The following is a 71,458-nucleotide window of genomic DNA, read 5'->3' on the forward strand; positions in this document are numbered from 1 at the left end:
AGAGGGACTGCACTCCCAGCTTTTCTTACCTGCAGGTTCACAGCACAGCACGCTGGACGTAAAAGCCACGGTAGTTAGTCCTGCCAGAGGCGTCCGGCACAGTGTCCACGGCGACCGAAGGAAAAGAGGCAGCCTGGGAACACGGAGTAAAAGACACTGTCGTTAGGAGTACACCGAGCAACAGCCGGGTCATTCCCACAGGCAGCTTCGCTGTGCAGTCCCACAAAAAGCTCCGACTCCGGATTGAAGCTCGGAGAAGCCCGGCAGTGCCAAAACACTCCAGCTCTCCGCTTCCCAGCCCGCCCCGACCGCCGGGCGCCGCCTCGCAGTCGCCGCCTGGCGGACACGGCCGGGAACGGCACTGCAGCCGCGCGGCCCCCCCCTTGCGAGACCCGCGGCGCCTTTCGCGAGGACGGGCCTTTCTCCCCTAAAACCTGCCCTTCCCTAGGAAAAGCTGGGCAATTCACAGAGTTGCTGTTTTTATCCCGGCTTCCCAAAGGACTTCTCTCTCCCGGCGGCGGCGGCAGCGGCAGCAGCAACGCTCCCCGCGAAGCCCTGACCGAGGCTGGGAATTGACACACAACAAGCCAAGAGCATGAACTCGGCCCCAAAACACTCCCCAGCAGACCAATTTACAGTCCCCTTTGCCTCCTCCCCCCCCGCGCAGGCCCAGGCTTTGGGATTCCAAGGCAAACCCCGAGAGGCCCAGAGAGCAGCAGCCCCTCAGCCCCAGCACGGCCTCCCCCGGGCTCCCCCGGCCGGGAACCGGCCTAGCCAGCCCCTGCTGTGCAGCACAGCAGGCGGGGGGTTGACTTTTGGGACCCCTCCCTGGCCGCTGCAGAGCAATGCAGGCATCGGGGCCAAGTCCTGCCCGGCCCCCGGGCACTGCAGACAGTTCAGCCCCAGCAGCAGCAGCAGCAGCAGCAGCAGCAGCGGGCTGTTCTGCCTCTTGCTCCCCTCTCATTTGGACCCCAACGGTGAGGAAGAAGCCCCGGGCACAATCGGCACCGAGCAGCAAGGCCTGGGCTCGCCAGAGGCCCGGGCCTGCCTACTCCAGGCTCTGGGCTTTCTTTGCTTTCTTCCGCCGTAATTCTCCTGCCCCGGCAAGCGTTAAAAGACACACTGCCCGGGGAGACGTGCCCCGAAACAGCCATCAGTTCCAAGGCCAGAAAATCTCAGGGCCACACTTCGAAACCCTGCCGCGAGGCCCCCGGAGAAGCCAAGGGGAGCTGGGATTCCCTGCAGTCCCAGGGAAGCGAGGGGAAGGTGGCAAAGGGGCAGAGAGCAAACCCCCCCCCCCCAGCTGCTTCTCCCTGCAACCCCTCCGGCAGGCGCAGCTGCCCTGGGATTTCATGCCCCTTGTGTCTCTTGCGAGCTCAACGAGCGAACAAAGGGGTCCTGCAAGATCCGCTTCCTCTGTCCCTGAGGCGGCACAGAGCCTCCCCGCGGGGGGGGTGCGATGCCAGGGCACATCCGAGCCCGGCCCTGCCGCCTGCCGCTCTCGCCACCCCTTCTCCTGGCGGCGGCACGCAGGTGCGAGTGTCTCCGCAGAGGCGAGAAACCTGCCTGTCGCTTCCCCTGCCTGCAGGCCCCGCTGGCCGCGGGAGAGGCAGAAGAGCGGCCGCCGCCCCCCCGCCGGGCCCCCGCTTACCCCGGCGACGATCTCCTGCAGAGCCCGACGTCGGATCCGCCGCCGTGGGTCGCTTCCGGGGGGGGGAGGCGGCGGCGCAGCCCCGACAGCATCTCCGGGGCACGGCGGGAGCGGAGCGGAGCGGAGCGGAGCGGAGCGGGAGCGGAGCGGGAGCGGAGCGGAGCGGAGCGGAGCGGAGCGGGGCGGGCGGGCGGGAGGGCGGCGACCACCTGGGATCCTGCGCCTGCGCGCCGCGCCGCGTCGCCGAGAGGGGGCTGCCGGCGCCGGTGCCTGCCGCCGCCCGCGAACCCGCCGCCCGCGCCCGGCGCCGCCGAGCGCCCCGCCCCGTCCCCACAGCGGGAAGCGGCGCGGCGAGACGGCGCTGCGGGCGCGGGGCGGGGGTCCGGGGCGGAGCGGAGGTCAGGCACCAGGAAAAACGCCTCTCTGAGGCGAGGGGGCCTCTCGCCGCCATCTTGAGTGTGGCCGGGCTAAGTTCCGGTCCTGGCGGCGCCCTCTTGAGTGTGGCCTCGGGGCGACTTCCGGGCCGGCGCCGCCATCTTTGTGTACGGCCTTGGAGGACTTCCGGTCATGGCGCCGCCATCTTTGTGTACGGCCTCGCAGCACTTCCGGTCCGGGTGGTGCGCCCTCCAAAACAGCCCGGTCGCTCTCTACTTCCGGTGCCCCGCTTTACCCGGACAACGACCCTCGCTAATTTCTGCGCTTTCGCCCCAAAAATCTTCACCTTATTCCCCCCGCGCACACCCCGGGAGAGACGGGAGACCGCAGCTCCCGCCGTGCCGCCGGAGCCGGCCCTCAAGTCGAGCGGGGAGCGCTGCAGCGGCACAGGAGCCACTGCGCATGCGTCGCCGCTTGCCCTCGCCCGCCCGCCCTCACTTACCTCGTGATCGCCGGCGTCTCGCTTACGACTGCGCAGGCGCCGCCGTCGCCACCTTGCCTGCCCCCCCCACACCGCCCGCCTTCGCTCGCTCTCGCCGCGCGCGCCTCGCCCGCTTTGCCCCGGCCCCTCCCTCACATTTCGCGGCACCCCCTCCGCTGCCTTTTCGGCTCCCCGCCCTTCCCCGACCACCTTTTCGGGTCCCCTTCTCATACTTTAGGGGGGACCCCCAAGTCACGGGGCGGACGGCGGGGCGGGGCGGGGCGGGGCGAGGCGGGGAGTAAACCCCGGGGTGCCCAAGAAGCCCTGGTTTTCCCTTTCATTTCACTTGGCATTTTATTAGGGCCTTTTTACTTTGCTCGCTTTGATTTTTTTTCTTTCATTTTCCTTCCTTATTGCCTTAATTTTTTATTCTATTTATTTTTCATTTCATTTTCTTTTCTTTTCTTTCTCGTTTGCTTTTATTTTTTTTAGTTCTTAGTCCTCCAGAGAGCAACAAAGAACACTGAAGCTCCTCTGGGACAGACAAAGGCCCCCCTACCCTTCCCTTAGACACAACGCCTGCCAGGAGGGCCCCGCAAGCCCGCTCCGCTCCTGCCAGGCACTGGGGCTCACCCCCAGGGGAGCTTTGCCAGCACCCAGTGGAAATTAAAATTACAGCCTGGGCAGGAAATTCAAATTACAGGACGGCAGGACCGCTCCTGGCCAAGGCCACCGGTCCGTGCAAGTCACACCACTGACCACCCGGGGCTGGGGACTTTCGGGGGCACGCTTCCAGCTTTTATTCTCCAGAGACTCCAGTTCTTCCTGGCACCCCTTGCTTCAGTCTTCCCCTGCTGCAAGAGGTCACTTTGTCTTTCGAGGGGACAGATTGCCAAAGCCCGGCCGGTCCATTCCCACGAGGAAAGAAAGGTAGCTTTGTCTCGGACAGGATGCTGAGGGGGGAGACACAAAATAAAAGTTTAATTTAAAACAACTGCCGAGAACAGAAAGCAATTCAAACATAAGGCAGACGAGGCTCGTGCAAAACCCATTTGACTTCAAAGGAGAATTATTTCCCTCTGCACCTAACAGAATGGCATTTTCCCCCAGGTCCTGCTTCCCATCCTCGAACAAAACACGCTGACAACATTTTTCACCATGCCAGTGGAGAGCTACTAGAGCACACTGCACAGGGAAGCTGAGCCTGCCCCTGGATCCCTGCAAGTGTTCCAGGCCAGGCTGGATGGGACCTGCAGCATCCAACCGGGGATGAGAGTGGAAGGTGCCCCTGCCCACGCAAGGCAGGGTGGCCTTTGAAGGTCCCCTTCAAACCAAATCGCTCTCTCATTCCCCTCCAAAATAACTCCCAAAGAGACACAGCAACCAAAGCAGAGGGACTGCACTCCCAGCTTTTCTTACCTGCAGGCATACAGCACGTTGGACATAAAAGCCACAGGGTTAGTCCTGCCAGAGGTGTCCGGCACAGTGTCCACGGCGACCGAAGGTAAAGAGGCAGCCTGGGAACACGGAGTAAAAGGCACTTTAATTAGGAGTACACTGAGCAATAGCCAGGTCATTCACACAGCTTCACTCTCCAGTCACACAAAAAGTACTCACCGAGGCCTCAGTTAGGATGGTTCCTGACGCTGACCGGGTGAACACCTCCCTGCAAGCCTGCTCCGCTCCTGCCAGGCACTGGGGCTCACCCCCAGGGGGGCTTTGCCAGCACCCAGTGGAAATTAAAATTACAGCCTGGGCAAAGGTGCTTCCCGCAGGACCACTCCTGGCCAAGGCCACCGGTCCGTGCAAGTCAGACCACTGACCACCCGGGGCTGGGGACTTTCGGGGCCATACTTCCAGCTTTTATTCTCCAGGGACTCCAGTTCTTCCTGGCACCCCTTGCTTCAGTCTTCCCCTGCTGCAAGAGGTCACTTTGCCTTTCGAGGGGACAGATTGCCAAAGCCCGGCCGGTCCATTCCCACGAGGAAAGAAAGGTAGCTTTGTCTCGGACAGGATGCTGAGGGGGGAGACACAAAATAAAAGTTTAATTTAAAACAACTGCCGAGAACAGAAAGCAATTCAAACATAAGGCAGACGAGGCTCGTGCAAAACCCAGTACATTTGACGTCAAAGGAGAATTATTTCCCTCTGCACCTCAGAGAACGCAATTTTCACCCCGGTCCTGCTTCCCATCCTCGAACAAAACACACTGACAACATTTTTCACCATGCCAGTGGAGAGCTACTAGAGCACACCGCACAGGGAAGCTGAGCCTGCCCCTGGATCCCTGCAAGTGTTCCAGGCCAGGCTGGATGGGACCTGCAGCATCCAACCGGGGATGAGAGTGGAAGGTGCCCCTGCCCACGGAAGACAGGGTGGCCTTTGAAGGTCCCCTTCAAACCAAATCGCTCTCTCATTCCCCTCCGAAACAACTCCCAAAGAGACACAGCAACCAAAGCAGAGGGACTGCACTCCCAGCTTTTCTTACCTGCAGGTTCACAGCACAGCACGCTGGACATAAAAGCCACGGTAGTTAGTCCTGCCAGAGGCGTCCGGCACAGTGTCCACGGCGACCGAAGGAAAAGAGGCAGCCTGGGAACACGGAGTAAAAGACACTGTCGTTAGGAGTACACCGAGCAACAGCCGGGTCATTCCCACAGGCAGCTTCGCTGTGCAGTCCCACAAGAAGCTCCCACTCCGGATTGAAGCTCGGAGAAGCCCGGCAGTGCCAAAACACTCCAGCTCTCCGCTTCCCAGCCCGCCCCGACCGCCGGGCGCCGCCTCGCAGTCGCCGCCTGGCGGACACGGCCGGGAACGGCACTGCAGCCGCGCGGCCCCCCCCTTGCGAGACCCGCGGCGCCTTTCGCGAGGACGGGCCTTTCTTCCCTAAAACCTGCCCTTCCCTAGGAAAAGCTGGGCAATTCACAGAGTTGCTGTTTTTATCCCGGCTTCCCAAAGGACTTCTCTCTCCCGGCGGCGGCGGCAGCGGCAGCAGCAACGCTCCCCGCGAAGCCCTGACCGAGGCTGGGAATTGACACACAACAAGCCAAGAGCATGAACTCGGCCCCAAAACACTCCCCAGCAGACCAATTTACAGTCCCCTTTGCCTCCTCCCCCCCGCGCAGGCCCAGGCTTTGGGATTCCAAGGCAAACCCCGAGAGGCCCAGAGAGCAGCAGCCCCTCAGCCCCAGCACGGCCTCCCCCGGGCTCCCCCGGCCGGGAAGCGGCCTAGCCAGCCCCTGCTGTGCAGCACAGCAGGCGGGGGGATGACTTTTGGGACCCCTCCCTGGCCGCTGCAGAGCAATGCAGGCATCGGGGCCAAGTCCTGCCCGGCCCCCGGGCACTGCAGACAGTTCAGCCCCAGCAGCAGCAGCAGCAGCAGCGGGCTGTTCTGCCTCTTGCTCCCCTCTCATTTGGACCCCAACGGTGAGGAAGAAGCCCCGGGCACAATCGGCACCGAGCAGCAAGGCCTGGGCTCGCCAGAGGCCCGGGCCTGCCTACTCCAGGCTCTGGGCTTTCTTTGCTTTCTTCCGCCGTAATTCTCCTGCCCCGGCAAGCGTTAAAAGACACACTGCCCGGGGAGACGTGCCCCGAAACAGCCATCAGTTCCAAGGCCAGAAAATCTCAGGGCCACACTTCGAAACCCTGCCGCGAGGCCCCCGGAGAAGCCAAGGGGAGCTGGGATTCCCTGCAGTCCCAGGGAAGCGAGGGGAAGGTGGCAAAGGGGCAGAGAGCAAACCCCCCCCCCCCCCCCAGCTGCTTCTCCCTGCAACCCCTCCGGCAGGCGCAGCTGCCCTGGGATTTCATGCCCCTTGTGTCTCTTGCGAGCTCAACGAGCGAACAAAGGGGTCCTGCAAGATCCGCTTCCTCTGTCCCTGAGGCGGCACAGAGCCTCCCCGCGGGGGGGGTGCGATGCCAGGGCACATCCGAGCCCGGCCCTGCCGCCTGCCGCTCTCGCCGCCCCTTCTCCTGGCGGCGGCACGCAGGTGCGAGTGTCTCCGCAGAGGCGAGAAACCTGCCTGTCGCTTCCCCTGCCTGCAGGCCCCGCTGGCCGCGGGAGAGGCAGAAGAGCGGCCGCCGCCCCCCCGCCGGGCCCCCGCTTACCCCGGCGACGATCTCCTGCAGAGCCCGACGTCGGATCCGCCGCCGTGGGTCGCTTCCGGGGGGGGGAGGCGGCGGCGCAGCCCCGACAGCATCTCCGGGGCACGGCGGGAGCGGAGCGGAGCGGAGCGGAGCGGGGCGGGCGGGCGGGCGGGCGGGCGGGAGGGCGGCGACCACCTGGGATCCTGCGCCTGCGCGGCGCGCCGCGTCGCCGAGAGGGGGCTGCCGGCGCCGGTGCCTGCCGCCGCCCGCGAACCCGCCGCCCGCGCCCGGCGCCGCCGAGCGCCCCGCCCCGTCCCCACAGCGGGAAGCGGCGCGGCGAGACGGCGCTGCGGGCGCGGGGCGGGGGTCCGGGGCGGAGCGGAGGTCAGGCACCAGGAAAAACGCCTCTCTGAGGCGAGGGGGCCTCTCGCCGCCATCTTGAGTGTGGCCGGGCTAAGTTCCGGTCCTGGCGGCGCCCTCTTGAGTGTGGCCTCGGGGCGACTTCCGGGCCGGGGCCGCCATCTTTGTGTACGGCCTTGGAGGACTTCCGGTCATGGCGCCGCCATCTTTGTGTACGGCCTCGCAGCACTTCCGGTCCGGGTGGTGCGCCCTCCAAAACAGCCCGGTCGCTCTCTACTTCCGGTGCCCCGCTTTACCCGGACAACGACCCTCGCTAATTTCTGCGCTTTCGCCCCAAAAATCTTCACCTTATTCCCCCCGCGCACACCCCGGGAGAGACGGGAGACCGCAGCTCCCGCCGTGCCGCCGGAGCCGGCCCTCAAGTCGAGCGGGGAGCGCTGCAGCGGCACAGGAGCCACTGCGCATGCGTCGCCGCTTGCCCTCGCCCGCCCGCCCTCACTTACCTCGTGATCGCCGGCGTCTCGCTTACGACTGCGCAGGCGCCGCCGTCGCCACCTTGCCTGCCCCCCCCACACCGCCCGCCTTCGCTCGCTCTCGCTGCGCGCGCCTCGCCCGCTTTGCCCCGGCCCCTCCCTCACATTTCGCGGCACCCCCTCCGCTGCCTTTTCGGCTCCCCGCCCTTCCCCGACCACCTTTTCGGGTCCCCTTCTCATACTTTAGGGGGGACCCCCAAGTCACGGGGCGGACGGCGGGGCGGGGCGGGGCGGGGCGAGGCGGGGAGTAAACCCCGGGGTGCCCAAGAAGCCCTGGTTTTCCCTTTCATTTCACTTGGCATTTTATTAGGGCCTTTTTACTTTGCTCGCTTTGATTTTTTTTCTTTCATTTTCCTTCCTTATTGCCTTAATTTTTTATTCTATTTATTTTTCATTTCATTTTCTTTTCTTTTCTTTCTCGTTTGCTTTTATTTTTTTTAGTTCTTAGTCCTCCAGAGAGCAACAAAGAACACTGAAGCTCCTCTGGGACAGACAAAGGCCCCCCTACCCTTCCCTTAGACACAACGCCTGCCAGGAGGGCCCCGCAAGCCCGCTCCGCTCCTGCCAGGCACTGGGGCTCACCCCCAGGGGAGCTTTGCCAGCACCCAGTGGAAATTAAAATTACAGCCTGGGCAGGAAATTCAAATTACAGGACGGCAGGACCGCTCCTGGCCAAGGCCACCGGTCCGTGCAAGTCAGACCACTGACCACCCGGGGCTGGGGACTTTCGGGGGCACGCTTCCAGCTTTTATTCTCCAGAGACTCCAGTTCTTCCTGGCACCCCTTGCTTCAGTCTTCCCCTGCTGCAAGAGGTCACTTTGTCTTTCGAGGGGACAGATTGCCAAAGCCCGGCCGGTCCATTCCCACGAGGAAAGAAAGGTAGCTTTGTCTCGGACAGGATGCTGAGGGGGGAGACACAAAATAAAAGTTTAATTTAAAACAACTGCCGAGAACAGAAAGCAATTCAAACATAAGGCAGACGAGGCTCGTGCAAAACCCATTTGACTTCAAAGGAGAATTACTTCCCTCTGCACCTAACAGAATGGCATTTTCCCCCAGGTCCTGCGTCCCATCCTCGAACAAAACACGCTGACAACATTTTTCACCATGCCAGTGGAGAGCTACTAGAGCACACTGCACAGGGAAGCTGAGCCTGCCCCTGGATCCCTGCAAGTGTTCCAGGCCAGGCTGGATGGGACCTGCAGCATCCAACCGGGGATGAGAGTGGAAGGTGCCCCTGCCCACGCAAGGCAGGGTGGCCTTTGAAGGTCCCCTTCAAACCAAATCGCTCTCTCATTCCCCTCCAAAATAACTCCCAAGAGACACAGCAACCAAAGCAGAGGGACTGCACTCCCAGCTTTTCTTACCTGCAGGCATACAGCACGTTGGACATAAAAGCCACAGGGTTAGTCCTGCCAGAGGTGTCCGGCACAGTGTCCACGGCGACCGAAGGCAAAGAGGCAGCCTGGGAACACGGAGTAAAAGGCACTTTAATTAGGAGTACACTGAGCAATAGCCAGGTCATTCACACAGCTTCACTCTCCAGTCACACAAAAAGCACTCACCGAGGCCTCAGTTAGGATGGTTCTTGACGCTGACCGGGTGAACACCTCCCTGCAAGCCCGCTCCGCTCCTGCCAGGCACTGGGGCTCACCCCCAGGGGGGCTTTGCCAGCACCCAGTGGAAATTAAAATTACAGCCTGGGCAGGAAATTAAAAGTACAGGCCGGTAGGACCGCTCCTGGCCAAGGCCACTGCTCCGTGCAAGTCAGACCACTGACCACCTGGGGCTGGGGACTTTCGGGGCCATACTTCCAGCTTTTATTCTCCAGAGACTCCAGTTCTTCCTGGCACCCCTTGCTTCAGTCTTCCCCTGTTGGAAGAGGTCACTTTGTCTTTCGAGGGGACAGATTGCCAAAGCCCGGCCGGTCCATTCCCACGAGGAAAGAAAGGTAGCTTTGTCTCGGACAGGATGCTGAGGGGGGAGACACAAAATAAAAGTTTAATTTAAAACAACTGCCGAGAACAGAAAGCAATTCAAACATAAGGCAGACGAGGCTCGTGCAAAACCCAGTACATTTGACGTCAAAGGAGAATTATTTCCCTCTGCACCTCAGAGAACGCAATTTTCACCCCGGTCCTGCTTCCCATCCTCGAACAAAACACACTGACAACATTTTTCACCATGCCAGTGGAGAGCTACTAGAGCACACCGCACAGGGAAGCTGAGCCTGCCCCTGGATCCCTGCAAGTGTTCCAGGCCAGGCTGGATGGGACCTGCAGCATCCAACCGGGGATGAGAGTGGAAGGTGCCCCTGCCCACGGAAGACAGGGTGGCCTTTGAAGGTCCCCTTCAAACCAAATCGCTCTCTCATTCCCCTCCGAAACAACTCCCAAAGAGACACAGCAATCAAAGCAGAGGGACTGCACTCCCAGCTTTTCTTACCTGCAGGTTCACAGCACAGCACGCTGGACGTAAAAGCCACGGTAGTTAGTCCTGCCAGAGGCGTCCGGCACAGTGTCCACGGCGACCGAAGGAAAAGAGGCAGCCTGGGAACACGGAGTAAAAGACACTGTCGTTAGGAGTACACCGAGCAACAGCCGGGTCATTCCCACAGGCAGCTTCGCTGTGCAGTCCCACAAAAAGCTCCGACTCCGGATTGAAGCTCGGAGAAGCCCGGCAGTGCCAAAACACTCCAGCTCTCCGCTTCCCAGCCCGCCCCGACCGCCGGGCGCCGCCTCGCAGTCGCCGCCTGGCGGACACGGCCGGGAACGGCACTGCAGCCGCGCGGCCCCCCCCTTGCGAGACCCGCGGCGCCTTTCGCGAGGACGGGCCTTTCTCCCCTAAAACCTGCCCTTCCCTAGGAAAAGCTGGGCAATTCACAGAGTTGCTGTTTTTATCCCGGCTTCCCAAAGGACTTCTCTCTCCCGGCGGCGGCGGCAGCGGCAGCAGCAACGCTCCCCGCGAAGCCCTGACCGAGGCTGGGAATTGACACACAACAAGCCAAGAGCATGAACTCGGCCCCAAAACACTCCCCAACAGACCAATTTACAGTCCCCTTTGCCTCCTCCCCCCCCGCGCAGGCCCAGGCTTTGGGATTCCAAGGCAAACCCCGAGAGGCCCAGAGAGCAGCAGCCCCTCAGCCCCAGCACGGCCTCCCCCGGGCTCCCCCGGCCGGGAACCGGCCTAGCCAGCCCCTGCTGTGCAGCACAGCAGGCGGGGGGTTGACTTTTGGGACCCCTCCCTGGCCGCTGCAGAGCAATGCAGGCATCGGGGCCAAGTCCTGCCCGGCCCCCGGGCACTGCAGACAGTTCAGCCCCAGCAGCAGCAGCAGCAGCAGCAGCAGCAGCGGGCTGTTCTGCCTCTTGCTCCCCTCTCATTTGGACCCCAACGGTGAGGAAGAAGCCCCGGGCACAATCGGCACCGAGCAGCAAGGCCTGGGCTCGCCAGAGGCCCGGGCCTGCCTACTCCAGGCTCTGGGCTTTCTTTGCTTTCTTCCGCCGTAATTCTCCTGCCCCGGCAAGCGTTAAAAGACACACTGCCCGGGGAGACGTGCCCCGAAACAGCCATCAGTTCCAAGGCCAGAAAATCTCAGGGCCACACTTCGAAACCCTGCCGCGAGGCCCCCGGAGAAGCCAAGGGGAGCTGGGATTCCCTGCAGTCCCAGGGAAGCGAGGGGAAGGTGGCAAAGGGGCAGAGAGCAAACCCCCCCCCCCCAGCTGCTTCTCCCTGCAACCCCTCCGGCAGGCGCAGCTGCCCTGGGATTTCATGCCCCTTGTGTCTCTTGCGAGCTCAACGAGCGAACAAAGGGGTCCTGCAAGATCCGCTTCCTCTGTCCCTGAGGCGGCACAGAGCCTCCCCGCGGGGGGGGTGCGATGCCAGGGCACATCCGAGCCCGGCCCTGCCGCCTGCCGCTCTCGCCACCCCTTCTCCTGGCGGCGGCACGCAGGTGCGAGTGTCTCCGCAGAGGCGAGAAACCTGCCTGTCGCTTCCCCTGCCTGCAGGCCCCGCTGGCCGCGGGAGAGGCAGAAGAGCGGCCGCCGCCCCCCCGCCGGGCCCCCGCTTACCCCGGCGACGATCTCCTGCAGAGCCCGACGTCGGATCCGCCGCCGTGGGTCGCTTCCGGGGGGGGGGAGGCGGCGGCGCAGCCCCGACAGCATCTCCGGGGCACGGCGGGAGCGGAGCGGAGCGGAGCGGGGCGGGCGGGCGGGAGGGCGGCGACCACCTGGGATCCTGCGCCTGCGCGGCACGCCGCGTCGCCGAGAGGGGGCTGCCGGCGCCGGTGCCTGCCGCCGCCCGCGAACCCGCCGCCCGCGCCCGGCGCCGCCGAGCGCCCCGCCCCGTCCCCACAGCGGGAAGCGGCGCGGCGAGACGGCGCTGCGGGCGCGGGGCGGGGGTCCGGGGCGGAGCGGAGGTCAGGCACCAGGAAAAACGCCTCTCTGAGGCGAGGGGGCCTCTCGCCGCCATCTTGAGTGTGGCCGGGCTAAGTTCCGGTCCTGGCGGCGCCCTCTTGAGTGTGGCCTCGGGGCGACTTCCGGGCCGGGGCCGCCATCTTTGTGTACGGCCTTGGAGGACTTCCGGTCATGGCGCCGCCATCTTTGTGTACGGCCTCGCAGCACTTCCGGTCCGGGTGGTGCGCCCTCCAAAACAGCCCGGTCGCTCTCTACTTCCGGTGCCCCGCTTTACCCGGACAACGACCCTCGCTAATTTCTGCGCTTTCGCCCCAAAAATCTTCACCTTATTCCCCCCGCGCACACCCCGGGAGAGACGGGAGACCGCAGCTCCCGCCGTGCCGCCGGAGCCGGCCCTCAAGTCGAGCGGGGAGCGCTGCAGCGGCACAGGAGCCACTGCGCATGCGTCGCCGCTTGCCCTCGCCCGCCCGCCCTCACTTACCTCGTGATCGCCGGCGTCTCGCTTACGACTGCGCAGGCGCCGCCGTCGCCACCTTGCCTGCCCCCCCCACACCGCCCGCCTTCGCTCGCTCTCGCTGCGCGCGCCTCGCCCGCTTTGCCCCGGCCCCTCCCTCACATTTCGCGGCACCCCCTCCGCTGCCTTTTCGGCTCCCCGCCCTTCCCCGACCACCTTTTCGGGTCCCCTTCTCATACTTTAGGGGGGACCCCCAAGTCACGGGGCGGACGGCGGGGCGGGGCGGGGCGGGGCGAGGCGGGGAGTAAACCCCGGGGTGCCCAAGAAGCCCTGGTTTTCCCTTTCATTTCACTTGGCATTTTATTAGGGCCTTTTTACTTTGCTCGCTTTGATTTTTTTTCTTTCATTTTCCTTCCTTATTGCCTTAATTTTTTATTCTATTTATTTTTCATTTCATTTTCTTTTCTTTTCTTTCTCGTTTGCTTTTATTTTTTTTAGTTCTTAGTCCTCCAGAGAGCAACAAAGAACACTGAAGCTCCTCTGGGACAGACAAAGGCCCCCCTACCCTTCCCTTAGACACAACGCCTGCCAGGAGGGCCCCGCAAGCCCGCTCCGCTCCTGCCAGGCACTGGGGCTCACCCCCAGGGGGGCTTTGCCAGCACCCAGTGGAAATTAAAATTACAGCCTGGGCAAAGGTGCTTCCCGCAGGACCGCTCCTGGCCAAGGCCACCGGTCCGTGCAAGTCAGACCACTGACCACCCGGGGCTGGGGACTTTCGGGGGCACGCTTCCAGCTTTTATTCTCCAGAGACTCCAGTTCTTCCTGGCACCCCTTGCTTCAGTCTTCCCCTGCTGGAAGAGGTCACTTTGTCTTTCGAGGGGAAAGATTGCCAAAGCCCGGCCGGTCCATTCCCACGAGGAAAGAAAGGTAGCTTTGTCTCGGACAGGATGCTGAGGGGGGAGACACAAAATAAAAGTTTAATTTAAAACAACTGCCGAGAACAGAAAGCAATTCAAACATAAGGCAGACGAGGCTCGTGCAAAACCCATTTGACTTAAAAGGAGAATTATTTCCCTCTGCACCTAACAGAATGGCATTTTCCCCCAGGTCCTGCTTCCCATCCTCGAACAAAACACACTGACAAAATTTTTCACCATGCCAGTGGAGAGCTATTAGAGCACACTGCACAGGGAAGCCGAGGCTGTCCCCAGATCCCTGCAAGTGTTCCAGGCCAGGCTGGATGGGACCTGCAGCATCCAACCGGGGATGAGAGTGGAAGGTGCCCCTGCCCACGGAAGACAGGGTGGCCTTTGAAGGGCCCCTTCAAACCAAATTTCCCCTCCAAAATAACTCCCAAAGAGACACAGCAACCAAAGCAGAGGGACTGCACTCCCAGCTTTTCTTACCTGCAGGCATACAGCACGTTGGACATAAAAGCCACAGGGTTAGTCCTGCCAGAGGTGTCCGGCACAGTGTCCACGGCGACCGAAGGCAAAGAGGCAGCCTGGGAACACGGAGTAAAAGGCACTTTAATTAGGAGTACACTGAGCAATAGCCAGGTCATTCACACAGCTTCACTCTCCAGTCACACAAAAAGCACTCACCGAGGCCTCAGTTAGGATGGTTCTTGACGCTGACCGGGTGAACACCTCCCTGCAAGCCCGCTCCGCTCCTGCCAGGCACTGGGGCTCACCCCCAGGGGGGCTTTGCCAGCACCCAGTGGAAATTAAAATTACAGCCTGGGCAGGAAATTAAAAGTACAGGCCGGTAGGACCGCTCCTGGCCAAGGCCACTGCTCCGTGCAAGTCAGACCACTGACCACCCGGGGCTGGGGACTTTCGGGGCCATACTTCCAGCTTTTATTCTCCAGAGACTCCAGTTCTTCCTGGCACCCCTTGCTTCAGTCTTCCCCTGCTGCAAGAGGTCACTTTGCCTTTCGAGGGGACAGATTGCCAAAGCCCGGCCGGTCCATTCCCACGAGGAAAGAAAGGTAGCTTTGTCTCGGACAGGATGCTGAGGGGGGAGACACAAAATAAAAGTTTAATTTAAAACAACTGCCGAGAACAGAAAGCAATTCAAACATAAGGCAGACGAGGCTCGTGCAAAACCCAGTACATTTGACGTCAAAGGAGAATTATTTCCCTCTGCACCTCAGAGAACGCAATTTTCACCCCGGTCCTGCTTCCCATCCTCGAACAAAACACACTGACAACATTTTTCACCATGCCAGTGGAGAGCTACTAGAGCACACCGCACAGGGAAGCTGAGCCTGCCCCTGGATCCCTGCAAGTGTTCCAGGCCAGGCTGGATGGGACCTGCAGCATCCAACCGGGGATGAGAGTGGAAGGTGCCCCTGCCCACGGAAGACAGGGTGGCCTTTGAAGGTCCCCTTCAAACCAAATCGCTCTCTCATTCCCCTCCGAAACAACTCCCAAAGAGACACAGCAATCAAAGCAGAGGGACTGCACTCCCAGCTTTTCTTACCTGCAGGTTCACAGCACAGCACGCTGGACGTAAAAGCCACGGTAGTTAGTCCTGCCAGAGGCGTCCGGCACAGTGTCCACGGCGACCGAAGGAAAAGAGGCAGCCTGGGAACACGGAGTAAAAGACACTGTCGTTAGGAGTACACCGAGCAACAGCCGGGTCATTCCCACAGGCAGCTTCGCTGTGCAGTCCCACAAAAAGCTCCGACTCCGGATTGAAGCTCGGAGAAGCCCGGCAGTGCCAAAACACTCCAGCTCTCCGCTTCCCAGCCCGCCCCGACCGCCGGGCGCCGCCTCGCAGTCGCCGCCTGGCGGACACGGCCGGGAACGGCACTGCAGCCGCGCGGCCCCCCCCTTGCGAGACCCGCGGCGCCTTTCGCGAGGACGGGCCTTTCTCCCCTAAAACCTGCCCTTCCCTAGGAAAAGCTGGGCAATTCACAGAGTTGCTGTTTTTATCCCGGCTTCCCAAAGGACTTCTCTCTCCCGGCGGCGGCGGCAGCGGCAGCAGCAACGCTCCCCGCGAAGCCCTGACCGAGGCTGGGAATTGACACACAACAAGCCAAGAGCATGAACTCGGCCCCAAAACACTCCCCAACAGACCAATTTACAGTCCCCTTTGCCTCCTCCCCCCCCGCGCAGGCCCAGGCTTTGGGATTCCAAGGCAAACCCCGAGAGGCCCAGAGAGCAGCAGCCCCTCAGCCCCAGCACGGCCTCCCCCGGGCTCCCCCGGCCGGGAACCGGCCTAGCCAGCCCCTGCTGTGCAGCACAGCAGGCGGGGGGTTGACTTTTGGGACCCCTCCCTGGCCGCTGCAGAGCAATGCAGGCATCGGGGCCAAGTCCTGCCCGGCCCCCGGGCACTGCAGACAGTTCAGCCCCAGCAGCAGCAGCAGCAGCAGCAGCAGCAGCGGGCTGTTCTGCCTCTTGCTCCCCTCTCATTTGGACCCCAACGGTGAGGAAGAAGCCCCGGGCACAATCGGCACCGAGCAGCAAGGCCTGGGCTCGCCAGAGGCCCGGGCCTGCCTACTCCAGGCTCTGGGCTTTCTTTGCTTTCTTCCGCCGTAATTCTCCTGCCCCGGCAAGCGTTAAAAGACACACTGCCCGGGGAGACGTGCCCCGAAACAGCCATCAGTTCCAAGGCCAGAAAATCTCAGGGCCACACTTCGAAACCCTGCCGCGAGGCCCCCGGAGAAGCCAAGGGGAGCTGGGATTCCCTGCAGTCCCAGGGAAGCGAGGGGAAGGTGGCAAAGGGGCAGAGAGCAAACCCCCCCCCCCCAGCTGCTTCTCCCTGCAACCCCTCCGGCAGGCGCAGCTGCCCTGGGATTTCATGCCCCTTGTGTCTCTTGCGAGCTCAACGAGCGAACAAAGGGGTCCTGCAAGATCCGCTTCCTCTGTCCCTGAGGCGGCACAGAGCCTCCCCGCGGGGGGGGTGCGATGCCAGGGCACATCCGAGCCCGGCCCTGCCGCCTGCCGCTCTCGCCACCCCTTCTCCTGGCGGCGGCACGCAGGTGCGAGTGTCTCCGCAGAGGCGAGAAACCTGCCTGTCGCTTCCCCTGCCTGCAGGCCCCGCTGGCCGCGGGAGAGGCAGAAGAGCGGCCGCCGCCCCCCCGCCGGGCCCCCGCTTACCCCGGCGACGATCTCCTGCAGAGCCCGACGTCGGATCCGCCGCCGTGGGTCGCTTCCGGGGGGGGGGAGGCGGCGGCGCAGCCCCGACAGCATCTCCGGGGCACGGCGGGAGCGGAGCGGAGCGGAGCGGAGCGGGGCGGGCGGGCGGGAGGGCGGCGACCACCTGGGATCCTGCGCCTGCGCGGCGCGCCGCGTCGCCGAGAGGGGGCTGCCGGCGCCGGTGCCTGCCGCCGCCCGCGAACCCGCCGCCCGCGCCCGGCGCCGCCGAGCGCCCCGCCCCGTCCCCACAGCGGGAAGCGGCGCGGCGAGACGGCGCTGCGGGCGCGGGGCGGGGGTCCGGGGCGGAGCGGAGGTCAGGCACCAGGAAAAACGCCTCTCTGAGGCGAGGGGGCCTCTCGCCGCCATCTTGAGTGTGGCCGGGCTAAGTTCCGGTCCTGGCGGCGCCCTCTTGAGTGTGGCCTCGGGGCGACTTCCGGGCCGGCGCCGCCATCTTTGTGTACGGCCTTGGAGGACTTCCGGTCATGGCGCCGCCATCTTTGTGTACGGCCTCGCAGCACTTCCGGTCCGGGTGGTGCGCCCTCCAAAACAGCCCGGTCGCTCTCTACTTCCGGTGCCCCGCTTTACCCGGACAACGACCCTCGCTAATTTCTGCGCTTTCGCCCCAAAAATCTTCACCTTATTCCCCCCGCGCACACCCCGGGAGAGACGGGAGACCGCAGCTCCCGCCGTGCCGCCGGAGCCGGCCCTCAAGTCGAGCGGGGAGCGCTGCAGCGGCACAGGAGCCACTGCGCATGCGTCGCCGCTTGCCCTCGCCCGCCCGCCCTCACTTACCTCGTGATCGCCGGCGTCTCGCTTACGACTGCGCAGGCGCCGCCGTCGCCACCTTGCCTGCCCCCCCCACACCGCCCGCCTTCGCTCGCTCTCGCTGCGCGCGCCTCGCCCGCTTTGCCCCGGCCCCTCCCTCACATTTCGCGGCACCCCCTCCGCTGCCTTTTCGGCTCCCCGCCCTTCCCCGACCACCTTTTCGGGTCCCCTTCTCATACTTTAGGGGGGACCCCCAAGTCACGGGGCGGACGGCGGGGCGGGGCGGGGCGGGGCGAGGCGGGGAGTAAACCCCGGGGTGCCCAAGAAGCCCTGGTTTTCCCTTTCATTTCACTTGGCATTTTATTAGGGCCTTTTTACTTTGCTCGCTTTGATTTTTTTTCTTTCATTTTCCTTCCTTATTGCCTTAATTTTTTATTCTATTTATTTTTCATTTCATTTTCTTTTCTTTTCTTTCTCCTTTGCTTTTATTTTTTTTAGTTCTTAGTCCTCCAGAGAGCAACAAAGAACACTGAAGCTCCTCTGGGACAGACAAAGGCCCCCCTACCCTTCCCTTAGACACAACGCCTGCCAGGAGGGCCCCGCAAGCCCGCTCCGCTCCTGCCAGGCACTGGGGCTCACCCCCAGGGGGGCTTTGCCAGCACCCAGTGGAAATTAAAATTACAGCCTGGGCAAAGGTGCTTCCCGCAGGACCGCTCCTGGCCAAGGCCACCGGTCCGTGCAAGTCAGACCACTGACCACCCGGGGCTGGGGACTTTCGGAGCCATACTTCCAGCTTTTATTCTCCAGAGACTCCAGTTCTTCCTGGCACCCCTTGCTTCAGTCTTCCCCTGCTGGAAGAGGTCACTTTAGTCTTTCGAGGGGACAGCGGGAAGCGGCGCGGCGAGACGGCGCCGCGGGCGCGGGGCGGGGGTCCGGGGCGAGGCGGAGGTCAGGCACCAGGAAAAACGCCTCTCTGAGGCGAGGGGGCCTCTCGCCGCCATCTTGAGTGTGGCCGGGCTAAGTTCCGGTTTCGGCGGCGCCATCTTGAGTGTGGCCTCGGAGCGAACTTCCGGTCCGCTGGTGCGCCCTCCAAAACAGCCCGGTCGCTCTCTACTTCCGGTGCCCCGCTTTACCCGGACAACGACCCTCGCTAATTTCTGCGCTTTCGCCCCAAAAATCTTCACCTCATTCCCCCCGCGCATACCCCGGGAGAGACGGGAGACCGCAGCTCCCGCCGTGCCGCCGGAGCCGGCCCTCAAGTCGAGCGGGGAGCGCTGCAGCGGCACAGGAGCCACTGCGCATGCGTCGCCGCTTGCCCTCGCTCGCCCGCCCTCACTTACCACGTGATCGCCGGCGTCTCGCCTACGACTGCGCATGCGCCGCCGTCGCCACCTTGCCTGCCCCCCCCACACCGCCCGCCTTCGCTCGCTCTCGCCGCGCGCGCCTCGCCCGCTTTGCCCCGGCCCCTCCCTCACATTTCGCGGCACCCCCTCCGCTGCCTTTTCGGCTCCCCGCCCTTCCCCCGACCACCTTTTGGGCTCCCCTTCTCACACTTTAGGGGGGACCCCCAAGTCACGGGGCGGGGCGGGGCGGGGCGGGGCGGGGCGGGGAGTAAACCCCGGGGTGCCCAAGAAGCCCTGGTTTTCCCTTTCATTTCACTTGGCATTTTATTAGGGCCTTTTTACTTTGCTCGCTTTCATTTTTTTTCTTTCATTTTCCTTCTTTATTGCCTTCATTTTTTATTCTCTTTATTTTTCATTTCATTTTCTTTTCTTTTCTTTCTCCTTTGCTTTTATTTTTTTTAGTTCTTAGTCCTCCAGAGAGCAACAAAGAACACTGAAGCTCCTCTGGGACAGACAAAGGCCCCCCTACCCTTCCCTTAGACACAACGCCTGCCAGGAGGGCCCCGCAAGCCCGCTCCGCTCCTGCCAGGCACTGGGGCTCACCCCCAGGGGGGCTTTGCCAGCACCCAGTGGAAATTAAAATTACAGCCTGGGCAGGAAATTCAAAGTACAGGCCGGCAGGACCGCTCCTGGCCAAAGCCACCGGTCCGTGCAAGTCAGACCACTGACCACCCGGGGCTGGGGACTTTCGGGGGCACGCTTCCAGCTTTTATTCCCCAGAAACTCCAGTTCTTCCTGGCACCCCTTGCTTCAATCTTCCCCTGTTGGAAGAGGTCACTTTGTCTTTCCAGGGGCCAGATTGCCAAAGCCCGGCCGGTCCATTCCCACGAGGAAAGAAAGGTAGCTTTGTCTCGGACAGGATGCTGAGGGGGGAGACACAAAATAAAAGTTTAATTTAAAACAACTGCCGAGAAGAGAAAGCAATTCAAACATAAGGCAGACGAGGCTCGTGCAAAACCCATTTCACTTCAAAGGAGAATTATTTCCCTCTGCACCTAACAGAATGGCATTTTCCCCCAGGTCCTGCTTCCCATCCTCGAACAAAACACGCTGACAAAATTTTTCACCATGCCAGTGGAGAGCTATTAGAGAGCACTGCACAGGGAAGCTGAGCCTGCCCCTGGATCCCTGCAAGTGTTCCAGGCCAGGCTGGATGGGACCTGCAGCATCCAACCGGGGATGAGAGTGGAAGGTGCCCCTGCCCACAAAGACAGGGTGGCCTTTGAAGGTCCCCTTCAAACCAAATTTCCCCTCCAAAATAACTCCCAAAGAGACACAGCAATCAAAGCAGAGGGACTGCACTCCCAGCTTTTCTTACCTGCAGGCATACAGCACGTTGGACATAAAAGCCACAGGGTTAGTCCTGCCAGAGGTGTCCGGCACACACACGGCGACCGAAGGGAAAGAGGGAGCCTGGGAACACGGAGTAAAAGGCACTTTAATTAGGAGTACACTGAGCAATAGCCAGGTCATTCACACAGCTTCACTGTCCAGTCACACAAAAAGCACTCACCGAGGCCTCAGTTAGGATGGTTCCTGACGCTGACCGGGTGAACACCTCCCCGCAAGCCCGCTCCGCTCCTGCCAGGCACTGGGGCTCACCCCCAGGGGGGCTTTGCCAGCACCCAGTGGAAATTAAAATTACAGCCTGGGCAGGAAATTCAAAGTACAGGCCGGCAGGACCGCTCCTGGCCAAGGCCACCGGGCCGTGCAAGTCAGACCACTGACCACCCGGGGCTGGGGACTTTCGGGGGCACGCTTCCAGCTTTTATTCTCCAGAGACTCCAGTTCTTCCTGGCACCCATTGCTTCAGTCTTCCCCTGCTGCAAGAGGTCACTTTGTCTTTCCAGGGGCCAGATTGCCAAAGCCCGGCCGGTCCATTCCCACGAGGAAAGAAAGGTAGCTTTGTCTCGGACAGGATGCTGAGGGGGGAGACACAAAATAAAAGTTTAATTTAAAACAACTGCCGAGAAGAGAAAGCAATTCAAACATAAGGCAGACGAGGCTCGTGCAAAACCCAGTACATTTGACTTCAAAGGAGAATTATGTCCCTCTGCACCTCAGAGAACGCAATTTTCACCCCGGTCCTGCTTCCCATCCTCGAACAAAACACACTGACAAAATTTTTCACCATGCCAGTGGAGAGCTATTAGAGAGCACCGCACAGGGAAGCTGAGCCTGCCCCTGGATCCCTGCAAGTGTTCCAGGCCAGGCTGGATGGGACCTGCAGCATCCAACCGAAGATAATGGAAGGTGCCCCTGCCCACGGAAGACAGGGTGGCCTTTGAAGGTCCCCTTCAAACCAAATCGCTCTCTCATTCCCCTCCAAAATAACTCCCAAAGAGACACAGCAACCAAAGAAGAGGGACTGCACTCCCAGCTTTTCTTACCTGCAGGCATACAGCACATTGGACATAAAAGCCACAGGGTTAGTCCTGCCAGAGGTGTCCGGCACAGTGTCCACGGCGACCGAATGGAAAGAGGGAGCCTGGGAACACGGAGTAAAAGGCACTTTAATTAGGAGTACACTGAGCAATAGCCAGGTCATTCACACAGCTTCACTGTCCAGTCACACAAAAAGCACTCACCGAGGCCTCAGTTAGGATGGTTCCTGACGCTGACCGGGTGAACACCTCCCCGCAAGCCCGCTCCGCTCCTGCCGGGCACTGGGGCTCACCCCCAGGGGGGCTTTGCCAGCACCCAGTGGAAATTAAAATTACAGCCTGGGCAAAGGTGCTTCCCGCAGGACCGCTCCTGGCCAAGGCCACCGGGCCGTGCAAGTCAGACCACTGACCACCCGGGGCTGGGGACTTTCGGGGCCATACTTCCAGCTTTTATTCTCCAGAGACTCCAGTTCTTCCTGGCACCCCTTGCTTCAGTCTTCCCCTGCTGCAAGAGGTCACTTTGCCTTTCGAGGGGACAGATTGCCAAAGCCCGGCCGGTCCATTCCCACGAGGAAAGAAAGGTAGCTTTGTCTCGGACAGGATGCTGAGGGGGGAGACACAAAATAAAAGTTTAATTTAAAACAACTGCCGAGAAGAGAAAGCAATTCAAACATAAGGCAGACGAGGCTCGTGCAAAACCCATTTGACTTCAAAGGAGAATTATTTCCCTCTGCACCTAACAGAATGGCATTTTCCCCCAGGTCCTGCTTCCCATCCTCGAACAAAACACGCTGACAAAATTTTTCACCATGCCAGTGGAGAGCTATTAGAGCACACCGCACAGGGAAGCTGAGCCTGCCCCTGGATCCCTGCAAGTGTTCCAGGCCAGGCTGGATGGGACCTGCAGCATCCAACCGGGGATGAGAGTGGAAGGTGCCCCTGCCCACGGAAGACAGGGTGGCCTTTGAAGGTCCCCTTCAAACCAAATCCCTCTCTCATTCCCCTCCGAAACAACTCCCAAAGAGACACAGCAATCAAAGCAGAGGGACTGCACTCCCAGCTTTTCTTACCTGCAGGCACACACAGCACAGCACGCTGGACGTAAAAGCCACGGTAGTTAGTCCTGCCAGAGGCGTCCGGCACAGTGTCCACGGCGACCGAAGGAAAAGAGGCAGCCTGGGAACACGGAATAAAAGACACTGTCGTTAGGAGTACACCGAGCAACAGCCGGGTCATTCCCACAGGCAGCTTCGCTGTGCAGTCCCACAAAAAGCTCCCACTCCGGATTGAAGCTCGGAGAAGCCCGGCAGTGCCAAAACACTCCAGCTCTCCGCTTCCCAGCCCGCCCCGACCGCCGGGCGCCGCCTCGCAGTCGCCGCCTGGCGGACACGGCCGGGAACGGCACTGCAGCCGCGCGGCCCCCCCCTTGCGAGACCCGCGGCGCCTTTCGCGAGGACGGGCCTTTCTTCCCTAAAACCTGCCCTTCCCTAGGAAAAGCTGGGCAATTCACAGAGTTGCTGGTTTTATCCCGGCTTCCCAAAGGACTTCTCTCTCCCGGCGGCGGCGGCAGCGGCGGCAGCAGCAGCAATGCTCCCCGCGAAGCCCTGACCGAGGCTGGGAATTGACACACAACAAGCCAAGAGCATGAACTCGGCCCCAAAACACTCCCCAACAGACCAATTTACAGTCACCTTTGCCTCCTCCCCCCCGCGCAGGCCCAGGCTTTGGGATTCCAAGGCAAAGCCCGAGAGGCCCAGAGAGCAGCAGCCCCTCAGCCCCAGCACGGCCTCCCCCGGGCTCCCCCGGCCGGGAACCGGCCTAGCCAGCCCCTGCTGTGCAGCACAGCAGGCGGGGGGATGACTTTTGGGACCCCTCCCTGGCCGCTGCAGAGCAATGCAGGCATCGGGGCCAAGTCCTGCCCGGCCCCCGGGCACTGCAGACAGTTCAGCCCCAGCAGCAGCAGCGGGCTGTTCTGCCTCTTGCTCCCCTCTCATTTGGACCCCAACGGTGAGGAACAAGCCCCGGGCACAATCGACACCGAGCAGCAAGGCCTGGGCTCGCCAGAGGCCCGGGCCTGCCTACTCCAGGCTCTGGGCTTCCTTTGCTTTCTTCCACCGCAGTTCTCCTGCCCCGGCAAGCGTTAAAAGACACACTGCCCGCTGAGACGTGCCCCGAAACAGCCATCAGTTCCAAGGCCAGAAAATCTCAGGGCCACACTTCGAAACCCTGCCGCGAGGCCCCCGGAGAAGCCAAGGGGAGCTGGGATTCCCTGCAGTCCCAGGGAAGCGAGGAGAAGGTGGCAAAAGGGCAGAGAGCAAACACCCTCCCCCCCCCCCCAGCTGCTTCTCCCTGCAACCCCTCCGGCAGGCGCAGCTGCCCTGGGATTTCATGCCCCTTGTGTCTCTTGCGAGCTCAACGAGCGAACAAAGGGGTCCTGCAAGATCCGCTTCCTCTGTCCCTGAGGCGGCACAGAGCCTCCCCGCGGGGGGGGTGCGATGCCAGGGCACATCCGAGCCCGGCCCTGCCGCCTGCCGCTCTCGCCACCCCTTCTCCTGGCGGCGGCACGCAGGTGCGAGTGTCTCCGCAGAGGCGAGAAACCTGCCTGTCGCTTCCCCTGCCTGCAGGCCCCGCTGGCCGCGGGAGAGGCAGAAGAGCGGCCGCCGCCCCCCCGCCGGGCCCCCGCTTACCCCAGCGACGATCTCCTGCAGAGCCCGACGTCGGATCCGCCGCCGTGGGTCGCTTCCGGGGGGGGGGAGGCGGTGGCGCAGCCCCGACAGCATCTCCGGGGCACGGCGGGGGCGCGGCGGGAGCGGAGCGGGAGCGGAGCGGGAGCGGAGCGGGGCGGGCGGGCGGGCGGGGGGGCGGTGATCGCCGGGTTCCTGCGCCTGCGCGGCGCGCCGCGTCGCCGAGAGGGGGCTGCCCGCGCCGGTGCCTGCCGCCGCCCGCGAACCCGCCGCCCGCTCCCGGCGCCGCCGAGCGCCCCGCCCCGTCCCCACAGCGGGAAGCGGCGCGGCGAGACGGCGCTGCGGGCGCGGGGCGGGGGTCCGGGGCGAGGCGGAGGTCAGGCACCAGGATAAACGCCTCTCTGAGGCGAGGGGGCCTCTCGCCGCCATCTTGAGTGTGGCCGGGCTAAGTTCCGGTTTCGGCGGCGCCATCTTGAGTGTGGCCTCGGAGCGAACTTCCGGTCCGGTGGTGCGCCCTCCAAAACAGCCCGGTCGCTCTCTACTTCCGGTGCCCCGCTTTACCCGGACAACGACCCTCGCTAATTTCTGCGCTTTCGCCCCAAAAATCTTCACCTTATTCCCCCCGCGCACACCCCGGGAGAGACGGGAGACCGCAGCTCCCGCCGTGCCGCCGGAGCCGGCCCTCAAGTCGAGCGGGGAGCGCTGCAGCGGCACAGGAGCCACTGCGCATGCGTCGCCGCTTGCCCTCGCCCGCCCGCCCTCACTTACCACGTGATCGCCGGCGTCTCGCCTACGACTGCGCATGCGCCGCCGTCGCCACCTTGCCTGCCCCCCCCACACCGCCCGCCTTCGCTCGCTCTCGCCGCGCGCGCCTCGCCCGCTTTGCCCCGGCCCCTCCCTCACATTTCGCGGCACCCCCTCCGCTGCCTTTTCGGCTCCCCGCCCTTCCCCCGACCACCTTTTGGGCTCCCCTTCTCACACTTTAGGGGGGACCCCCAAGTCACGGGGCGGGGCGGGGCGGGGCGGGGCGGGGCGGGGAGTAAACCCCGGGGTGCCCAAGAAGCCCTGTTTTTCCCTTTCATGTCACTTGGCATTTTATTAGGGCCTTTTTACTTTGCTCGCTTTCATTTTTTTTCTTTCATTTTCCTTCTTTATTGCCTTCATTTTTTATTCTCTTTATTTTTCATTTCATTTTCTTTTCTTTTCTTTCTCCTTTGCTTTTATTTTTTTTAGTTCTTAGTCCTCCAGAGAGCAACAAAGAACACTGAAGCTCCTCTGGGACAGACAAAGGCCCCCCTACCCTTCCCTTAGACACAACGCCTGCCAGGAGGGCCCCGCAAGCCCGCTCCGCTCCTGCCAGGCACTGGGGCTCACCCCCAGGGGGGCTTTGCCAGCACCCAGTGGAAATTAAAATTACAGCCTGGGCAGGAAATTCAAAGTACAGGCCGGCAGGACCGCTCCTGGCCAAGGCCACCGGGCCGTGCAAGTCAGACCACTGACCACCCGGGGCTGGGGACTTTCGGGGGCACGCTTCCAGCTTTTATTCCCCAGAAACTCCAGTTCTTCCTGGCACCCCTTGCTTCAGTCTTCCCCTGCTGCAAGAGGTCACTTTGTCTTTCCAGGGGCCACATTGCCAAAGCCCGGCCGGTCCATTCCCACGAGGAAAGAAAGGTAGCTTTGTCTCGGACAGGATGCTGAGGGGGGAGACACAAAATAAAAGTTTAATTTAAAACAACTGCCGAGAAGAGAAAGCAATTCAAACATAAGGCAGACGAGGCTCGTGCAAAACCCATTTCACTTCAAAGGAGAATTATTTCCCTCTGCACCTAACAGAATGGCATTTTCCCCCAGGTCCTGCTTCCCATCCTCGAACAAAACACGCTGACAAAATTTTTCACCATGCCAGTGGAGAGCTATTAGAGCACACCGCACAGGGAAGCTGAGCCTGCCCCTGGATCCCTGCAAGTGTTCCAGGCCAGGCTGGATGGGACCTGCAGCATCCAACCGGGGATGAGAGTGGAAGGTGCCCCTGCCCACGGAAGACAGGGTGGCCTTTGAAGGTCCCCTTCAAACCAAATTTCCCCTCCAAAATAACTCCCCAAGAGACACAGCAATCAAAGCAGAGGGACTGCACTCCCAGCTTTTCTTACCTGCAGGCATACAGCACGTTGGACATAAAAGCCACAGGGTTAGTCCTGCCAGAGGTGTCCGGCACAGTGTCCACGGCGACCGAAGGAAAAGAGGGAGCCTGGGAACACGGAGTAAAAGGCACTTTAATTAGGAGTACACTGATGTCATGGTTTGAGATAGTCCCAAAATCCAATCCCCTAGCTCCATTCCCCCTCCCACATCTCAACCTAATGTGAGATGGGTTTTTCCAGACAAAACACACCAGACTCAAAGTGGGGGAAAGGGAATATATTACAATGACTGTACAAATAAATATAACATCACATTATACACACGATCACAACTATCTCTACCATGACATATGTATTTACAGTGGATCAGATCTCTTCTCTCCTCCAAATAAAAGTCCAGGAGGGAAAGAAGGACAGACCCCTTCCAGTCCTTAAGCAGCAGTATCTTCTAAGGCAGCAGGTTCTGTCTGTCTTCTCCACATGCAGCAGCTGTGGCTGGCTTTCTGCCAGCACTCACGAGGGAGGTACCCAAGCTCCCCCGGCCCCCTTGACACAGGCAAAGGGGTCTTCCATGGGCTTCGTCACCCCAGACAAGGTCGTATCACCACGGTCATATCACGAGACACAGGGGGGTCTTCGTGACTGTCTGGTATCTCTTGCAGGGCCTCTGTGCCCTGTCTCTCAGGCTGCCACTGTGGCAGCAGTGCGAGGGGGGAGCCAAGGTCACTCCCCCTGCATTCCATCTGGCCGTCCCGGTCCAGCTCCAGGATGCTCTGAGCTTCTCAGCTCCTCTCTCTCTAGTGCTGCATGTCCAAAACTGCTCTCCAAAATAGGAGTCCATGTCCCTCTTCTCCAAGAGGTCTCAAAGGAGTTTGGGGAGGGGGTCTGGTACAGTTCTTACCCCCAGAACTCTGTCTCTCTGCTGCTCTCTCTTTTCCTCAGCTCTCCTTCCAGGAGTCCTTTCTCTGGTGCTGCATGTTGCTTCTGCTGCTCCTTCAGTTCAGGTTCTTATCTCTGGCTCTCTGCCACCGTTTCTCTGGTCAGTCCCGGCTGCTGCTCTGTGCCCATGGAGAAAAACATCTCCCGGCATAACTACAGACACTTAGTCCAGTCTAACACTGTTCCAAGTCTCTCCAGTCCCTCCCAGCCAGGGGCTGGAAGGGCCCAGAGGACCTGAGGGGCTCAGAGCCCCTTCCTCGTGGCTCTACAACGTGGCCACCACTCCTCAACAACCAAAACTACAACTCCATGTCTTCTGTTTGCTTGTGATGTGTTGACACTTTTGCAGGAGCGCCCATTGGACAGAACTTCAAAACTTCCAGGGGTTTCCACCCCTTGGGGTCTACCACTTTTCTTAGCCTCTGGGGGAAAACAAGATTCAAACCACTACACCCCTGTCACACCAAACACCTTAACAGTGCCAGCCCTTCATTCTCCCTCTCTTGGGTTAAGGACTGAGCAAGTTGGACCTGTGTCTGACCAGGACAAGTGCAAACCAAATGCTGGGGACTGGAACACACACCTGGCACTCCTGCAGCTCTCACAGTCACATTCCAGAGAAAACAGCCAATTGGACCCTCACTGCTCAGTTCTTAATCTCAATCCCACACTGCTTTGGCACTTGGAGCACCACTTTTAGCACCCAATTACAGCCCATTAGAGAGCTCCACGTCTAGCAGGGACAGGGACCCCTGGGATACTCTCAGCAATGCCTGAATCCATGGCAGGGACCTTGCTTTGAGCTCCCCAGGGCCGGGCACCCCGAGGATCTCCCCGAATAATCCTTTCGGTGCGCGCTGGAGTCCTCGGGGTGCCCCAACCTGGGGGCACCAACAGCACTGTCCCTCCAGGGGGCCAATTTGGTCCCAAACTGCAGGGGGATCTTGCCTGTGTCCCAGACTGGCCCAGGGATCTGAGGCCCTTCCCGAGAAAATCTCGGTGCCGGCGTGAAGGGCCAGAGATCCCTTGGAGCCACGGGAGAGCAGGCACAGAGTCCCTCCTGGGGGCCAATTCTGCTGCCTGAAATCAGCTCTGCAAAGAAGCCTCTAAGGCTCAGCTGGTGAATTTTAGAAGCCAGGCATTCCTTGCTTACAACCCCCTGCCATGATCCCAGCCCCATGGGGGTCCTGGCAATCCACTCCCAAAGGGCACACGGAGGGGTCTCCACTGCAGCTGATATGGCAGCATTACAGGAGGGTTCGTTTTCCTTCCCTGCATTCCTATTCCACATTCAGGACAATCCCAACACTTATCACCACACACACCTACCCTTAGAAGGTCTCTGAGGGGCTTCACCGAGGGCCTTCCCAGGTCTGCTCTGTCTGGAGCCCTCCAAGTCCTCAGTGCCTGCCTGAGGAACCTCAACACAACTCACCTGCTTACACAGCAACTTGGTGCTGCTTGCCTGCTGCCTCACTTCCCTTCTTCCTTCTTTCTTCACCTCCCTTGCTTGGTCCCTTTCAATCCCTTGGCTCAGCTCTGTGCACTTTCCAGGCTCCATCCCACTGCAAAAAGGATTAGCCCTTGTTACATCTCAACACTCACATATCATTCCACCTTTTTTCTTGACACTGGGCCACCAGGCCAGGGTCTCATTATTTAAAGCACAGTTTGACTCCTCAGTGACAACACTTGACAGCCCTGAATCCTAACACAGGCTGAGACACAAACACGGATGAGAACTCTGAAGGATCCACTTTGTTCTGCTCACCAATCAAAAGGAGCTTTCTGAACTCAAGAATAACAGACCCCAGGTCCTTTTTCTGCAACTTTACCTGCTATCAATGTGACCCACCAGACCTGCAAAGGCCCTTCCCACTTCCCCTGCAGGGCTGGCAGTGCCACCACTGGACACGGCCCCAGGGGCTGGGCAGGAACGGAGGGGCTGGGGCGTCCAATCCATCGGCCCAGGCGGCACCAGGAGTTCCTGCAGTTCCTGAGGGGAGAGCCTCAAGCCACCAAAGGATTAGGAACAGCATTTGAAACTTTAATATGTATATCCCCTGGAAGATGGGGAGTTGGACAAGGCCTACTGGGGCAACAAGGACACACTCAAGGCTCTCTATTCAAAGGATCTACCAGCACTCAAAAGCTCTCACTGTCCTTCTGTCAGGGGGAACTCAGGAAACTCTGTTTGCCAAGAGCCTCCAGGAGGATTTCCAGCTTTTGGGGCTCCCTTTTAACCATTTTTCCCATCCCTGTAGCTGGGACTGTCACCTGCCCTGCAGGGGGAACAGCCCACAAAGTTCACCATCAGGGATGCCATTAACTCAAAGTCCCTTCTCAGGGGGGTCACTGCACCCCTTGGCCTTTCTTTGCCCTCCCCACCAAAGATGCTGCCAACAGTTCTGACACATCTGGCAGACCCAGAGCTCTCCTCAGGGAATGCTTCAGCTGCTTAAAGGCTGCCCTTGCACCATCTAGCCAAGGCTGCAAATGCTTACAGGCTGTTGGAAAAGTTGGCACAACAGTCTTACCACACATGCAGAGGGAGCAATCCAGAGTCCAGCCCGTCCCACCATTCCCAGGAAGGCAGTTCAGGGGCTGGCTGGGGCTCAGGGAGGAGTCACAGGGCTTCTCTTCTTCCTGCCCGCTTGCCCCATTTTCTCCTGCAAAAGCAAAGGTTTCTTGGCTTTCCTTGCTCAAGGAGAGGCAGCCAAGGCCATCTTTGCAATCTAATACTGGAAACTGCTCCAGGTTGTCATTTCAGGGGGTTCTCTCAGGTCCTGCACTAATCAATCCCCTTGGCCATTGGTTCCTTGGCAGGTTCTGGCATTCACCTTCTACAAGCAAACCAGGAGGAGCAAATTCAGCTGTTCCTGCAACCAATCCAAGCTGCCATTCTGATTTTAAAGGATACTGGCTTGGCCTTACCAGCAGAGATCCCACAGTAGGGGTAATACCTACAGGTTCTGCCCTCTTCCACTCTCCTGCAGTTCCACTGGCCCACACCACAGGAACAACTGCAGCTGCCACTTCAGTCGGGGCCTTGCTGCTGACAGGAGTTATTCCCTGCACAACAAGAGCTGCTGCTTGGACACATTTAGTTTCAGCAATTACAGTGTCAATAGCCCCAGTTTTCAATTCCATTTCTGCCTCAACTTTTCCAGTCCCTCTCTTCCTAGCACAGGTTTGGGTGACTTTGGCAAACAGACAAACTCAAGAATTCCCCAATGTTTTCCCAGTTTAACCCCTGTCACACCAATCACCTTAACAGTGCCAGCCCCTAATTCTCCCTCTCTTGGGTTAAGGACTGAGCAAGTTGGACCTGTGTCTGACCAGGACAGGTGCAAACCAAATGCTGGGGACTGGAACACACACCTGGCACTCCTGCAGCTCTCACAGTCACATTCCAGAGAAAACAGCCAATTGGACCCTCACTGCTCATTTCTTAATCCCAATCCCACACTTCTTTGGCACTTGGAGCACCACTTTTAGCACCCAATTACAGCCCATTAGAGAGCTCCACGTCTAGCAGGGACAGGGACCCCTGGGATACTCTCAGCAATGCCTGAATCCATGGCAGGGACCTTGCTTTGAGCTCCCCAGGGCCGGGCACCCCGAGGATCTCCCCGAATAATCCTTTCGGTGCGCGCTGGAGTCCTCGGGGTGCCCCAACCCGGGGGCACCAACAGCACTGTCCCTCCAGGGGCCCAATTTGGTCCTAAACTGCAGGGGGATCTTGCCTGTGTCCCAGACTGGTCCGGGGATCTGAGGCCCTTCCCGAGAAAATCTCGGTGCCGGCGTGAAGGGCCAGAGATCCCTTGGAGCCACGGGAGAGCAGGCACAGAGTCCCTCCTGGGGGCCAATTCTGCTGCCTGAAATCAGCTCTTCAGAGAAACCCCTAAGACTCAGCTGTGAGTTTTAGAAGCCAGGCATTCCTATACACTGTGAGATATTTTAAGGCTTATCTGACTGAAAAACATAAAGCTTTTATCATGGACACCTGACCTCCCACAGACAGCTCCTTTCCCCTTTCAGTACAAAATTATTTTCATGGAATCACTCAATAGGAAGTGCTCAGGAACCCCAGACTGTGCTTTTTAGAACAGAAAATAAACAGAAGAAAGGAGTTTTGCACAAGTGTAATATACTCCAGAACAGACCTGACTTTACTTTTACCCTTTGTGTTCAAATATTCCACAGAAAAGCTCCAGCAGGAGAGCTGGCCCATTCCCAAGAGTATCCTGAAAGTCCCTTCCACAAGGGCTGGAGGAAAATCGCAGTTGTACGAGTCCCTTGTGCCTGCACATGCCTGGGGATCCTCTCCATCCACCTCGTGCTCTCCCAGCAGCAGAAAGGGTGCTGAGACAGGAGGAAGGAAACCTTTAGCATAAAGCTGGGGACGAATCTAAAGCTTCCTTTCCTGGGAGCTTTGTGAAGTCTGCAGATGAGAAAGGGAAAATTTGCATCTCCTTTGGTACAGGTGTCAACAGAGGCTGAGACTTTTTGCCTTTTTCAGACAACTGTGCCCTTTTTGGCTCCCTGGCAGCTCCAATGGCACCAGAACCCCCTTCCTGCACACCCACGGCTGTCACACACAGGCACCCACACACCTTTGCTCCAGCCCACACGGGGCCAACATTTCCTCACCCTGGACAGCTCAAGGGCAGTATTTTTGCTAGAGAGCACAGCAACCCCCCTGTCCTTGCAAACTGCCTCCCTGCAAAACAGGAATCATCTTACCAGGACATTTCTCCAACACTCAAGGTCTTTTCAAACTGCTGTCGTGCCACCAAACCTGCTCAGGGTCCCTCCCAGCTTCTCCCTGTCCTTGCATTTAAAGGCACGGGCACATTCTACCTTCCAACAGCAAACCCAGCTCCTCCCTGGCAGTACAAGCCCTGCTCTTACCTGGACAGACTCCCGGGCTCGGCACAGCTGTGGCTCATGGAGCAGCTTCCCAAGGCCCTTCTCTCTCCCCGCAGGAAGCACAACTCGCCTCCGCCCCAGGGGAAACCACGAGCGAGGCTGCAAATGGACACAGAACGAGCAAAAACCATTAACGCAGCACCAAAAAACCAAAAAGCCCGGCCCCCGCTGCCCAGCACAAGGCGCCCCTAAACGCCCCCCGGCTCCCCCGGTCCATAACCCATCGGCCAAGGCGCTCTCCCCTCCGCAGCCCGGGCAGCAGCGGGGCCGCGCCCTCAGCCCTCACACACAACCGACCGCACCCGCCCCGCCCGCCCTTTATACCGCGGGCCGCCAGCGCTGCCCAATCAGCGCTCGAGCGCCGCCGCCCAATCCCAGCCCGCCGGTCCCCGCGGCCCCGCCCCGCCCGCTCAGCTGAGGGAGATCGGGAACTGGGGACAGGAACCTGCTGCTGGGGGAGAGCCTGGAGATGGAATTGCACACGGGCACCTGGAGCCCGGGCGATTTGCTTGCCTTGGCAAGGCCCTGCGTTGCTCCCAGTCACAGGAAATCTCTGTTTCCCTGCCCATCCCTGGAGACAGGTGGCCCCTAAAATCCCCGGCAATCAGGAAGCACAGGCTGGAGGAGCTGGCAGGACCCAGTGGCCGTGTGTGCTGTGTGACACCGTGTCCTGCAGCTCCACGGACCTGCACAGCAGGGACAGGTCCTGGCAGCGTTTCAGTGCCGAGGCCAAAGCTGGGGCTCAGGGACAGCTGGGGCACGTGGCAGCTCTGGGAATCTCTGCCATGGATGGCTGGGCATTCCAGGACTGCCTGCTGGGCAAAGGAGCTTCTCTGCAGACTGTGGAACCAACAGGTCTCATGGACTGTAAGAAGCCAGAACTGCTGCAGGACTGTAGAGCAATCTGGGTCAGAAGAGACAGTCAAAGGTCTCTAAGTCTGACCTCCTGCTCAGGCCACAGTCACCAATGGGATCGGACCGGGCTGCTCAGGGAGGGATCCAGTCATGTTTTGGAACATTCCACAGATGGGGATACAACAACCTCCCCAGGCAACCCGTTCCATGAGCGACTGTCCTGACAAAATACCTCCCCTCCTATGGGGTTGGAGCAACAGCTGGGCTGGCAGGAGCAGAACCTCCCTGCTGGGCCATTCCCCAGCAGCCCAAGTGCCCTGCACAGGGCTTGGTGCGGAGGCCTGGGCGGCTCGTTCCTCCAGCTGGGCATTTTAGGAGCTGCCCTTGCCCCGTCACTGCCAAGTCCCTCTGGCAGTGGTGCAGCTCCTCAGCTGCAGTGCCTCTGAGGGACCCCCGGCCATGTTTCCCAGCAGCTGAAGGAAGGGAGGGTCACCCCCCAAGCTGGGCTGCCTTTCTCTCGCTGCCTTTTCCCCACCTTTACACTGCAGTGACAAGAGCTGCACTTTCCCAGGGAACGGGGCAGGGACAGGGGAGAGCAGCAGGCAGGAACCCCCTTCTTTTCTGCAGGCCAGTGACTAACTGTGTGTGAAAGGACAGCGACTCTGGTACCAACTCCACCTCCCACTTCTTGTCACAGATCGATCTGAGGCACTTGTCAGGTCAATACCTGCCCTTTTCAGGAGCACCAGGCTCGTGGTCAGTGTCCTCACTGTAGCCCACGAATCCCTCTAGGTGTTAAATCAGCCTCCCTATCCTGATTCTTCTCGTGAAGAATTAGCATTTAATGAGATATACAAATTATCCTGAGAGTGTCTATGTTACAAGCTCAGTTTGGCAGTGTTGCTATCCTGGAAATCGATGTTCTGTCTGAGTGCATGCTTTATCCAGAGCTGCTGAATCCCTAATCCTTACAATAAAGTCCTTTCCAAACAATCAGACAATCAGATGCACTTCAGTTCAGAAAATGTCTTTTAACCTCCCTGCATAGTACAGAAAACTGACAGAGTGTGTGCTCAATGTAGCTTTGTTAAGCTATAAAGAGGACTCCTGCAATTATACAGATATAACATGAGACGGTTTCCCCCACAGGAAGATTATGTTGCCATGGTAACCAAGAAAAGTCAATTTAACAGTGGAGCTCACATCTCACATTTTCCTCCTTTTCTGTATCAGCATTTCCCCATGATTGTTACATTATTTAGAACCAAAGAACTTTAATCAAAGTTGTAAACTTTCTGGAAGCAGTTGGAGTTTGCTTGCACTATGGGAAAATATTATTTCTCCATTCTAATAAGTAGACTTTAATTTAATCATAGAATCATAGAATGATTTGGGTTGATCTTTTTTCTGGTAGCGTCATGAAAATCTCATGATTGTGATCTGCAAGGAAGTAGAGAGCATAGACCAGTGTGTTTAAGATAGTCAGCCATTTTCTCACTACTCTATTCCACAAATGAAAGGCAACAAACTGGCTAATATTTTTGATTATCTAGAATTTGAATTCTAAATTATTGTTAAATTTATTAAGCAGAAAGAAAGAATTATTCTTGACATGATTAGAATCAAAAATTTGGTGGTTGTTTGCTTTCACAGTATTGTAGTGAATTTCCATAATTAGAAACCTACTTTTGGGGTAGGCATATCTGTAATAATATCAAATTTTAATTTTTTTTTTAAATCTTGAGTAGAATTAGGAAGTAAATTAAAAAAATTTACTTTGTCAATATCCTGATTTTTTTTAAAATCCGCTGTGTTTATTTTAAGCAATTTGAAGAGAGCAAAGAGAAATAATAACAAGCCTATTGGGGTTCAATTTCTTTCATGGACAATAAATTTACCAAAATTCAATTTTAGAGAAATTGTTTAGAAGTCACTATTGAATTTTGCAAACCTGGGTGACAAAGTATTTGCCTTCAGCAAGTAGGGATGGCAGACTTTGTAGTTCTGTTCTTTGCTTTAATAATTGTTCCTTCATTATCTCTTTTTCATCCTATTTGTTAAAGTACATATCTGAAAACAGAAACAGAATAATATCAAGTTACAGGTTATGAATCGTGTTGACAGAAATGCCAAATAATGTTAGAAAATAGAGGGAATAAGAGATTAAATATGAGGGGATATTTTAAAGATGCTTATGACAACTGCTTTGCTTTATAAATGCAGTGTTATATTGACAACATTCCACTCTGCTGCACTTGCTTCTGCTGAATACAGATTAAAATTATGCATCATAATTAATAAGGATTGATATTATTCAATATTCTTTATTCAAAAGAAAACCCAAAAGGCTGAGTGACTTTACACAGACAGGTAAGCAAGCAGGGGAAGAGCTGAATGCCAGTTGACTTCTGACCAGTGAGTCAGAACTTGCCTGTGTTTGGGACTTTTACATTACAAACAGCCACTTGCCTGAGGCAGGAGCAAAAGCTCCCTAAAGACATTGTAGCCAGCAGCAGCATTTTGCTTTCTGTTGGTTTTGGGGTGTGTTTGTTTGTGTAATCATGTAGGCATATATTGTACCTGGAAAAAAATCCCAGTCTCAGTGGGTGGTTCTGTAGAGGACGTCTTGGTGAAAGAGCTGGTCAGATGCTGGGGATGAGATCTGGGAAATATTCATTTCCACCTATAAAAGCAATACAGACGAGTTAGTCTGGGGCATTTCTCTTTTACATTGTTTACAATGGCAAACAAGCACTGATGAAGGATTCTATATGAAGAATTCATATAGGAGATAAATCAAGGGCAGATCATCCTCCAGCAGCAATGGATGTAAATTGTGTGGAGGTCTACCCTTAACCCTCAGCTCTGCAATTTGTGTAATTACTGTGCTTTGCTGAAGAACAGATAAAACTTGCAAATGAGTGGAAGAATAAGGGCAGGAGGGTCCAATTTATTCCTCAGCTGGCTGGTGAGGACCTTGTGCTGCCAGCCTTGTTGTCTCCCTGGACTTACACTGAGACCCTGGACTTAAGTTATGAGAACCAGAATACCTTAACCAGCTCCTGCCTCAGGCAGTAGAACAGGAGAATAGTTTATCTGTTGCCTCAGACTATAAAAGTCCTTTGTAAGTGTCTGCAGGAAAATAACTTGTCAAAATTGCCACCTGAAGAAACAGGTTTCAGCAAGCCAGAGCACTGTTTATTACATGCTTGACACAGGCAACAGAAAGCTGGGAAGAACTATTTTGGCAAGTACAAGATGATGAATGACTTCATCTCTTGAGTTCAAATGTTAAAGTGAGTGCCTTTTTTTTGTTTATTTGTGAGTTCAGTGGCGATGGCACAAGTTCAAGTTAAGCAATGATTTCTATAATATTTTTAACATGTTACTCCTGGATGAATGAATCTGTAACAATGATAAAAAGCAGGTGACAGTTAAGAACTAAATCTTAGTTCACACCAAGTGTAGCAATGACATCCTGACTACCAAAACCAAGAGTGAGTTATTAGCAGCCATCTAATATATAGCTAATAGTGTGCTTCATCATCTTAAAAACCAAGCAGAATATACATGAAGCAGAGTAATTTGAGTGCAGTTAAAGAGGCCATGTCGATGGACATACACTGAATTTCTCAGTGCCCAATGAAATTCAATACGAGCAACCATACAAACAGGCTGTGTTTGATTTATTTTAGCTAGCAGCTGCTCTCTGTAAACATCAGCTTATGTATGATGTCAATAGATTTTAGCCACAGAAGAGCTACCATCCCCTGCATACAGAAATACATAACTGGCAAATGCAAGTAAAATTAAAATTAAAAAAATACTCCACAGTAAGGCAAACATCAAAATCTGTAATGATGGTTATACCAGACTTATTTTAAAAGGGACAGCATCTACAAACAGAATTATGAGACAAATTAACTATAAACTAATAGGGTGGCTGAGGTCAAGGACCTGCTTGTTTCTTAGAGTTTTGGGTTGTGTATTTTTGGCATCTAACCACATTGAGAACACTGCAACTTGGAAAGCAGAAAACGGAGAAGGTAAGTTTAGCAGTTGCTTTTACACTGTGAATTATTCGGATCTCAGAGGCTTTAAGGAGGTTTCCAGGTTACCTGTGTAAGTTCCCATGAAAGTCTGCTGGAATCCTGGTCACTGGAAGCATTGCTAGGGTATAGCTGACTCTGTGAAAAAAATCTGGCTAATGTGCTTTCCAAGAGCTGCCCAGAGGCATAAATATTTATATTTGAAAATGAAAAAAAAACAACCACAACCCTTTTGTTTTCATGTAGTTTACCTTTTCCCTGCGGTGAAATTCCAGTGGCTTAATGGTCGTCATGGAAATTAATAGCGCCGTCCTCAGTGGTGGTTACTTCACCGCAGGATAAAAGGAGGAGTGGTGAGCTGGGAGGGAGAAAACTGTCATTAGCTACAAGTTTCTTTGATAATTAGCAAATGCAGCAGCAAAGATGGTAAGTATCAGAGGATAAATGACTTCACACTCTGATCAGTGTAATCTGGAAGCATTCCCCAGAATGAAGAGGCAGTTCATGTGGATTTTATTTCTTCTTGATTTGTCCTATGTATAAAGAACATGGTTTTTCCACTGCTTTACCAACTTCCTCGTTGTGAAGTTTTTCTAATGTCTAAGTCGAATCTTCCCTATTTTAAAATGTAAGTGGGTTGCTTTTTCCATCCAGTATGGATCCAGACTGTTCCATTTTTTCAGTACTCATTTGTGTATTTGGGCACTATTAACATATCATTTCCCCCTCCTTAATCTGTTTCACACAAAGAAACCCAAAGAAATTCATGCTGTCCTTGTAGGTCAGGTCTCCATTGCTGTCGTTGCTTTCTGCTGAATCCCAATGATCCACATCCTTATCAGAGGTTACTGTCCAGAGCTGTACACTGGGATTCATCTCAGGTCCTACTTATGCTGTGTAAAAGCTTTATTTAAATATTTCTTCTCTTAATCTTGCTAGTCACGCTTCTGTACACACATATAAAAATACCTTGTGTTTGTGTGGTTCAGCTTGTAAATATAGTTCCACCTGAGGCTGTGTTTCTAAAGATAGAATTACTATGGAGTGAAAGAACTCCTACTGTGTGATGGTCCTGAAATAATAATGTCTAGATTTACCTTCAAAGGAAGTAGAGGTGTCTTTACTTTAACAGTGAATTATCCATGAGTTTTATAACTTTATTTTTAAAACAGTTGCTTCAGAAAATGGGCAAAACATCGACAACACAAAAGTATACCTCCTCTTACACATGCTGCTTCAGACATTCAAAACCAAGCAAGGTTCTGGAAAGCAGGCAGTTCCCAATTAAAATTAAACTTCGGCTCCGTTTTGTCCTTATTTGCTCTGCAACGTTGTGCATCGATTCAGCAATTTCTTAAAATTTAATGCATCCTTATTATACAACTCAGTCAAATTTTAGAAAATAGAAAAATATCTCTTAAACTCTTTGAAAAGAATTGGGCTTTTTTTTCCCCATGTAAATCTGTAAATTTGAGTGTGGCTATTTTATTTGCAAAGAAGTAACTTGCAGTACTGCTCTTTCAAAAGAGGACTCCTTCTTTGCTCCTTCCCTTCTTCCCTCCATTTGTACATTTCTACTAGAAACTTAAATTGACCTTTCAGAATTTCAGCAACAAATGTTTCATTTCAGCCAGCAAAATAGGTTTTTTCTCTCTTCCAGGCTTTTGGGCTTTGTCTATTGCAATGCAATATATATGATCTCAGTGTGATAAGAGAAATATTATGTTTTCATTTCTTCAACATTCCTCCTCATTTGAAGCTTTTTTGTACTTCTCCTTTTAAAGTACAGAACTATTTAGAAGATACCAAAGGTGATATGGAGCAAACCCCTTATCATTGTCTGCTTGAATTCTCATCCATAACAAATGCATATAACAAATGTTTTGTGCTCTGCAATTACAAAAATGGCTGTGATTATTTCATCAGGATCCACTGACAAATTAACATAAAATGGCATTAATGAAGAAACTATTATGTTTGAAAGTCTTTTATTGTTTCATCTCTATGATTATTATCTCTTAAAACCTCTAATCAGTGAGAGTGCACAAATGTATTTATCACTCCAGCCCCATTTAGTCTGAAACAAAAGTGAACAACCATCTCATACTGCACTTCAGTGTTTCTAGTTGTTATAATTCATTCTTATTTTGTGGTGATAAAGCAGGAAGCAATTTGCCAAAGTGATCTTACCAACTGTCAAATTATTCGTGTTTCCATGCACACAATGGTTAAATAGGAAGATCTGCAGTCTATTTTTTGCCTGGAATGCTACAAAAATTATGGCCTCGATTGGATATCAGTCTGAATACCTTCTCTTTTTCACAAATTTACATCAGGACAAGAGGGCTGGGTCTGCAGCTGTGCCAGGGCAGGTTTAGGTTGGATATTAGGGAGAATTTCTTTCCAGAGAGGGTGCTCAGCCCTTGGAATGGGCTGCCCAGGGAAGGGGGGGATTCTCCATCCCTGGAGGTGTTTAAGGACAGACTGGATGTGGCATCAGTGCCATGGGCTGGGAACCACAGCGGGGTTGGATCAAGGGTTGGACTGGATGATCTCAGAGGTCTTTTCCAACCTGGTTGATTCTGTGATTCTGAGATTATTTTGTTAAAAGGCTCTCAAAGCAAAGCTGAATCTGGACACCTTCCACGATTCTGCTTTGCAACTAATTAAAACTATTCTCAAAATTCCTAATACATTTCAGCTTATTCGGAGGTAAAATCATCTAATCTATGTGGTCAAAATAGATGATTTGTAAGCATGGCACCACAGAAATATATTAACCCTTCCATCTCCTTTGCATATGTGTCTGAAATGTTAAATCAGTAGGAAAAGCTAAGTCCACAAAGAAGGTAAAACACCCAGGTATCCAGGCCCAGGAAAGGCTGAACTATGGTCTGTATGAATTTACAAGACAAAATGAAAAAACATTTTCTGCAGAGAGAAGAACAGGAGAGAAGACTCATATTAATGGGAAAAACTGTGTTTCTGTGTATGAAGAAATTCTGTGTGGAGTATTAGAGGTAGTATTAAACTAGTGTGTGATGCACCATGTAAGAAGAAGTAATTTGTAATATAAAATTTTCAGGACCCACTGGTTGGGGGTGCAATGCTCTTGTAAATTCTCATGGGGCTGAAGACTCTCAAGAAAGTTGATTAAAAGGTCCTGAGTTTTACAAAACACTTTTCAAAAGTGGAGGCTAACAAGCCTTTAATTTTGTACAGTACACTTGAATAAGGTCTCAACTCCCACAGCAAACTTCTTAAAGGTGCTGGCTCACAAGCTCACACACTTCCCACAACAAAGTTCTGTGTGGAGTATGAGCAGAATATGAGAGCTGTGCTTTGCCCAGACAAAGGGTAAATGCTTGAAACAAAACATGCTTGTGTCTGGTCAGCACAAAAGTCCCAACTGTATCCTAACTGACATGTTAAGATTCATATTAGCACAAAATAATTATAAAGTTATTAAATCATCCGGTAGAACAGATTGAACTATCAAATATCCAGCAAAATAGATCAACCATCAGGAAATAAGGCTGGGTATCAGGGAATCAGAAACTAAAATATTTCCTATAAACCTCAGGAATTTTGAGTGAACTCTCAAAGAGTTAAAGAGTAGAAGGCATGCAAATCAAATAGTGCTCATGAATCACGGCTATAAGCAAGTTTAGAGACCATTTGGGCATTAAAACCTGTAAAAACCCAGAAAAATTGGCTGAATATGTGGCAGCTCAATACTTGATGTACTGGCTTTATTAGAGTCTGAGCCTGCCATGGCTGCTGAAAAGAGTTTTAGAGAAAACCCAGGGAGGAAAAAAAACGTCTAGGAGAGAGTTATATAGGCATTTTGCCTGATTTTATTGGGCAGTAACACATCTATTAGGCAGGGATAGTGTCACAGAGAAAACAACACCGGAGAAAGAAGCCAGAAGGACAGAGTTTTAGTGCTGCTGCGAGCACAAATGTGTCACAGGAATGTGTTGCTGGGTACACACGGGGTCAGCAACACTGAATTTGAGTGACCGGACTCGACCAAATTGCAGTTGGGGGAGACACCTAGTGTCTCCGGTACGGATTGCAACAATTGCTGCTGAACCTGCTCCAGTTTCAAATAATCTGAAAAAATGAAAAGAGGGTTAGCGGTAGCACAGATTTAATTCTAACAAGTGGACGGTTTTGTAGAAAAACTCCTCGTTTACCGTAAGAAGAGATAAAATAACAAAAAGTTGCACGGATTTGTTCCTTTGTATTTTTTTTTTTCAGGATTTTAGATAATATTTTTCATTTCAGAAAGGCAACCTTTGGGAGTTTCAGGGAACGAGTGGATGAAGTAAACTAAGGAGCTTAATGTCATGTAGGATTTTTCGTTTCCAGATAAATATTGTTTCTTTAATCTCATATCTTGTACCACACAGAAAACACTCCAAGGAAGGACTCTGAGATGATTAACTCTTCCAGTAATCACATTAGGAGAAAACAGCATACAGTGATAGAAGAAATGGTGGAAGGAAGATGTGCCTTAAAAGTCAAGGTGAGAAGATAAAGTAGTCTTTGCAAAAGATATTAAAACACATAGGAAAAGATTTTGTGGCCCTGTAAATTAAATAAATAAGGAAGAAGGGGAGGTGACTTGCTGTACAGTGGCATTTGACAACGAAGTTACCCTTTAAAACAGAGGGCTCCAAAATCCATATCATGGTTTAATTTTCAATAAGGAAGAGTTAATGAGGGTGAGACTATGGAAATGACTGCAACTGGAAAACATTCAAAGATCTCAGTGCATTCAATTAAAGGAACACAATAATCCTAAAAACCTGAAAGAATTGACATGTGAAAACATATTTCCACAGCAGGGATTTGAAACAGGAAGCATTTCAGAGCAGATGATGAACAATTATCCTGTCTAAGAATGTGTTTACTTTTTTTATAAAACCTCCTTAATAAGCTTAAAATATTGTCTTCTGGGCTAATTATATAAGAGAAATATGTCAGAGTATTAAAGAGAAGATCTTCGTAATAAGTGATCTAATTGGGAAGATAGGTTTTCATAGGAACATACCAGTGGTACTGACCTTTTTTAATATAACAATATTTTTTTCTTTTTTTCTTGGTCCTGAAAAGTGTATGAAAAGAGGTGGTAACAATTAACACACAAATCCCAACAAATATATTACTAATTATATATACAGTCCTTATAAATTCTGCAAAAATAGTCCTGACCACAGAGACCAAGATCAAAAATCATAAAACCAAATTCTTTCCACAGACAGGTATCACTATTGCAAAACCACAGAACATTGCATTTGGTTTGTTTCCTTGAATTATTTTATTACTAGACCAAGCCATTTGATCAGTATACAGCTTTTAGACCTATGTTACCAGCTTATTTTTTAGAAATATTTAGTCTCAATTCCCACAAAACATAATGTTTTTCTTTAATCAAGCCATTCATTCTTGAATGCAGGACCTGCAGTGGTGGAAATATGGAAATATGTCCTGCTTTGCTTCACCAAGGATGAATCAGTAGTGAAAATAAACTCTTGATTTCCAACAGCTGCAGCCACTGGACTGTATTCTTTTGCCTAACAGATTAAATACCTCTGTATCATTTGTCACCCTCTGTCTTTCATTATAAGTGGCTAAGTGTTGCTGCTGTAAGACCTTCCCACGGGCAGTGAAAACTCTCTATGAATCAGCCAGGCTCTTAAATTATAACGAAACCAAACACAGCCCCGTTTAGTCAAACTGCAGGGCAAAAAGAACCAGACAGACCCACACCAGCAGAGTATCTGGTGCAAAACACGTGGGGGTCCAAGTTCAGAATGTACAGCTGTGGGAGCCACTGGAGTCTTGTTCTCTTCTGCAGGGTTTAAACTAAATTAGAAGAGGTAAAATTAGAGGCAAGAGGCAAAAATTGTCTATTTTGTATATTTATATATTGTATTTTATATTTTGTATATAGCATTTACACATACCTACAGTGATTTCCTCATATTTTTCAATATTACCTCTTAGACATGCACAGGATATTTTGGAGCAGGTTTTCAAGGAATATTTGTGTTCCAAATACAGCATTCACCAATGTTTGAACTTTAAATTTATCGTGAACTGAATTTTGCTGCGTAATTTTTTTATCTACGAAGAATGAACCTGCAGGTTTCTTACTGTCAACATAAGTTGTGCTCAGAGAGCTGAGTTGTTGGATCACAACAACACATGTTTAGACTAAAATGGCCTGGTTTTGCCTGAAGCTTAAGCCATCATGGTTTTGGACAACTTGTTTTGCAGAAATGTTCTTCACCTCTCACTACAAGGATATTAAATAAAAGAGATCTGAACCTGTCTATTGATTCAAGAATTACTGAAATACCTCCATGGATTATTAGGCTTTAAAAGGTTTTACTTTTATAAGAACGTAGAGCTGACCTAGTAAATAAATAAATGTTACAAGCCCCCCCCCCCCCCCCAAAATACTAAGAGAGAAATTTTAAGGAGATGCCTTTCCAAAAGACATGTGTTAACCAAGTTCATACTGCCTTGCTTCAAATCCAGATTTGATTGATTACCATGGTTAACCACAGCCATCAGGATATGTAGACTATTATAGCTTCTCCAATAATGCAGTTCCTACTCAGATATGGTTTTGTGGGCTCTGGTTTAAAACGAGAAATCACCAGAAAATTACAGTTTCAAATAGAATTGCAGAAGTCATGCTGGGCACAGGAACTTTTAAAAATTCTTTGTATGTAATTGCCAACCCTGTTCTAATATGCGCAGTGTGTATGTAAAACTGGAATATAGTGAAGTACAAGGTCAAAACTAATAACTTAATCTGCTATTGAGATCTGAAAAAGGTGTCGTTCCTAAAGTTTCCTTCTAATTGTAATATTCCAAATCTCGTCATGGAATTATTCCACATTGGAAGGAGGTGGCCAAAGTAATTCCCCAGTCCACAAATTAAAAAAATCATTTTACCTGACAAATGAGAGGAAATATTGCTGCATTATTCCACTCTTGCATTTGCAGATATCCAAGCTATCTGCACTTCTAGCACATAATTCAGCATATTACAACCTCTTTATCATTGTTTTTCTTCAGATTTTATTGTCTATCATAAATACCAGCTGTTAAGTCATTTTATATAGTCTGTTGATGAACAGCTTCAATTCAGAGACTAAATTCAACCAAACACTTTCATGTGTCTTTGGAATTAATAACCCAGCCCTGTGTTACTGAGTGAACATGAACATCACACAAATATTGGCTGCAGGACAGCGAGTGACTGAAGTGAATGGGAACTGAGTGGGGAGGGGAGGGAAAAAATGGCTCAGTCAGTGTTTGCAATCACTACTTAAAATTGCCAGTAAGGTACCACGAAATTAGCAAACCTCCCAGTTCTGGTTATTGTAAACCAAAAATCTCACCCCCCACAAAATCGAGGAGAGTAAAATAAGCATCTCAATTTATGATGCAGCTTTTAGATTCTTGGTTTAACTTGTGAGAAAAAGGGCAAAGGAGAAGAGAACATATCAGAGCCTGGATCAGAGGAAGGATTCAAAGGAGTATTTTCAAAGCTCTGTTGCTCAAAGATGCCACCCAGCCACTACCTGTCCCTCAAGGAGATGATCTTTCTGCCAGAAAAATTTCCCTACACACTTATGTTTCTCCCAGCATGCATGCACAGGGTCCCTGGTGTTCTCTGGTGACTCTCTGTGGTGGTTTGAGACTCTCAGAAATCCAGTTTCCAAGTTTAAGCTCCCCTCCCACAGTTTGCCCCAGTGTGAGAGGGTTTTCAGTCAGGACACAACTACTCAGCATTGGGGGAAGGGGAAAATATTTACAAGGTTTATTTACGTACATATATATATATATATATATATATAGGTAACAACTTAACTATCTTTTTACGATGAAATAGTATATTTACATTTGATTAAATTTCTCTTTTTCTTCAGCCAGAGTCCAAGAAGAAAAGAGAAAAGTCCTTTTGCCACTTTTCAGGTCACAGTTCCTTCAAATTGTTTTCTGTGGTATTAGTGAGTGTCCTTTATTTCTAAGGCAGCAGATTTAAGTGTTGCAGTCAGAATGTTTCTGTTCTTACTTTGTGAAAATCCCAATCCCTCGAGCCTGAGCCTTCGGGGGACTTCCTTGGAGATTTTCATTCCTCCTGAGGAATGAAACGTTTCGGGCAGCTCTCAGTTCAGGTGCTCTTTCTGTCCGAAGAGTTCCCCTCCACACTTGTGTTTCTCCCAGCACGCGTGCACAGGGGCCCTGCTGTTCTCTGCTGACTCACTCAACACCTTCTCATTCCAAGTCCTAGTGACACACAGGTAAAATATCTTTGGGACATCATGTGTCTCTGAAGCCAGCAGAAATCTGCTGCCACGATTTTATATGTTGCAGGTAAGGAAGATACAGCATTAGGGAGTTTTCTATAAAGAGGGATTTAGTAACCTCCTGCTGTAATTTATCACTGGAAAACACTAGAAAAAATGAGGTTGCCTTTTTAAGGCTTGATTTTTTTTCTACAAATATAATTTGATACAAACTATTAGCTACAACATCAATTTCTAGTTGAACCACATGTTATCATTCACGGGAAGATTAAGTAGCTGGCAAAGCAAGTTTCATAGAGAGGAAGCTGCCATTAGTAGAAGTATTATGCCCTTTTATGTTTTTACTAGACTTGGGAATTCTGAGATTTGAGAGACTATTAGATATGTTAGAGTGCTTAGTGGGGTTTTTTCTTTTTTGTGTGTGAGTAGAAGGATATTTTATTGTAACAGTGTGCTACAAATAAATACAAATTAAAAAAAATAAAGATAAGGAAAAATCCATGACCTGAACTCGGTATGTGTCTACTTCATAAATATTGATTTGCACATTTCTTTTTAATCTATGAGATTAAATCATTAATGAAGTTGAAGCCTTTTTGTTAAAATGACTCAGAGTGAAAACAGGTAGAAGAAGGAGGAACAAACAAGAGTCCAGTATAAGTCTCTTTATAAATGTATAAATGATGGCAGGGTAGCTACTTTCAGTTAGCTTCTGATTGCACTGTGAAGAGAGAGCCTGAGAAAGTCAAGGTGACAGCTTTCTGGAAAGAGGAGACTGTGAAGGATACCAAGCACTAGGACATCCTGGGAAATCAGCACAAATGGCCCAGTTTCAGTAGCTGACTGATAGAGGAAGAAAAGAAGAAGAAGAAAAGAAGAAGAAAATTCAAAAGGAAGAAGGAAAAAGAATAAAGAGAAGGAAAAGGAAAAAGAACAAAGAGAAGGAAAAGGAAAAAGAACAAAGAAGGAGAAGGAAAATAAGAAGGAGAAGGAAAGGAAAAGGAAAAGAAGATGCAGAAAATAAGTCTGTAAATATTTTCCAAGCATAAGGAGTACAAGAAGGTGGCTGGAAGTATCAGCATGGATTTATGAAGGAGAAACCACGTCTGGCCAAAGCTTTTCATTCCATCAATGGTTTTGTCTTCTACTTGGGGACAACAGGAATTTAAGAAATAGCTTTAACTTGAACTTGAACAACCAGTGTCAATAAGATTTACACATATCAGAATTTCCCAGCCTGAGAACAAAAGAAAAAAAAAAGGTTGAAAGTTTTCAAGCTGGGAAGATTAGGTCTGATACCACCACAAATGTAGAAGTGACATTTTAAGTAGAGATGAAATGATGCAGGTCTTTTCCAAGTCTACCAGTTTCACTATTCACTGCTAGATATGTACACTGGCTTTATCCATTAAATCTGGAATATACTTTAGACATCCTGTCAGACCTTTTGGTTCTGAGAGGTGTTCGTTCACATGACAACAGAAGTACACAAGATGGCAGTAGGCAGCTGCAGAGGTACAGAACCATAATGCCTTTCCAATTCTCACCAATTCCCAGGAATTCAAATACATTTTCTAAAAAAAAATAAAACGAACCCAGAAAAAAAGGGGAAAAACCCATCAGAAAATGTTACTCATGGCTGACACTGGAACATTGCCTGCTTCCTTTTGTAGATGATGTTACAGCCATGAAGTGAGTCCTTTTTCTCTGCCCTGTGACTCTTGCTTAATCCACCTCCCTCAGCCCTTTGCTAGTGCGTTTTGGCAGTGGCCTTTCAGATTGCTTGTTTGATGTAAAGCAAGTCCCATTCTTACATGTGGTTACATGGGTTTTCTTCGTTGCATTAGCAATAAAATGCAGTATAGTACAGATATTCAAGTCCTCAGACTTAAGTTATCTCAGGAAAAGTGAGAACCATCTGACAGCAGTTCTGATGTGCTTCATGCTTTGGTTTCTTTCAAAGCCAAGGCCCTTGCAAAGTGTGCATCTCCAAAGTTATACCCTGTCAGTGATTAACTGGGGGAGGGAAGCAGAGCTTCCTAGTTAGATTGCAAAGGCTTCTCCAGGAGGGAAAAGTCATTCTCTATTTAGGGAATTGTTCAAAACCCACTGTATGACTTTCTTTTTGGTGTGTTTTATTTTCCTTGCTTGAACATTTCTGTTAGAACAAGCTATCTCCAGAATTGGTTTTTGTTCCTAAGAAAAAAAAATCTTTGGACTAGCTTCCACTTTTGAGAATAGTTTTCTTCGAGGTTTGGAATCAGAATGTTTTTGAGTGGAAAATGAGTTCACTCGTGAAATGTATCCGGAATTAAAAAAGAAAAAATAATTGCAGTTAAACTAGAAATCTATTCTTTGAATTAAATTAAATTAAATAATACATGTAGTTAAGACAATTTGTTAGTTTGTCTTGTCTTGTGTTTAATGTCTATATTAAACAGGAGATTTAAAAGGTTAATGTCTATATTAAAAAAAAGACAGCCAGGGAGAAACTCACCTTAAAATGCAAAGAAATGTGAGTAAACTGAAAGGTACACCATGCATTGATTTTTCTCACTAGTGGGTTGGATTGGCCATTTCAATGGGCATTTTTCCATGAATCCACAAGTGACTTTTATTGCATGGCTGCTGACACAACTAAACTGTCACATCATTTGCTTCCTCCTGGGAACTGTGGTTGGTGGTGCCAGCTGTGGTCAGAGTTCAGAAATCCTCAGCAATTGTCTTCTCCCACGCTGTGAATCATAGCTGCTGCTGTAGATGTATTTTAAAATGTCTTAACTTTAAGGAGGTTTTTAATGCTAACTTATTTTTTGCAATTTCCTACTCATCAAGTTTTTAATGTAAACATTATTAAACTAATTTTTTCCATTTACGATGCTGTCACTGTGAGTCACCGGTATTTTTTTTAACCTTAATATTTCTTTAACTTTCCTTGCTTGTTTGAAACTATCCAAATTAAGGTGAAGATTGTTCCTGTGTTAAAGCAAGTGACAATGCATATGAAATAGGCCAGCCTGCCAGCACTGCAAATGCACATTTCTCTCCAAAGTAGGTTCAAGCAGGATATTGGCAATTCAGGCTTTTTACTGCTCTACCAGTGGAATTCAGCTGTTTTCCAGGAACCAAAGGTAAGGAAGAACAATAAAAAGAAACACGCCAAAGTAAACAACTGAAATTAATCAGCCAATTCTATTTTTTTCTTTGCCTTTATGAGTGTATTCTGAAGTTCTTATTTCTGTTGCTTATTGAATTTTGACTATAGTTCAAATTAATCAGTTAGGAGATTTTATGCAATCAGGGACATATTTTATATGTTTGAATGAAGTTAATCTAAAGATTAAAGCCAGTAGGCTGGAAGTAAAAATCTCTGAGTTTGTGTCCAGCACTGTGTCAAATTGCTTGGTCAAACACAAATACTTTTTCCCTTTTCCTGTTGACAAAAATAAATTTTTTTCTTTTCTTCATTCCATTTCTTTTAGATGAATGGTTGGGCAGAAGTATAAATAAAAGCTTTATAACCAGGGAAAATGTAAACCTCCTGTATTTTGTATTGGAATGACAACAGTTAAGCAATACTGGGATGAAATGGTGTGTTAGTGAACTGGAGGAAGGTGTAGCAGGGAGATTGCTGAAACTGAAACGCTGGAACCCAAACCAGCACCCCACTGAAAGCTCAACAAAACAGTATTTGTTACAAAGAAGGAGCCAACAAAACGAAAAACAAAACAATGTCCGGTGAAAACAAAACTTCTGCAAAAGGAAAGGGGTGAGCAATATTGTATTTAAGGCAAGAGTAGGAGTCTGGCATCATTTCCTGGACATCCTGTTACTTGGGAGAAATCTGACAGCAGCAATATTACTCTTAAAGCTTTTAATGCACCAAATGAAGAGTGGTACATATTTTTTTAAGGTGAAGACAAAACAGGTTGGTCAAAAAATGAATTCATTCATTCAAGTGTGAACACCTCGAGACTCCCAAAAAATGAAAATACGTATAAGAAGAAAATCACCAGGATGAGGAAATACAAAAATACATGACAAGATGAAGTATATAAAGTAATATAATGGTTTTACATTGATACTGCTATGAATATACAAATACACAGCAGAGTGTCTTTCTTCCTGTTCTGTACTTTGGATTTGCAAAGGTATAAAAATCACACTAAGTTATTATACTGGGTTTCAGAAATTACCTTTATAGAGGTTAATTTAGTCATCTTAGTTTCCCTGAATAAAGGGGACAGTTTATAAAACCTTTCCTAAGTGACAATTTATAGATAGATGATTTTGTACTGCATGCCCAGCTACAGGAACACTTATGCCTCTGCCTATGTACCTTGCAAAAACAGTACGTGGGAGCTGATACACTAATATAAGAAATATTAAGAATGACAACAGGTGGGCTAGTTGTAGAAATAAAAACAAAAATAGATTTTTGGCAAAATAATTAAAAAAAAATATGTACGAAGACAAGTAACTTTTACAAAGGTTAAATAATGCCAAGCAAAAAATGCCTATGATTCATAAAAAATATACTGCTGTTACTCCCAGGAATCAAGTAACTTGGCTAGAAGCAGTAATAATTTATTGTCTTAAAAGGAAATCTTCCTTAGGCCCAAACAAGCTATTTGATTGGTAGAGTAAAGATTGTTACAGGTTAAATTGCACACTCTAAGTGTCCCAGTCTACTCCAACATCTACCCTTCCTTCCCAGTAGATTGTTCTCTCTAATGTCCTAATGCCTTTATTGCTTGATCTAGTTTCAGAATTTTGATTCTGGTGCTGTCCAGCATGGAGACATGTATTTTCCCTACCTTTTAGCAGCTATTTGAACAGCTTTTTATCTCCTTCACATGTTCCTTGTAAAGTTATTCAGTCCTAACTCTTGCAGCCAGCCTTCTTAAAACACATTTCTTTTAGCTACAATTACCTTTATTGCTCTCCTCAAAACCCTCTTCAAAATACTGCATTGCTGTTCAGCCAATTCTTTTTTAGATGAAATGCACCAGTTCCATGGTGAAAATACACTAATATTTTCTTTGCCTGTTGCAAATAGTTCTTTCTGTCCTTCCTATCCTAGTAAAACCCCGCTTTTAAAATTATCTCTGAGGAGTGGTTCAGGTTTAGATAACACGGACTGAGGCAGAGATGGATTTGAAAACCTCCTAAGGTCCACTGTTTAGAACCAGAATAACATTTTAAGAACCCAGTTCTTTTCTCATATCTTACAGACCACAACAGAACGTGGTCCTAAATGTGTTAAACTCTTGTGCTTCCTATTTGGCACCTTACAGGCTTTGCACCTTCCGTTAATTTCATTATTTCTTTTTAATTGTACTTTTTGTTGTTTTTCTTTTTACTTTGCTTTGTTTACATGACTGTTAGAAAGACATTAGTTGCCTGAAATGTGAACAGATCATAAATGAAGGTCCATTTTGTTAACAGTTATAAATAGCAGCTTAACTAAACTTTTGGTTTAACATCCAAACATTGACATGGATGCAAGCAGGTCACTAAATCCTGAAGCCACACGTGTACATACAGGATTGCATTAAAAAAAAAATGAACCAATTTCCCAATTAAACAAATAAGATATTAGACATCATCTAGCACGGTATGTCTTTGATTGGTTTAGGTTTGTAATTTGGCAGACGATGCTTTACATGGAAACCTCATTAACAACTGCCAGTGGTTCTGTTTGGGAAGACTAATTTGTACAGAACATTTTGGCTTAATGAGGTTCTAAGTGAAAATGAACTAAGATCTATTGAGCTGGTACATTTTAATTAGTACTCTAGTGCTGATGTTCTTCTTTGTAACTTGTAATTTTTGACTTCCAGTATAAATGATCAAATGATGCATAAAGCATGACTGGGCATGATGAACCCTATCACCAATTTTTCACTACAAAATGTGTTTAAATATTTGATTGTCTGTGCTATATTCTAGTATTAGAACATAAAATACAGCTTATTTTATCTATACTGATGATATACTAATGATTAGAAGCTCCTTATTCAAGGCATGTATTATATGTAAAAGCATGTGTAAGACATGTATAATGTAAATTATATCATCCCAGTTGCTTAGGGAGTCTTCAAAATGAAAGGAGTCTTCAAAACCTTTCTCCTATCATTGTCCCATAAATAACTTCCCAAAGCAACAAAACTAAATGTTTATATTATATTATTTTATTGTCACTAATCGAGACAAAAGTTTTGAAAATATCAGGATATTCCGTGAATTCATTGTGATTTTATCAAAGTTTATGTTTAAAAACCTGCAAAAATCTCTTTTTTTTTGGTCACAAAAATTAAGTAAAACTACTGATCTTTGAATTTAAAAGTAAGATGGAAGTTTTCTCTCTTTTTTTTTTAAGCAAAATTCCTCACAAAATATGAAACCCAAAATTAAATTTTTCAAGGAGTCAGCTTTTTTTAGGGAGGTTTCATTCTTCTAGCTCTCAATACTGTTGTTCTGTTTCTCCAAGTGATTAAATTAAAAATAACTCTGACATATAAGTCAGTATGTACCTGTTTTGGCTTAAAGCCTTTTATACAGAGGACGAGGTATAATTACATTTACTTGATGTGACCATTAAAAATCTAAACCTTTTGTAAGAAGAGAAAAATAAAGCTGTTTTCCTGATATATATTAACTCTTTTGGTTTACTGATGGAAAGACCTGTAATAAGTCTCTGGTTTTCACTCCCCTCTTTCAGTAGATTGTGATATGTTGTGCTATATTTCATCAATTGTGTACATAGGTTACAAGTAGCAGTGGATTCACTAAAACTGTTTTTCTATACTGATGAATCTTGTAACATGCCTCAAGAACCTGCTATGAAAATAAAGTCTATTTTACCTCACAAGGCTTTTCCAAGGAGTCTTTTCTGCACAGACATAAAAGCTCGAAATGATAGCAAGTGAGGTGAAGTGCACAATTCCAAGATGTTTAGGACAAAAAATCCTGACAATCACTTCAGTATTTTGCAGGAGCCCTCTGCTTCACTCACAGAGAAATGAAAAACAAGCAAGGGAATTTCTGATTGTTTAGTTGCATTATGACCCCTTTCACGGTATTGCAAAGCTTCATTTTCAAAGAAGCTGTTGTCTCCAATTCTCAAATTACATTATTCCTGAGCATTGCCCTCTAACCAGTGCTTCAGGATGGCGGAATTCAGAATGAAAATCCAGTAAATGAAGGCATTGCAAAGCATTAACAGGAAGAACAGATTAAAATTTTCAGCTTGTGCAGTAATAGGAGCTCAGATATTTCACATGTTCACCTGTGAACATGTTTTTTTCATTCTGATAGCTCCTATGGCTAAAATCTCCACATCCACACACCCAAATTCATTGCTATTCTGAGTTTTATTTCAGAAGTTCACTTTTCACCAACTTCACAGGATACAATGATTCTTTGAGCAGTTGTCACCAAACAGCTACGAGGGCACAACATTTTCAGGCAAGGATTTGCCATTTCTGCCTTTTTAAGGTCACTCTTTGCCATAGGTTCCATACCTTTTCTTTACCTTTCAAGAGTGATTGATCCTCTTTGGTCTCTGCTGATATTTTTTTTCTCAGCATGGTCAGGCTTGCTTTTGACATTGTTTTGCAATAGGTGTCTGTGGCCAGCACAGGGCAGCCCTTGATCTCCTCCCTCAGAGCCACCCCTGCAGCCTCCACTCCCAAAACCTGGGCACCTAAATTCAACAGAGCAGCACTCACAGGATTTAAAAGGCCTTTTGAAATGCCAAAGTCCATAACTTCTCACAAGATTGGCATCCTTCTTGTGGCTAGCACTAACAAGAGTGCTTTAAACATTCCAGATTCATGATTCAATGTACTTTAACCCTTTTCTTCTGAGAGTATCTTAAAGGCCTTTTCATCCTGCAAATTTAAAAGGGAGTTCACTGCCTCAATGTGCCAGTGCAATAAAAAAGTAAAGTTCACATAAGCATAAGGTTAATTGTGACAATATCAATAAACTGATGCTTTTTGAATAAACTGTCATTGTAACTGTGCTGGCAAGGCAGATAAACCAAGATGCCAATAGCTACTTTTACAATGTATGGAGAAAAACCCATGACATTTCCTCCATGTGTCAAATTCAAGTGCAAAACGTTTGAACTTTGAACAGTGTAAAGAAAAGATGGTTTTGGCTAATGTGATTCTCACTAGAAAAAGATAGAATAATAAATAATTTGTAAAGACGTATAGACTAATGTAGCTGAAATAAAGGGAATCAAAAGAGAAAGTGGAGAACCTACAGCAGATCTGTTTTCTCCCAGTGTCACACAAGTTCAACTTTTCAAACCACTTTCCGTTTTCTTTTTATAATGCACCAGCATTATCTTCTGCCCTACAAATCAGTGTGTGACTGTACTGTAAGTACTCACCAAAACCCTCTTGTCTCTTGGAGGACTGGTGAGACATTCAAATATCTTAACTATTACACAGAATTTGACCTCGCCAGTTATTTTATAGAACAGTTCAAAACAGCACCTGAACTGTACTTCTACGTGTTACTGAAATGCCTCTAAATCCCCATTTGTTGGATTTCAAACTTCATCTTTCTTTCCAGTATCTTTAAGCTGAAGGAGAGGAGGTTTAGATTAGACCCCTGCACGTGTCACCTTCGTCTCAGACTCCTGCAACAAGAGCCTCAAAAAGAGAAGCCAGACACAACACAAAAACTATTCAAGGCATCTGTCAGTATTTCCTTTACCTTGGAATATCAAACAAACCCTCTGATGGCTGCACTATTGCAAACTAGTTAGCAACAGGAGTTTTAATTTCTTTGTTACAAATGGTACGTGTACTCCAAAACAAAGACAGCACAGGGTGATCTAAACACTGTCTCAGTGGGGTCATAATACTGCTGACAAAACAACAGTAGGATGCCTCATATAGGATAGGAGCCCTGGAAAATCTATTGCTAAGATCATAATGGCCATTAATGAATCCAACAAAAGTGAATCTCTGCAGAAACTTTTGAGCAAAATTAAGTGGTATTACATTTGCAGATCCAGAAACCCAGAGCACAGTTTCTAATTGTGTGCCAGTTTCTCAGTTCAAATAATTCAGCATTACTCTGTGACTGTAACCAAAACCACAGCAGAGAAGAATCTGACCTATATCATTCCCCAGATCAGACCTTTGAGTAAAACCCTTTATGTACGATATTAGCCCAATTCTCAATTCTCATTAAAAAAGCTTATTAAAATGTAGTGATCAGTGAATTATCATTTCTAATAAATCACAATTATACTGATTACACTGTCACTATTAAAATACCTGTGACCCTTTGTTGAAGTCATATTATATTGAACACTCAGAAATGTAAGCTTCATGCAACATGAATAATGATAGCATGGCTAATAATGATACCTTGACTTCAGGCAGGCGAATTCAAAAATTGGGAAGACTGGCAGGAAAGAACCTAAATTAATTCTGCTGTATATTGTAAAAATAAAAATGAAAATTAAAATTTGAATCTGCTACTCATATTTTTTCGTAGATCAAGCCCATGAAAATAACAATTCGTGCCACTCCTGTCCCTGTGGGGTCCAGGTGTGAGCAAAGGGGCATTCAGAGGAGCTGTGGCACTTGCTGTCCACAGGCACTGGTGCTGCTGTGACTGCTGGCTGGAGCAGACCTGCTTGGTACAGCTCCAGAATGACTTCTAATATTGACCACAGTCACAGCTGAGCAAGTCCTGGAAGCTGGACCTGCTTAGCACTTCCAATCTGGCTTTCCACTGAAATTATTTCAGTCTCCTTACTGTTTTTGTACACTTTACAGTGTGTTGTTCAAACTTCATTCAATCTCTTGATTTCCTTTTTTTTTTGGAGTCTTCTGGGAATCGTGTATTCAGGTGGCAACAATTAACCAGATCTTGACATGCTGTTGAAATTAGATTCTTCTCCAAAAGACACCCTTCAGCAGAAGGGTTTATTCATTCCATTATGTTCTTGATAGTAATTTTTCTTAATAATCTTTTAGCTACTGTAATAAGCATCAGTCATGTCGACAAGATTAAATGAGTAAGAGGCCCTACTAGTGTAATAAACAACTTCAGAGAAAATGAAAGATGGTCAGCTCATTATAGGTGCATCAAATTAGCAATGCTGCTTGGCTGAGACTCTATAAAATTTGTTAGCTTATAAACACCATGAATCACGTTGGAATATTTGATCTGCTGATGAGCTGTGTACTGGACTACTTACACTGGTGTGCAAGTGGTTGTGTGAGTAATCCAACATTGTTATTTTTGGTAATACCTGCTCGCAGTTTGGACCAAAGGGCTAATAATCAGTCTTGAATAAACTAGGACAGATTTCTGAACTGTGAGGATGTTTTCATTTCAGCTGCAGTGCCATAGGGGCCTGGCACATTTAAGAGCAGGTATAGATGTGCTTGCTGAGCAAGCAATGTGTCAAAGGAGCTTAAAAGAGCTTCTGCTGAATACCATAGCATGCCCTTTCTAATGCTGCTGTGCCCAAGCTGGATGGCAGGGCAGACATACAATATCTGGCTGCTTGCAAGCAGGGGCATGATACCGTATTTAGAAGCAGGCTTGATTCAAATCTGACAGATACTGTGTTCTGTATTTTGTATACATATATATATAATACATATATTCCTTCAGTTATTTATTATAAGCTTGCATAAACAGAACTGAGCTCAGAATCTTCGTTCACCAATCACAGCTCCATCTTAACTAAATCACTGACAAGATTAGGAAAATGTTTAAATCTCAGCTATATCTACTTCTTAAAATCATTCTTTCCATGCAAGGTTTTAGCAACTGTTTTAAGGAATTACAGGAATTTGAAAAGGGAGAACGAAATTTGTCTGCAGGATTTGTTTATGGAGAATCTATTACGTTTTCAGGCAGTTCAGCAGATACTTTGGCTGATGATTTTATGACACATCCATTACTAGTAACTCACTAGGAATCAAGCTGCAGTTAAATGGTGCTATCAGCTGTTGTCAGTCTGTGGAGCAATAACCATGAGGATGAACAGGTGATGACTACAGAACTTAGAACTTCAAGTGGATAAAAGTAGAGTTGCTGAAATGGTTACACCTGGATGGAGCTGTAAGAGCAAGCTATTGCAGAAAAGAATCATTTAAAGGAGCTTTAACCATGACATAAAACATGCTGAGCCCAGAGTAGCTTTCAAATCCATATCTGCAACAAGTTATAACTGCTTGTTGTTTTTGAAACATCACAGACACAACAAAGCTTGCTACAGACTCTTCCTGAGCTGAAGGTGAAGAAGCATTATGGCATAATTTCCTATTTTTTTTTCCTAAATGTGTATTGCTAATGGTTTAAAATCCCCTTTGGATTCATCTTTATCTCACCTTTACTTCAGAATTACACCGAGTACATTTTAGATCCATTTCTATTATTTTGATCTTATTTTATCTGGATGGTAATATTAACCCCCTTGTAAATATGACACAGGGCAATTGCATTAATTTAGGAATGTCACAGATTTTTCTCATCTAATCAGACTCAGGGGTGTGCTTTTTTGTGCTTGGCCAGCCTGTCTCTCCCGTTTGAATAATCCATATATAGTAAACACATATTTAGCTTCTCAGTGTTCACTGCCTGGTGTTTTTTGTATAGCCTGGCTTCTTTATTTATCAATAGATGGCAGAGGTGATCAAAGTGGTTTTATACCAAAGGATGTCAGGAAGGCAGTGCACACGAGTGGTGATCACAGGACAAACATTTGCTTTTAAAGCTTTTAATAAAGAATCCTAGAATGCACAAATTTTTAAAAATGTATCATGGACTGGACCCTCCTTTTGTAGAATTTCACATCTTTATTCAGGTGCCAAATCAGGTTATGTAAATGTAAAGATCTCTTTTTAATTTATAAAAAATTTTCTTCGTTTTATGAAGCTGAAACGTGATTTCAGCTCTAAAATAGTGTCCTACTACTGTAGTGCAATTTCTGCTCACAGTGATAACACTAGGCTGTCAAAACCTGGACTTAAAAACATGTATTTCCAAAGCAAAGTATTACAAAGTGTTATTATGAGAAGCCAGCTTCTGGCAAGGAAAAAAACAAACAAACAAAGAAGCAATTGCAGTTAGAAGAATTTTCATGGTAATTTGCCTCCCCAGGTGGCTTCAGGTCTCAGAAGCCAGTGAGCAGGACCCTACAGACATTAACCCCCTAAAAATTGCATTTATAAGTGGATATAATTGCTCTCTTAACTCCTTTGTCTTATGGAAACATCATGTCAGTTGAGAATTTGACATCCAGGTTCTAGCTGGAAGTTATGTGCGTTGCAGAATTAAAAAAGCTTTCCATGGAAAACATTGACATACAGTCAACACCAGTGTTTCTATAGAAACTTGTTTTAATTACAGAATTCGCTTGTTTTAATTATAGAATAGAATACATTTCCATAACACCCAGTTCTATTGTCTACAGATTATGGCAATTATCGGCACGTTTGAATTTTCCAGAAAAGAAAATTAACTGCTTAACAGAAATTCCCATGAACACTTAGAGTTAAAAAAAAAAAAAGATATTGGAGTTTTTGAAGATTTCTTTAAGATTGATCTTTGCAGGATAAAATAAATGGCTTAAAATGTGGAATTAGTTTCATTATATGTAATATTATACATCTATATGTAAGCCCAAATGTTGTTCCCTGAAGAGAAGCATAACATTTTTTTTGCAAAGTGCATAAACAATCTTTCAGTTTCCAAGTACAGAAATTATGCAGGCACTTAATAAATGCTTATTTCTTCTGGTGTCATTGTTTTTTGACCTCATACTCCTCATCAAACACTCACAGAAGTCAAAGTAAATGCTTGGCTATACGTGCACACGATCCAATTGTTAATAAAATGGTTTTATTCAGCTATCAATTCATGTTCAGGTCTGCTCTATGTGTGTACCATTCAATTCAACTACAAATTTGCCTCAGCCTGGCTGGGGGGAATTCAGACCCCCCTGTTCAGAAGAAAGGTGTTTGCTGAACAGATTCCCTGTTGCCAAGCACTGTAGGTCCAACTTAAGGCCTAAATAGACTGAAAGCGTCCCCTTGTAATAAAGGGCAATTGTGAATTTGCCTTTGCAATCGTTAAGTAGGTGTCGTGAGAAACAGAAGTCTCCAGATAAAATAATTTTTCCAAATTAGAATTTATTATACAGTAGAAGCAAGCAGCGCTGGGAGGACAGACGGAATCTGGTTCCTAAATCTGAGGTTGGTTTTTTTTGTTTGTTTTGTTTTGGGGTTTTTTGTTTTGCTTTCGGTTTTTGTTTGTTTGTTTGGGAAGACTGGAATTCCCGAGTACCTTTGAAAACTGGGATAAGGAGCATGACACTTCTTCCTCATCGTTTTGACATGAGATGGATGGACATCAAGTTATGGAGAAATCTGCCACACCGATACAGTGCATGGGTCTGGTATTTATTTCAAATATCTCATACATATTCATTATATCACATGCATATGCATTTTACATCGCTATCCCAGGTATTAGACATATGTTTATTCTCACAGCTAAGACTAATTTGTTATCTCTACATCAAGTTGTAAATTCATATGTTCTTTGATAAGAGGCACCAGCAAGCTTGTTTTGGTTTGGTTTGGTTTGGTTTGGGTTTTTTTGTTTTTGTTTTGCTTTCGGTTTTTGTTTGTTTGTTTGGGAAGACTTGAATTCCCGAGTATCTTTGAAAACTGGGATAAGGAGCATGACACTTCTCCCTCAATGTTTTGAGATGAGACGGATGGACATCAAGTTATGGAGAAATTCCCAAAGAAGTATCTGCTTGGCTTGGGTTATGTAAAAGTTGATGTTTCCTTACAGCTAACATTTTGATCTGTGACCTTCACATTAAAAATCTGTGTACTGATAGAGGCACATAATTCCATTGCAAAGTTACCTGCAGCTGTGGAAACAATTGAGGAATTCCTCAAAGGTGAGGAGAACTAATGAGTGTGCAATTTATTGTTTATGTTTTCAGCTGTTAAGAAAGCAAAACCTATGAATGTTTCCAGGTATGCATGAAAATAATCTTTCATAATTAAAGTATATCTTTCTGAAGATCAAGGATACCTGTAACTAGCATTGAAATAATAATCATTTAGTCCTGTCAAATGCTTAGAAATGTTGCATCCAACAAAAAGGCTGCGCTGCTTTAACTGAAAAAATAAAGATCTGCAGTACAAAGGGAACTTTCTGACCTGTCTGGAAATGACAGTCTGCCTTAGGTGGGATATTTAAGACCCCTTCCTATACAGGGCACTTGAAATTCCACTGAGAACACAAGTCTAGCACATTCCATATTTGTGTTTCCATAACCAAGGCATGCACACACCTACTGTATCCTTCCCCCCCCATCCATCATCTTCTCCACTCCTGCTTTTTTCTTTCCCTTTGAAATCTTATCATTTCAAGTTAAAGGATCATAATTAACAATGAAAGTGATAAGACACAAATTTACTGCAAACCAGGGAAGACAGGATAAACAGCTTGTAGCCTATTTAAAAAAGTCATCTCTATTTACCTATTACTGAATTCCTGTCTTGAGTAAAACCACTGATTTCTTGGAATATTTTCCTATGAGTGAAGAGCCAACTGGAATCTGTAATTTCAATCTTTTCACTGCAGTATAAATAAAGCAGTTGTTCTGTTTCCATTCTTGCTCCAATAATTTGACTTATATTGTCAAATTACATGTTGTCTTCACCGAGAGAGTCCAAGCATAGTCCTGTGACAGTAATACCTGGCATTTATCTATCATTTCCACAGTTTCCTGAAGCACACCACAAATAATTATATTGTTAATTCCAGAGCGATTCATTTATCATTTTTTCCCCCCAATTTACAAATAAACAAATACAGATTAGCCTTCTCATTCAGCCTCTGTTGAAGTCCCTGGGAGGAAACTTCAGTTAGAAATAAATTGAATATATCAATATACTTATTAACTTGGACAGGTAATTTAAGGCAGAAGAATATGAAGAAAGTAATCTTGTATATTAGTCCTTTTCCTCTTACTCTCACAAACAAAGTTTGTTTGAAATATTGTTAGAAGTCAAAACTCCCCTCTAACTTAATTTTATTTGTCTTTTCTCCTTGGTTATCCCTCTGGACATTTCAAATATTAGCAGAGGTTTGCAGAAAAAGACCACAGCCAAGAAAACAGGTCTCAGAGTTCTTTTTGCAGCGCTACTTAAACAAATGATGTCATTCTCTTTCAGACTTATTTTTCAAATTAAGGCTTCTTTTTCAAATTGCAGCATTGTCTTTCTCTAGATTCATGATCTTCCTCTAAACTAGCCACTGGGGCTAAAGTTTTGGTCCCTAATATTTAGAGTTACTCCAGTCTGTGTAATTCTTGGCTTGCCTAAGGCAAGACTATTAACTTTTTAAGCCTTTTTTTCCTGATCTGGTTTGGTGAGGAAACTGAAGTCTCTCAAGCTTTAAACAAAGCCATGATGGCCAGAGCCAATAATGAGCATGTGGGCCTCTCTTATGTGCTCTCCACAAGTCATGATTTTATTTATCAAGTTTTATCCAGGTAAGCAGCTCCCAGGTGACACAAACTCTGAGAGTGAAGGTAAGAGTGCAATAAAAGTGTGCAGCCTTCGCCCCAGAGCCTGATGAAAAAAGCACCATCAATTCTTAGAAAAGGGAAACTCCTCACCTACTACAGCATAACTGAATCAGCTCACTTGGCAGATGGAATTTGAACATCATTTCCATTTGCTCAGAGTGCACATTTCACTGAGATGGGTGGCAAGAAGTTGTATCTCTCTAAATGGCAGCTTCAGTCTGTCAGTAGGGGCAGGAGGGTTTTGGTCCATGAAATTTTACCAGCTGTGGATGTGAGAGCCTTCTTTGCTAACAAAGCAGTTTCGATTCTCCAGAGAGAACTTATTGGTACGGAATGAATTCAGCCACAAGCAGCTCATCAAAGAACTGCAGAGTGGAACTCCAGGTGGCAGAGGACTTGCAGGAATTCTGACTCGACCTTTAGGATTCTTGGCTACTGTAGTATTCATAAATTAGGTAATATTAGTTAATTTATTAGCTGATTTATACAGGCATATTAGTATTAAAAATGAATGGACAATTCTGAAAGCTTTTCCTAGATAGTTGGCAGAAGGTGAAAAGCCTATAACTCCTGGCAATGGGAAAAAGAATGGCTTGATGAAGTCAATAAAAACCTGCAAGGGGTGGTAGTCAAACAGGTGAAATCCTAAGACTCAGGAGAACAGAGTGCAAAGTTATGGAACTACAGATAAGCTAAAATTGTAATTATTTAAAAGAAGGATGCAGAAACTGTTGATGCAGTTTAAGAACATTCTAAGGAGCAGCTGGCATTCATATTCCAGAAAAGATGAGAGAAAAAAATCTTGACACTTCCATCTCCTATATAAAGTTTACAGCTTTTACTTTTAAACAAACATAAAAACCTTACAAAGATGGAGTTCGAGGAGAAGATCAGTTTTAGAAATACATTATTAACTTTTAACTGGGTCAAATAATACTCTAGAATTTGTGACAAAACATCACACATTGATCAAAATGTGCAGATTCTGAATGCTGGCTCTGCAAGACAGACACACTGAGCAGCTACCAAAGATATCACAGTGTCATTCCAACCAGTTGTTATCCTGACTGGGTGCTGTGTCTTGCTAACACAAATTCTCGTGTTTCAGAGAAGATAGAGAAAAATTTCAAAACCCTTGTTTTATTTCCAGGGGGAAAAAATATTAAATCTGGATGATAAATGGTCTAAAAGCATGGGCTGAATTATATGTAAATATGATGTAATAAAGTAGAAACTATTTTCATATGCACTTGGAGAAAAAAACATATCTCACAATCAGACTTTGTTTTTGGTTTTGGGGAAGTCTTGACGAAGTCCTGCTGTATTCTTTGAAACTTTTTATTTTATTCCTTATTAATTCTGAAAGAATATTTATATTAAAAATAAGTCTTTGCGAGAGAGGATGGTTTCTTTGTCTGTTCTTTTTTGCTTCCTGTGTTTCCATGGTTTAGGTGTTTCAATGCAGGGTAGCACCAGGGATTAGCTGTATTTTTTGATAGCTGCATCAGCTGACCTTCTGTTCTAAAGCTGAATGGAGTTTGGGTGAGTCACTCTCTTCAAAGAGATTTAGACAACACCATTTGGGCTCTTTGCACTTGCATTCAATGTGGCTGCATTTAAAGTAATTGGATTGCACCCCAAAATGGAAAGGATTGGGAAAGCAGAGGAAGCAAAAAGTCCAGTTTCACCGCTGTGTTCTGGAACTTCCATGTTGGCCAAGCTGCACCTCATTGTCCATGTCCAACCTAAAACTGGGATGAAAATGTACCAATGGAGTGCTGAACAGAGCTTAATTTGGGCTGGTGAGACTGTGTTGTGAGAATAAGAGCCATTAAAGGCTAAAAAAAGTCAGTGTTCTTCAGGGAAAACTCTAAGTGTTGATGAGGAACAAAAAGTAACAAATGGGAACTTTTAGGGATATTTCTAAAATATGGTTAGCATCATCTTGTTCAAAGATATCAACACCCAGAGATAGAATAGAGTAGATTTGAAAATAAGCTTGTTTGATAGAGCATAGCAAATATATCTTTATCTGGATGTAGAGGATGAATAATTTTTCCAGGAAACAGAAACGTTTAGACTTAACATAGAATGTGATTGCCCAGTTTAGTTTACTTTTATTTTCAAAACCAAATGTCAATTGAAATTTAAGTAAAGATCATTCTAAATTCTATATATTGATCTAGAACTTGAACAAATTAAAAAAAACCCCCACATCCAATTTTCTTATTTTGCTCAATTTGCCTACAGAGTTCTTCAATTTTGCAAAGACAAGTTTGTTCCTTCTGTCAGAGCAAAAAGAAAAGGGTCTACCTGTAGATTGCATGCACTCTTTAGTATATTAATTTGTCAAGTTTTAAATGTTCTATTTTCTATACAAATGATGGGCTAAATAAATGTTCTATTCAAGATTCAACTAAACAGAGTGAGTGAGTGCAAAGGGGGAAATGGGAGGAGGAGAAAGAAATGAATGAATTATATGGATTAGCATGAGAACAAATAATAGAGGATAAGAAAGTGGGTGGCTATATTTCATCTCTTGTTGAGTCTGTTACCTAGGAAACAGGAGACTGAACGATTGTAGAAATGACCCTGTGCCTGTGGACTTCACTTGATGTAATTATATAGGACTGCAATTTATGCAGAACAAGGAAGAAGATTGTCAGGAGCATTGTTTATTAGGCCAAATAAAAAGCCTAAAAACCCCCATTTTCATTTCAATGAGGTTTTAAAGCATTTATTACCTAAGTCTTTTCTGTCTTTATTATCTAAGTTTCTGGCCTAACAAAACTATGCAATAAAAACTAACCAATCACCTCCTCGGTCTTCTGAAAGGCTTCTGTGGTGATTAGGGCACTAATCATTGACTGAGCTCCAGCTCTCATCTTGTTAGGACAGCATTTTGACTACAAAAAGTTCCTTAATCTATGTCTGCTGGCCTTCCACACTATTAGCTAGACCCTCAAAGCTTCAGCCCCTGCTTCAGGATGAAGGAACAGAATGAATGGAGTTTAATGTCATGCCAATTGTCAATTTGCAAACAAACAAATTATCTATTAAGTATTTACAAAGATAATTCTATGGTGTCTGTCTAAGTCTATTAGAATTGCTACAATTATGGTAAGCCTCATTAATACTCTTGAAATGGGTTACATTCTTGCTGTAGGGGTATGATGGATATGTGAATTAGTTCACTTGTACTGCAAGTTACCAGAAGGTATAAGAACATTAAAATTTAATATGTAATGTTTCTTTGGTTTTGATTATTTTCATTTTTATTGCATGTCCTGCCTCCTTGCCTAAGTCTCCTTACTTGGAGCAGCAATTCTTTACTGCTGTGTGGCTTTCTGTAAAGAGGAGGCAGCTAGAAACATGCTGGGAACATTTCAGTTACAGAGTCTCATCTGCCACGTCTAAGTTTGGGGTTTTTTTGGTTATAAACTGTGCTTTCAGTCCTTGACTGTTTAATTCATACACATATATTTATGTTTCCTCATTAAACCTGATTTTACATATTTAAAACCCTTAGTGGGTTGACCTATGCTAGATTATATATTGTGCAAGAAACTGCATATTAAACTGATGTACTATTTGCTTAGGAAAAAATAGTTTTGACATGTATTTTCCATGATACTTACTATCTCCTAATAACATTATGTCCTTTTGCAGGTAAATGATTTATCATTGGAGAATTGCTGTGTTTATTACAATAATGATTTTTCCTCTGTGGTAAAGACAATGTCCAGCTCCTCATCTCCCTTTGTCTGTGTGGGCCAGCTTATGGAACTGGACCATGACTCAAAGTTGGGTGATGATTAGGCAGGCATTTGACTCTAAAAATGGACAACAGTCAAGGTGGAGAAGTGGCCTGGACCAAAAAAATATGTGAAGCTGACCTAGAGATTCCAATGAATATTATCTGGGGGACCTTAACCACAGGAAAAGTTGCTTTTGGAAGTGAGAAAAGGTGTTCACCCAAGATCACCACATCTCTTCTGGTCTGCTTCTCAAAAGCCAGCATTTCATTCTGTGAAGCAGCAGAAACATAGTCAAATTTGTTTCTATAGCAGGATGGGAAATCTATTAGGATGGAAGAGGAAAACTTCATGGTTTGGTATGAGGAGACAAAGAGCAGGAGGAAAACTGCCAGGAGAGAGGGCTTGAAACGACTCTGTGACCAGCACGTGGTTTAACCACCACCCCTGACTTTGCCAGCTTTCCTTGTCACGTTGGCTTGGGCAGTCTCAGTTTGGTAGGTTTTGACTCTCCAGTTGTTGCAGCTGGTCTTAATGACAGGCAAATCTGCTTTGAAAAAAATGAAACATATTTTGCCTTGCCATCTAAAGACACAGACAGAAACCACTGTCAGAGAAATCTGAAAGCGCTCTCGGGAATTAAAAACAAGCAGAGGCTAACAGGAAAGAGAAAACCTTTGCTTGCATTGAGTAATTCATCCAGTTCTATTGAGCTTCACTAGACTGAAAGAAAAAATGAACAATGATGCAACTTTTGGTGTTCCTTTCCATGATTTCAGTAAGACCAGCTTGAGTATGTCTGTTTTATCCATTTTCATGGCCAGAAATGTGCAGACTTTTGCAGACTTTCTGGAAGTGAAATACAAAATGATCATGCTGCCAAAGCAAATGCAGCCAAACCAGATGAAATCTACTCCCTCTTTCAAAGTCTGTTTGTTCAGGTTCAAAGGAATACAATGTATAAGAAATCTGATACCACTGAATTGGCAGAGGGGTTATGGACTCCCCAGCCCTGGAAGTGTCCCAGGCCAGGTTGGACGGGGCTTGGAGCAACCTGGGCTGGTGGAAGGTGGCCCTGCCCATGGCAGGGGAGTTGGAATGAGATGATCTTAAAGTCCCTTCCAAGCCAAACCATTCTATAGGTCTGTGAATCTGGTATTATTGTGATCAATATGGTGTGTCTAAGAGGCAGAACACATTCTGTGCAGGTAATATACCACAGTAAGAATCTCCAATTGTCTTTGATGTCCCAGAAGAAATCTGAATGTTTCCCTTTGAGTACCCACAATTCATTACATGAAGTATGCTACAGTACTCTTTTCTCCTTTCTTACCATGTTTTTCTAGTAAGAGTTGTACTTTCCCTTCTAAGGGAACCTGTTGTTAAGAATTCAACGTGACGGCTCAAACATGTTTTCCACTGTCTCATGATTATTTTTTCCCCCTATTGCATAGAATTTATTTGGTTAAGTAGCCTGAATTTCATACATAACGAATGGTTAAGCACATGAAAAATTTTAATTGTTGATGTATATACTCAGTGTGTCCCTTCACATCTGATCTAGCAAAATTACTCCTTCCATGCCACAAGAACTCTGCCACTCTCAGAGTATCATTGTGGAGCAAGTAAGACTGTGAAACTTGCTGTAAAATTAATGACAGCAGGATCCTGCCCTGTGCTCAAATTGTTCTTTCCTCCTGGATCCAGCCAGCGAACTGGAACGGAGTGAAAACTGGAAGATTTGATTCTGCTGACAAACTTTTAAAGCTTGATGTCCCAAAGACACAGTATTTACCAAGCTGACCTCTTTATGGATGATTGCTTCACTGAAGAACAAAACACACCACCTTTCAAGTAGAAGTACAAAACTGTCTTAAAAAATAATACTACAATTTGTGCAACAAGTTAGAAAGCCCAGTAAATATATTCAGTGATGAAGAGCCATTGTAGCTTGTGATCAGATTAATAAATAGTCTGCATTACCCAGGGTTGAAAGACTTAGGTCATGCTCCCATTAAAAATCAAGTATTCTCAAATTGTTTTCAGACTTGCATCCATAAAAGTGAATTTTAACATATGAGCATAAAGCATTTCCTTATCTTTATGAAGAACATTCAGATATTCCATAACGAGCTGGCATGCAAAAATAGCTCCTGCTAGAAACATTCAAACAAAAGGCTGTGCCTAATGAGTATTCTAGCAGGTCACTCACTGAAGCACGTGGAGTTAGCCTGTTGTTTTCTAAAGTATTCCTCTGCAGGATGGGAATTCTTATGCCAGAACTCACTACATTTTAGCTGTGACAAGGTCTGTTAATTCTTATGGTGAACTGGGTTGTGAGCTCCCATTTTCCTTGGGCTCTTAATAAAAATGTCAGTGTTATATTATTGTCAGTTCCGGGATGGATGGAATTGTTTATACAACATTAGGACAAACCTCAGAGCTTTGCAGTTATCTGCCTTTTTCAAGAGATGAAACATAATTAAACAGAGGAGTTAATGTGAACCTGATCTCTGTTTCCATGTCATCAGTAGATTATGAAACTCAACCTTCATGAAAACAACTTTGACCTTTACATTTGTATTTTTACTTCTACCTGGAACATCAACAAATCACACTTACTTTATCTCATTATCAATTGCTTGAACTCCAAAAATTTCTTGAACAGTCTGTATTAACTACAAGCTCTGCCCAAAAAAACTAGGTGATATCTCAGACCAATAAAATGGAAAAAGTAAATCACCATATGATAATTATTAATAAGAATAAATTGAAGGAAATATGTGATTTGAAGATTAAATTCATCTTATCAGGATCAGGACTACATTTATTAAGAAGAACCTGACATATTATGCCTACATTTACGTGCCACCAAGGAATACTCTTTATGAACAGTAAAATGTCAAACTGGCTAACAGCAAGACTTTGCCTAAAACAAGTTATCTGAAGCTAGGTTTAGTTTCCTTTATTTGTTCCATTTGCCAGAAGACAGGTTTAAATTTTTCACCCCGAAGGAGATTCTAAAGGCACACTCGTCACCAAGGGACCAATTGGCCACCATTTTCAGTGTTAAGTGCACATGACATCAAAAAAAACACTGTCTGTCTCTATTTTCAGAAGTTATGATCTCTGGCACTAATTAGGTGCCTTCTGTTCCCAGAGCAAACCTAGGAATTGAAATCTCCAGTGGCTGAATGTTTTGGGAACAATGGGGGCATAAAGTTGCCATCAGGGGAATTCCAATTAGGGAATCCATTTGCCACTGCTTGTCTAATAAAAGACAAAACAACAACAACTCATCTGCTCAGACACCACGCAGTCAGCAAATGTTTTGTGTGGGACTAACGTGAACCAGCAGAGACTGATACATATGGTGAGATTTGTCTTAGAACTGCTCCCCAAATGTAATAATGAACAGGTAGTGTAACACTTTGGTAAGGTTTGGAGACTCGGCAGGGAGCCAGCTCCTAGGGACCTGCCGAGGTGTCCCGTGCCCTCCCAGTTTCCCAAAGTTGGCCCAGATTCCTTGCCATCCAGGGACTGGTTCTCTCAAGGCCCTTCCCAAAGTTCCAGCAAATCCCTTTGAGTTTTGACGTTTCCTGCAACAAGAAAAGCAGTACCACACCACCTTTCCAATGTTAAACACCACTTCCATGGCTTTTAGGAATAGCAAAACCGTTGCCAAACAATTTAGGTAAGGATTGGGGCCAATTTTGATCCCAGGGACCTCAGTCACTAGGCCTTTGATGTCATAATTGAGGAAAGGCAGATATTGGTAGGTGCCCTTTGGGTTAGTTCTCACTGGATACCCAGCAGCATACATAAAAATGGCCAAAATAACCAGGAAAATGAACAAAAAGGCCATGTTTATATACTTTTTCTCTCTTTGTTCCCAAACAAAGCTATGTTTATATAAACAAAAGGTTCTTGGCAGCTCTCCCGGTAGCGTTCCCAAACAATGGGCAGTGTTTGCACCAGCTTGGCTCCCTTCCCAGACCTGTTCCCAAACAACCGTGGCAAAACCAAAACAAACCGGAGATAACCAGAGATAACCGGGCAGAAACACCAGATAAGGCGATACGGTTTGAAGCTGGCTCCCTGCCAAGTCTCCAAACCCTACCACCAGCAGTGACCCAATATCTAACAACTAAAAGAGTTAGCAAAGAAATATCTCACTACTCTCCTGGGACAGCCGAGAGTCGCCCCGGAACGATCGCCGGCACCCTCCGTCCCCCAAGGTCGGCAAGGCCCAAGCAGGCCTCGCTCCCCAGCCCGGCAGATCAACAGCAGGAACCTGCTCCTCCAACCGCTGAAGGAAAGAGCGAAGGCCTCTCCTCCTTTCTTCTTGTAGCCCGGCTTACGGAAAAATCGTAGGGAATGCTGGGAAATCTGGGCCCTTCCTTGGTTACGGACCGGTCACCAAGGAAGGCCCAGACCAAACCACCACACACTTTTAAAATAATTTTGATTTCTAAAGGAAAATCTTTGAAGAAAACCGCAGCAAAATATGAGGTTAAAGCATTTATTTACCACACCGTTTTGTAAACAACCATATGGGGACAAAATAAATTCTACACTTTTAGTTATGAAAGGGGAAAAAATATTTTAAGAGTACTATGAATAAAAAAATAGAATTTCAGGAGAGTCTACTTTTAAATCAGTGCTCCTCATCACTGTAGAACTTACAGAATCATAGAATGGTTTGGTTTGGAAGTAATCTTAAATCTCATTTCATTCCAACCCCCTGCCATGGGCAGGGACACCTTCCACTGGATATAGTGCCACTGGCTATGTAGGACATGATATATTCCCATTCAAATATGATATTTCCCATGGTCACCTCCCGTTTGACAGAATCCACAAACATTTCAAGGAGGGGTCAAGAGATGGGTCATTTTATGGTTGCCTGGAATGGAAAGCCGTGTGGCATTTTTGTGACATATATTTTAAGGAAAAAATTCTCTTTTCAGTGCTTTGGAACTCTCCATGCTGAGTTCAACCACAGCTCTTTGAAGTGATTGCTCCCTTACCCTGTACTTAACAGGGAACAAGAGTCATGAACTGTTTCAGTGCAGAGCAAGACAATGGGTGTGTGATCAACCACCAAACATTTGGGCTCTTTTTCAATTTGTGAAGTCTAAAATGCGTTCCTCTCAACAATTCAGTATTGGAATTCATCTCAAAAATTTCACTCCTTCTGAAGTGAAAAATGTAATTTATGAGCAGAAGGAGAAGACACCAAAAATGAAAAATTTATTGTGATAGACCACTTTTAAATTTCCTAATGTGGTCTTTCTGTAGACTCTGCTAGGAACTTCTCATCAGTGTAAGGCAAAAAGAAAACACAGCCTTTATAAAGGCAGAATTCCTATCTATATCAAAAGAAACAGGCCTTGGGTACATACTTACACCTCCCACTTCAACAACAAAAGCTTATAAAATTCTGGAGCCTCACAGCTTACATGGCACCAATGAATATTTGTATAACCTTTTCTCATCCTTTTCCACTACCATAAATATTTTATGTCCCATGGAGCAAGTACCTTCTTCTGACAGTGCTTTCTTATTTATACCCTGGTGTAGCTGTAACTTGAACAGATAGGCATACAACTTCATGAGACATAATTTGAGGTAAGGGACTAAATCTGTTAAAAAATAAATAGGATATAGAAATGAGAGAAATCTATGACTGAAGGAAAAGCAAGTGACCATTCCTTAAGAGCTTATTTTAATTTCCTACATAGGGAGGACTAATGGGTTTTGAAGAAGAGGAAGAAGTTGTTTCAAAAGTAGAGGAGAAAGGACTGCTTTAAAACTGAAGTTAGTGACCAACCAAAGGTAAAGAAGGAATAAAAGTAATTAAGAAAATTGAAAGCATAGATTTTGAAACAGAAAATCAGCACCAGATCTTGTCAAACTGATCAGCAGCCTATGTAGCAGTGAAATTCAAACTCTCTCCTAAAATCAATCTTGCTTCCAATCAATATGTTCCCGCTCTTCCCTTAAGACATTACAACATTCTCATAATTTTCTTAAATTCTAGGTAGAAACCACTGAAGTATTCCCTTCTGTCTTGGGTGTCATGGCCAGTTTGAATCTCACTCAGCACTGTACAAGCACACCCAGTCATAATTACTGCAATGGAACACATTTTATGATGCATATTAAACTATTTTAACATGGAACAGAATCCATCACCCATGTTCCACATTGTGTTGTTATTTATTCCCATGCAAATGAGTTGAATGATACATCTTTATACCTCCTTTCAAATGGAATAGATTATAAGAAATGAAAGAATAACCACATCTGTCATTCTAACATTACAAAAACATGCTAAGTCAAAAATATTTAATAAAGTACAGGTAGATTACAGCTGATAAATAGATTCTGATTCAAGAATTAAAATATTTTAAAGTATATGCTTTTTAATAGCAAGGATCAAAAAAACTTCTACTGATATGCAAGTAAGATCCTCCTAAATTTTAGGATTAAATTTATCCACCTTGGTCAGAGTTTTAAAACATTTGCATTGTTAACATTCTCTAAGACTCCTAAAGTAATGGAGACACCCTGGTCACTGTCAGGAATGTATTAATTCATTTAGAAGGGTAGCACACCACAGCTTTTCCATGTGTCAGTCTCCTAGATGTACAGAGTCCAGTAAACGTGTCTGCTAAATACTGGAATAGAAGAACCACGTCTGTAAGAGATAAAGAAAAAATAAATTCAGGTTTTGTCAGGTTTTGAAGAGAAACAGTGGCTGTATGCACAACCTGAGGCAGTCTTTGGTAGGAATGGGAGAATTATTTTCAGAACTATTGCAACTACAAAAACCAAAAGAGAAGGTGAAAGACTCTGTTAATCCCAGCAAAGAAAGTACAGATATCCTGTCAGAAACTATGCGGGTTTCTCAAAAGCATATAAAGGGTAATAGTATCTAACTCTAACAAGATTATTTTCCTTTCTATGTGTAGCTGTCATTTATTTCTTTTTACAATGCTTCCAAAAAAATTAAACTTTGACTTTTGGAGTTGGTCAGAATTTGTCTTACGTTGTTGGAAGATTAACTAACTGCTCTACTATTACTGTGCCAGGAGTAATACTCATTATATAC

General features: G+C 48.1%; 2 long non-coding RNA genes across 4 annotated transcripts; both read right to left on the reverse strand.

The window, feature by feature from the left end:
• Positions 1-18,916: 18,916 nt before the first annotated feature.
• On the reverse strand, positions 18,917-22,214 carry LOC135418583 (uncharacterized). The gene is made up of 6 exons (XR_010432535.1): positions 22,117-22,214; positions 21,251-21,650; positions 21,053-21,150; positions 20,176-20,584; positions 19,981-20,075; positions 18,917-19,525 (listed from the first exon to the last, which is right to left on the reverse strand). It is a non-coding gene; the product is annotated as an uncharacterized LOC135418583 (long non-coding RNA).
• Positions 22,215-27,976: 5,762 nt separating this feature from the next.
• On the reverse strand, positions 27,977-31,942 carry LOC135418587 (uncharacterized). Of its 3 annotated transcripts, XR_010432542.1 has the most exons (5): positions 31,725-31,942; positions 30,993-31,175; positions 29,348-29,479; positions 28,646-28,819; positions 27,977-28,375 (listed from the first exon to the last, which is right to left on the reverse strand). It is a non-coding gene; the product is annotated as an uncharacterized LOC135418587 (long non-coding RNA). The 3 variants fall into 3 exon arrangements; XR_010432541.1 differs by lacking the exon at positions 30,993-31,175 and having other exon boundaries at positions 28,140-28,375; positions 31,725-31,917; XR_010432540.1 differs by lacking the exons at positions 30,993-31,175; positions 31,725-31,942 and having other exon boundaries at positions 28,142-28,375; positions 29,348-29,990.
• Positions 31,943-71,458: the final 39,516 nt, after the last annotated feature.

The sequence above is a fragment of the Pseudopipra pipra genome, chromosome 9 (assembly GCF_036250125.1).
Source record: "Pseudopipra pipra isolate bDixPip1 chromosome 9, bDixPip1.hap1, whole genome shotgun sequence".
NCBI lineage: Eukaryota > Metazoa > Chordata > Aves > Passeriformes > Pipridae > Pseudopipra > Pseudopipra pipra.